This window comes from Coptis chinensis, chromosome 1 (genome assembly GCF_015680905.1).
Source record: "Coptis chinensis isolate HL-2020 chromosome 1, ASM1568090v1, whole genome shotgun sequence".
NCBI classification, from domain to species: domain Eukaryota; kingdom Viridiplantae; phylum Streptophyta; class Magnoliopsida; order Ranunculales; family Ranunculaceae; genus Coptis; species Coptis chinensis.
In genome coordinates, this window is record NC_141456.1 from 29077956 (window position 1) to 29150044 (window position 72089).

At 37.4% G+C, this 72089-nt stretch overlaps 3 protein-coding genes across 3 annotated transcripts; 1 reads left to right on the forward strand and 2 right to left on the reverse strand.

Annotated features, from left to right (window-relative positions):
* Positions 1–26489: 26489 nt before the first annotated feature.
* Positions 26490–29780, reverse strand: LOC147523341 (uncharacterized). Its single transcript, XM_086570644.1, has 5 exons — positions 29210–29780; positions 27998–29073; positions 27453–27542; positions 27233–27367; positions 26490–27047 (listed from the first exon to the last, which is right to left on the reverse strand). The coding sequence occupies exons 1-5, from the start codon at positions 29778–29780 to the stop codon at positions 26490–26492; spliced, it is 2430 nt and encodes an 809-aa protein (XP_086426770.1).
* Positions 29781–29792: 12 nt separating this feature from the next.
* On the reverse strand, positions 29793–30527 carry LOC147523342 (uncharacterized). The gene has a single exon (XM_086570658.1). The coding sequence runs from the start codon at positions 30525–30527 to the stop codon at positions 29793–29795; it is 735 nt and encodes a 244-aa protein (XP_086426784.1).
* Positions 30528–48683: 18156 nt separating this feature from the next.
* Positions 48684–49145, forward strand: LOC147523343 (S-protein homolog 24-like). Its single transcript, XM_086570667.1, has one exon. It carries the CDS (start codon positions 48684–48686, stop codon positions 49143–49145), a length of 462 nt encoding a protein of 153 aa, XP_086426793.1.
* Positions 49146–72089: the final 22944 nt, after the last annotated feature.

Sequence of the window (72089 nt, forward strand, 5' to 3'; positions counted from 1 at the left end):
ATGAAAACTAATACTTTATTATAAAACCAATAGTGATTCTAAATAATAATCTATTTTTGTTTTAACACTAATTAATTAAAAGGTAAAAACTAGATCTAAAACAAGCTATTGAAACTAATTAATGGAGTCTAAAACTAGATCTAAAATTATTGGCTAATGGCTTACTAAAAACTGGAATGCTTAAGAGCTAAGTCTTGTGTCTTGAAATGGAGGAGACAAGATCCACTTTTTCATGCATGGGCTGAGGAGTCATGTTTTGGGCCGAAAAATCGAGCCTTTCCCAATTTCTTCAGTCCACAGAGGCCTTTTCAGCTAGATTTGACTTCAATATACTTTTCGTCCACTTCTACTCCTCTGATTGGATCAAGGTTTGGGCCATTGGACAGCTCTTTCCAAGATGGTCGTTTTGACATAAGGTAGGCCCAATTTCGAGGTATGAGTCCAAAGATATGGTCTTAGGAAGTTCTATTAACTTTTATGCTCTGTTTCTGCCCGCGTTGACTTTGACTTTTCAGCTTTGACCGGGATTTAAAAAAGCTTTTTCTCCTTGAATCTTGGCCTTTAATCACAGAACTTCTTAGCAACCAACCCTTGCTCCTTTATCTTGCAAAAGTGACACATTTCTGCACATAATTAACTCCAATACCTGAAATACATAAAAGCACGTAATCAGCATTAACTTTTATTTATTACTCGCATAATTGGTCTAAAAGTATTATTGTTAAGGGGTTAAAACTACAGTTTTGGGCTCTTATCAACCTACTTCCTGCATTAAACTCGATGATATTGCAGGAGATTTTTGCATTCCACCAAACATTTTTGGTTTGTTACCTATTTACCATGGTCTAGACCATGAAAAATCGTACAATCACCTTCGTCGGATGCAACAAGTAGTCACCACTTTCTGCCATCCGACCGTTACCAACAAACAAATCTTGCTTAGGTTGTTTCCCTTCACCTTAGCTGATAAAGCTTCAGTTTGGCTAGTAGGCGAAGCGCCGCAATCCATTGACACATGGGCCAAACTCGTACAAGCATTCATGATAAAGTTCTATACTCAGAAGAAAACCACATAAATGCTTCAAAAGATTCAATTCATTCACCAGCGTCCCCAGGAATCCTTTTCGAAGCATGGAGCAGATTTACTGATTTGCTTCTCGAATGTCCCCATCATAAACTCGACACCGCTGTCTTAGTCCATTCATTCTTTAATGGTCTCTCTGACCATCAAAAGGAAACATTAGATATCATGAACGGCGGTTGTTTCATGGACAAAGGCGCTACTGAAGCATATACTTTTCTCGAGAAACAGGCTTCACAAAGCACCCATTGGGGTAACACTGATTCTTCTAGATCTTCTAAAGACACTCCTACCAAAGTTACGTCTATGTTCGAGGTCAAACCCGATCCAGAATTAAAAACTCTAATCGAGTCCCTAACCAAAAAGGTTGATGCTCTTTCAATTCAAGTAAATGATCAAAAACCCAAACAAGTCATGGCCGCTAACGCTGCCCCATGTCCTATTTGCTTAAGTCTTGAGCACGTCGATTCTTATTGTCCTTTGGTATACGAGTGCCCTCCCCAACTATCTGAAGAGGCTTGTGCTTTCAACATCCCTAACGCACCTTCGCGACAACATCTGAATTTGGCTTGGGCCCCCCCTGCCCAATAACAAGCTCCTCCAGGTGTCAACAATGCTCTTGTATGACCACCCGCGAACTACAATTCCTTTCATCAAGGAAATCCTCCGCAATTCCAACAAGAGCAAAGTCAGTTTCCCAACACTGCCAATATAGGCTATCAAAACAACCGCAGCCTTGTTCCCGCTAATCAAGGATATGGCTGCCAAAATCACCTCGTAAACAATAACCGTGAACTTGTTTCTGCTGCTCCACTGGTATAATCCACTACCGATAAAACAGCTGAAACTTTTCTGACTTACATTAATCAACAGAATCAAATCCTAGCATCTATCCAACAGTCTCTTCAGCTGTTAGCACAGGATAAAAGTCACAAACAGTTCCAAACCCTAAGCTCACAAACACTGCCTTTAAACTCAATAATGCAACAGGATCTAGTAATCCCAGCCAGGGTGAGGTGAATGCCATCACTACTCTTCGTTCTGGTTGAACCATCGACAATCACATACGTATGCCAGACGTCGAATAAACGGAAGCCGCAGCTGACGTCCTTCCAACTCTACCTCACAACCTATAGCAGACAAAGTTGTTCCTTCCGAATCTACACCCATGTCCCTAGGGAAAGACGTCACTTATCCATATGTGCGATTCCACCCAAAAGCTCCGTTCCTACCCATTTGGCAAAGAACAAACTAGACGAACATTTTGATGAGATTCATGAAACCTTCAAAAATTTGACCATAAACCTACCTTTTCTAGATGCACTTAAGCATTTACCCAAGCATGCCAAGTTTTTGAAGGACATGTGCACCAACAAACGACGTATGAATGTTCCTCAACAAGCATTCCTCAATGAGCAGTTTTCCTCGATTACTACTACCAATGGTGTGGTTAAATACAAAGACCTAGGTCGACCAACCATACCATGCACGTTGGGTGACAAGTATACTGCTACCACACTTTTAGACCTAGGCGCAAGTGTTAATCTACTTCCCTACTACTTATTTAAGCAGTTAGGTCTTCATGAATTAAAACCTACCAATATGACTCTACAACTCGCGGATCACTCCATCAAGTACCCAAAGGGCATAGTAGAAAACGTCATAGTCAAGGTCCAAGATTTTTACTACCCAGTTAATTTTGTCATTCTAGACACCGAAGTAGCCTGTGATTCCATTTCTATCATTTTGGGACGTCCATTTCTTACAACTGCTAACGCTCTCATAAATTGTCGGGACGGTTCAATGACATTGTCTTTCGGGAACCTTTTTGTCGAAGTCAACGTGTTCAAATTAATGAAACAATTTTCCGATCCTATAATGGAGGGTGAGATTAGTTTGGTTGATAGTCTAGCATAGGATTATTTTACAAACTCTTTTCCCGAAGACGAGGTACACCAATTTCTTTCTTTTGATAATTCTGAGTTTGACGATAAATCATACATTAAGGATGCCCACGCATTATTAGAGTCAGTACCACTATTTGACCCTACTACTACGTTGCCATCTGATTCAGAAGAACCAGACTCGCTCTTTTCCATTGAAGAGACGGCCCCTCACGAATCCTTGATCCCCACTCCTCCAACTCCAGATTTAAAACCTCTACCCTCTGATTTGAAGTACGTGTATCTCGATCCCGATGGTAGTCACCTTATAATAATTTCTTCTCACTTGACTACCAACGAAGAAGCATGTTTAATTCGTGTCATTCGTGAACACCGCTCCGCTATCGGATGGTCCTTAGATGATAACAAAGGAATAGACCCTAGTGTATGCACGAATCACATACATCTAGATGACGACACAAAGACATCATGAGAACCGCAACGTCGCCTTAACCCCGCCATGAAAGAGGTGGTGAGAGAGGAAGTTTTACATTTACTTGATGCGGTTATCATATACCCTATCTCTAATAGTGACTGGGTTAGTCCAGTCCACGTTGTTCCCAAAAAGTCCGGCATTCAAGTTGTACAAAATAAAAATGGTGAATGCATCTCCACTCGTATTCCATTAAAATGGAGAATTTGCATTGACTATCTTAAACTTAATGCGAGAACACGTAAAGATCACTTCCTTCTCCCATTCATTGACCAGATGCTAGAACATTTAGCCGGTCATGCTTACTACTATTTTCTTGATGGCTATTTCGGCTACTTCCAAATTGTCATCGATCCCGCCGATCAAGAAAAGACAACTTTCACATGCCCTAGGCACCTTCCAACGCTGCATCCTTCACATTTTCAGTGATATGGTGGAACGTTATATGGAAGTCTTCATGGACGACTTTTCCATTTATGGAAATTCCTTTGACGACTGCCTATCTAACCTTTCTAAAGTGTTAACACGTTGCGAAGAGAAAAATCTGGTACTTAATTGGGAGAAGTGTCATTTCATGGTTACCAAAGGACTTGTTCTAGGTCATATTGTTTCGAAAGACGGGATAGAGGTTAATAAAGCTAAAATTGTTAAAATTGCTTCCCTACCTTTTCCACGAATAGTTCGTGATATCTGTGTCTTTTTAGGCCATGTTGGGTTTTACAAGTGATTCATTCAGGATTTTTCCAAAGTTGCTCGACCCTTAACCAATCTCTTACTTAAGGATGTGGTATTCGACTTCAATTTCAATTGCAAACAAGCTTTTGATACTCTAAAAACCGCTCTGACTACCGCTCCTATCATTCAACCCCCTGATTGGTCTCAACCATTCCAACTGATATGCGATGCTAGCGACTTTGCCATTGGCGCCGTACTAGGCCAACGACGTGATGACAAACCTATTGTCATTTACTACGCTAGTAAAACTTTAATGACGCTCAACGTAATTACACAACCACTGAGAAAGAGTTCCTAGTTGTTGTCTATGATTTGGATAAGTTTTGCCCTTACCTAGTTGGATCATCCACCATCGTATATACTGACCATACCGCACTTTGGTACTTACTCATAAAAAAGGACGCGAAACAGCGATTGTTCCGCTGGATCCTTCTCTTGCAAGAATTCACCCTAGAAATCAAAGTCAAGAAAGGAACCGAAAATGTCGTGGCCGACCATTTATCAAGGCTGGTTTGTGACATTGATAGTGACTTTGAATCCATTTATGATTCCTTCCCAGATGAGTATTTGTACTCCATTTTCTCCTCTCCATGGTACGCGGATATCATTAACTACCTAGTTACTGAGGAAGTTCCTTCCTTTTGGTCACGTCCTAATCGTAAAAAGTTCTTATCCACTGTAAAATATTATTTCTAGGATGACCCCTACCTCTTTAAGTATTGTTCCGACCAACTCATTCGTCGCTGCATTCCCGACTGGGAGCACACCGACATATTGTCTTTTTGCCATGAACAATCTTGCGGCGGTCATTTTAGTGGGAAGAAAACTACGGCCAAGGTGTTACAATGTGGTTTTTACTAGCCTACCCCTTTTCGCGATGCACACAAACATTGCATATCTTGCATTCGTCTTCAGCACCTAGGCCGAATTACCAAACGCAATATGATGCCCCTAAATCCTATCTTGATTGTGGAAATTTTTTATGTTTATTGCATTGATTTTATGGGACCCTTCCCTATTTCTCAAGGTTTTCTCTACGTTCTAGTCGCTATAGACTATGTGTCTAAATGGATTGAGGAACTCTCATGTCGCTCAAATGACCATAAGACTGTCGTGAAATTTGTAAAAGAAAACATTTTCTCTCGTTTTGGTATCCCCAAAGCTATCATCAGTGATGGGGGTACACATTTTTGTAATAAATTTTTTGGGTTTTTAATGAAGAAATATGGAGTTACTCACAAAGTTGCTACTCCATATCACCCACAAACGAGTGGCCAAGTGGAAGTATCCAACAGAGAGATAAAGTCCATTCTGGAGAAAACTGTCAATCCATCAAGAAAAGACTGGTCTCTATGCTTATTGGATGCCTTGTGGGCATACCGAACAACAATTAAGACACCTATAGGGATGTCTCCTTACCGCATTATTTTTCGAAAACCTTGTCATCTGCCAATTGAACTTGAGCATCATGCCCTTTGGGCCATCAAAAGCCTCAATTACAATATCAATGCGGTAGGCGAGAAGCGAAAACTGCAATTAAATGAGCTTGAGGAGATTCGGAGTGATGTTTATGATCTCTCAAAATCCTACAAAGCTAATATGAAAAGAGTGCACGACAAGCACATTTTGCGTAAATATTTCAAAATTAGCCAAAAAGTTTTACTTTACAGCTCCAGATTACACATTTTTCTTGGTAAATTGAAAACACGATGGTCTGGTCCTTTCATTGTGTCAGTTGTGATCCATTATGGGGCAATCTCTTTGCTTAATCCATAAGATAACAGTGAATTTCAAGTAAATGGACAACGCCTCAAACATTACCACGAATTACACTCCCTAAATGTTGAACAAACTCTTCTTTAAGATCCAGTCTACATAGACTAGATGTTTCGTTTGGCGTACTCAATCTTGTTTCTGTAAAGGGTTCGCCATTTTGGTAGTCGGGCTGTCTTCTATTTTATGATCTCAAAAGTTCTTTGAAGTGTGTGGTTACAAGCGCCGGAACCTTAGTCCACAAAAACTCTATTTCAGAACTGAGTATAAATGTCTTCTACAACACGAGCAAACGTGCCTGCCGATAAACGATGGGTACCTAAAATTTCACCTCCTTCCTTCTCTTCCTTTTTCTACTCTCTGCCTCGCGAACTTCAGCTAATCATTTGGTGTAAGTCTCACTCATCAGGAATAGGGAATGGTCATAGTACTTTTGCTCATAAACGACGTGCGCAAAGGATGGGGTGGTGTATGCATTGTCAAACACCCTTCTGTCCAGGTCTTGACTTCCTATCCGATACTAGCCAGTTTAAGGTATACTTTTGTCTGACACCAGCTGCGCAGGATAAACTTCACCGCCGTGTCATTTCTCCAACGGGTTGGGAATCGTCTTGAGAATCTGACGTTAAAAGACTCGATTAGTCTTGAGGATCTGACGTTAAAAGACTCACCTTGTAGATATGTATATATTGTTGCCTTTTCCCTTTGCATTGAGTTGTGCACATAGAGATTCATGTTCAACCTCGGATGTTGCATACTTGGAACATGTACGGGCAATAGATTCCACCAAACCAACCTCGAGAATTGGTTACTTTGAGTTCCCTTTGGGGTAGTTTGAGGACAACCATATGTAATAAGGGCAATATTATTAGACCATAGCGCGCACGGTCCAGGATGGTATCATCCTGCCCCTAACCCCATAAAACATAGAGGTAAAGCCACAGTCTGGCTAGATTGGGTTTGCCGACATGACAGTTGCCTAAAAATTTAGATGGTGACTCTTCTGGACATCTAGTGTTCTTCACGTAAATCTCCCTTGTATATAAATAAAAACTCTGTTTATAAATAAAACACCCCTCCTTTTCAAAAACTCTTGTGACCTTTGAGAATGACTTATATAATTGGATGGCATTTTTCGTGCCGATCATTTCGATATCTCATTCATCCAATTCGGAGTCCGAACGAGTCGTGGGTGAGCGTTTAGATTTTTTAGGCTTATATTGGGCTTTAGGCTTGATTTGGGCTTGGGAAAATTTTTGGGCCCAACCAAATCTCGTTATTCTCAGCCCATTTAAACCTGAGACAACCATCCCATGCGTCACCATTTCATTTTCTTCTTCCCCAAAATCCGGATCTTGTTCCCTCTCAATTTAGTCTCGCACGAGACAGACCCACGTTATATCCAGGTCTCAAGCGCGACCACCACAACTCCTAATCCAATTCCCTTCTGTCAGCAACTCCAAATTCTTCCTCTCATCCCAAATCAATATCCATCCTCTTAATTCGATCAACAATGGCTGGAAACATGCGGATTTCGGTGGAGAAAAATTTTGGTTCACTATTTGAAAATGGGATGTTTGCTCCATTCTTCGATATGGAAATACACTCTAGAGGATGGGAGTACTTGGTGTATGCCAATGGCGGGTTATATTCAAAGCATTTGGTGATGAAATTTTATGACAATGGTAGCTTTAATGGCGACCATTTTTGGGTTACCGTTGACGGTGTGCGCCACGAAGTCACACCCGCTTTGTTCTCCGGGATAACGGGCATACCTCTGGTCGACAACGTACTGACTCAGCAGCAGTCCGTGTGCCCACGGACTTACGACCTAATGCTCGACACACTAATCGAGGGCGAGTACAATATAGATAGGAAATGCGCGTATCAGCGTTCGGTGCGACGGAACCAGCTGGCTGTGACTTAATGGTTGGGACAAAACGTCATTGGCACCTCGAAGCCCTCGGACATCAACAAGACATTCCTCCACCTACTCTGGATCCTATAGGAGTGCAAGGGTAACTTCTGCATAGTTACCTTTCTTTTCGATATCATTACGCATGCCACCCTCAGGTCAGCCCCTCTTGCCGTTCTTAACTTGTAACGCAAGTTATGATTAATTTGGGTTTCCTGTCTGCCACCCCGTTACTCCCTATGCCACTACATGAGAATATGCTTGTTTTCAAGAAATGCATACTGGCCCCCTGGGAGTCCACAACACCAATGGCAACTGAGCACGCTAACGTAGGTCCATCTCACCCACCCTTCTTTGATGAGACTGCTATGAGTAAGATGAGCCATCCTATGGATGCCTTACGTGCTATGAACAGTGGCATGAGAGACATGTACACTCGCCAGGTATCGATGAAACATCCCTTGGGCGAGTTAAGGACGGATATGACCACTCGCCACGAGTCACTGACAGACAGCATGGGCAAATTTCAGCAGGAAATGCGAGCTTCCATGAATGCATTTCAGGACCATATGACTATTCGCCATAACCAATTCCAGTGAATGCTCATGGCAAACCAACATCAGTTTCAAGCTCAGGTGATGGATACTCTAGGTGATATATAGGAGCAGTTAGCCTCCACGAGTTCATCCAACACGTCATCGCAGGACTCATGGTTCTTCTTCTGCAGCCCCTGAGGATTCTCAGTAGATAGTTTATTTTCCCTGGTCTTGTATATTATTTATGTCGGATATTTTATTTACGTGTTTGCATTTTTATTTTCCAACCTAGGATGTTTGTTATTTCCTATATTTTCCAAAATTTCTGCTTGGTCAAATAGTATATTAGTTATCTCCAATATTTTATAGGTAGAAACATTTATAATAATATTAGTAATAATAATTTATATAGATATATATAAACATATAAACATATATACATATATATTTTTAACGTCACAGTTAACGGCAAATTTTACCGTCAACCAACGTTTTGTAAAACAGTCATGAAAACGCACTAGGAAACGGTCAGAAAATGGCTCAATTTTCTTCTATAAATAAGTTCAACACATTCTTCACATTTCACTCCTTTCATCTTCTCCCCTCTACACTTCTTATTCTAAAAATCATTTTTAGATCGCTCCAAATTTCAAGCTTCATGGATGCATTAGAAAAGTTTGAGCAACAGCAGATTGAATATACTACTCAAGTCTTCATACTCGATTGTTTTATTATAGTAATGTTGTTAATGTGGGATATAGTTTTATCTAATATTTAAGTTTGTATTTTATTTCAAGTGTCATTATGGTGTGTTTTCACATCTCTGTACGTTCTTACATCTTATTGTAATATTATATTTATATCTTCCTTGTCTTTCTACTTACGCTATTTATTTACGCTAAAAAAAAAGGGCACTCCTTGTAGTCACATGCCCCATTCTTCTCATCCACAGTACATAAACATTTGCACCATATTTTAGAAGAAACACGTGGTCTAACTACCCTGTGCACATTGATCCGTATTTTCTACATCTTCGGATTGGTGCCTATTTATAACAAGGATAGACACCTCTAAAATTCAACTTCCCCTTTCCACTAAATTTTCTTCACCACTTCATCTTTATTAGCACTCACCCGAATTTTCGTGCCCGAGCAAAATTTTATGGAAAATTTCCAAAACAGTCTTTTTCATCCTTTTTTGACACAGAAATTTTACGTCGAGGATGGTACCCTCTACTACATCATAAGCAAGCATTTTATTCCAGAAAATTGGTCCTACTATTCTATAAACACGGTTATTTCCAAAATAGGCAATTCTTTGTCTGTGCAAACTAATGCGAATGTGGATTTACTATGGAAATCATCTCCGAAGTACTTCAAATTCCCATTACAAACCAAGGAGTACACCTTCAGGATTCACCTTTCGACAATATCAGGCATCTGATGTTTGCAACTATCCTTTACGGTGAATACAACCGGAAAAACCGTATTGTTTATCAGCGATCCTTGCAAAGAAACCAATTATATGTGATCCAATGGCTAGCTCATAATGTGTTTGGCACATCTAAGACTTCCAAAATAACAAAACCCCTCCTCCATCTACTCTGGGTCTTGCAGACTAACTGCAATGATTCTTGCATTATTAAATTTCTCTGGAATGCGATCGCACGTGCCAGGAAAAAGGCAGCTCCTTTGCCAACCATTGTGAAACTTATCATGACGCGTTAGGGTTTTTCTATTATTGCTCCTAATACACCTCTCAGAACAGCTAACATTCTCACCATTCACTCAGTTTGTAGGAACGATTTCTGGAATCCTGACGTTGCAAAGAACCATGTCGGTGCAGAAATCAACGAAGCTTGTTCCGCTGACAACATCTTCACTGAAAATGCATTATGCAATGTATTTAATCCTATGGAAGGCCTTCTTTTAATTCACCAAGGACTGATGACATTATACAAACATCAAAACATTATTATCACCAGTATTCTTGAATTTCACGACTTGCGGACAATACAAGAAGAGGAACAAGCACAATTCTTGCACAGCCACAACCAGTTCTTGGCAAATCACACCCTCATAATGTAGAACCACACCGAGATTTACCAGACACAAAGCGAAATGTTGCAACGAACTGTTGCACGGATTGACGGCATCGAGAATCTTATAAATGGATTTCTCTCACAAAAGGATCCTCGCCGTTACTTGGGCCCATGACACAATTTAAATTTTGCAATTTTATATTCTATCATTTTCTTTTTAGTTTTTAAATATAGTGCAATTTTCCTATGATAAATAAATGTAATTTGTTTTAATTAGTCATTTCCATCGTATTCTCATTTTTGTTTATCTTTGTCTACAGGTGGTATCTTTCTTCACACGTCTTCTACGATGGCATCTCCAAAGATGATTCCAGAACAATCTTTCCATTCGTTGCTGAATTTTCCTGCATATGGACATTTTTTAAGAGACTTTATCACTCGAGTTGGTTGGAACTCCTTGATACTACACCCTGAGCAGACATACTCTCCAGGTTTGGCAACTTATTTTTACAATCATATGGAGGATCTACCTGCTGATGGTTTCGTGCCGAACGGATTTGCAATCCGTATTGGTAACACCCGCTACCCTTTTTACGAGCCAACAGTTGCTATGGCTCTGGATCTTCCTCCTTTTCAGCCAGACATCCCCATTCTATACATGATAGAAAACAACTTTAATGATTATTCTTGGGAAAATTTTGCCACCCGTTATGGCGATGGCCTTGCCCAAGTCATTGAACGTGCAGAAGCTGGCCGATGGCCAGACAATACTATTCCACTAGCCAGTATGACCATGAATGTTTGAACTGCCATGTTATTTATTCTTCTGAACATCATGGGGGATTGGCATTTTTCCACTGCCTCAAAATCAGCTTGTAAGACGTTCCATGCCTTGGCCCAGCAACATACCGCCTTCGACATCACAGACCTAGTAATTGAGAACCTTAAGAGGGCTCGTTCTTTTCGGCAGCACTATATCACTTTGCTAGTTATAGCATGCAGGATAATGAGGACATACTTCCCATAGTTTGCGGCAACGTTTCATGATGGGGTAAAGTTAGACTCTATGTGTCTAACAAACAAGATAATTCGTTCTTTGCGATTTCGGGTATGGAGGCGCTCTGCAAGGTATCTAAAGAAAGTTCGTTGCTTCCCTGATGATGATAAAATGATAGCTCATCTGGACACTTCAAGGAAGAGAAAGTGGAGCGAAGTCTGGGAGGTTATTGTTTCGACCAAATATGATCAAAACATTAAGCAGCGGCGAAAGAGACGAAGAACATAGAAAAGTAGTGAAAAGGCGATGGTGATTGAGTGAATGATGAGACTGTACCTTTTGGTTGCCTACGAACCCAAATTATCGATGGGATCAAGTCTCAAGAACGTAGTTCTTTATGAAAAATAGTTTTGTATTTTTATGTGTAGAGTATAGACTTCTTGTAGCTTAAGTAATTGTAATTGAATATAACTCTCAACTGATAATTATCTCTTTGATAAGAAACGAATCTGGATATAAATTAATGTGTATTAGTGGCAAGCCATGTGGCTAAGGTTTAGCCTTAGACACATGAGTTAATGGGTCTGTATATTGATTCATGGTATTGCAAATTGGGTTTTAGCCCTGTCGATTAAACGAATAAAGTGGAGACCTCTACTAATGGACGTTTGCCACGTAGGTGGGGGTCGAAACACCGCCCCCTCTTTGACAGTGAACGGAGTTCTTATGGCAAAGAAGAGAATAATGCAATAAGAAAAAAGTGAGCAGAATGTATAATCAAAGTGTCGTATGAATGTAAACGATATGAAAATGGAATGTCGAAAAAAATGCGTGAAATATTGTGTATTAAATAATTTTAAATTAATTTATAAGAGGATGCAATGCAAGTAATTAATAGATGGTGAAGCGAGAATTAAAATAGGTGACAAAATATTGATAAAGAAAACCAATTTTTAATCAGGATATATCAACCTTAGCATTAATAGAAATATGCAAAAAGATAAAATCTATTCAAAATAGTGATGGGGCTTTACTAGCAGACCCATTAGTTGGTGAGCGGACTAGTTGGTGAGCGGAGTAAAAGAGGGTCGAGTCTCTAGTTTTCAAAGATTGTCAAAATTGGGAAACTAGGTCGGTCCAGTATGGGGAAACCGGGGTCACATTAGATTCACATGAGTGACAAAAATAGTTGGGGTCACATGATGACAAAAAGAGATAATATATTAAGAGATGGAAACGTGTGATGGGAACTAATAACAAAATAAACTCAATTGAAAAACAGTAAGAGAGAAGTCCAGGCCTAGCACAAATCTTAGAGAGAAGAAACGAGAAAAAAGAAGTCACGATCTAAGTACTGATAAACGAAAACAAAAGTCCGTAATGTGCCTTCGTTGGTTTCGACGAAGTGGGTATATGAAGAAAATGTTAGTACTGTGTTTGCTGTTAAACCGATTCATGGCATTATCGTGTTCTCTTTTCCTTGTCAGATGAAGCAGAGCGTGGTTTTACAATGAAGTCTCTTGGAATTTCTCTTTATTACGATGTTGGTAATTTCAAATTGATATGCAACTACAGATTGACCTACATAATCTAGGTCAAGATTGATCGGGCCAAATTGATCCGCTAGGATATTAAGTTCAAATTGTTGGGTTTTGATCAAAATTGAATTTGGGCTGCCGAAGAAGATGGAGAATGTCTAAGAAGACGGAGAAAAGTCTGGAGAATATGAAAAAAGCGGTGTCAAAGAGTTGTGACAGCATAAAACAGGTATGTTAGTATTTTTTTATCAGTTATCTTAAAATTTTGGTTAAGTTTGAAAGACTGATGAAAAGTTTATCCTTGTCGTCGTAGGTAGAAACTGCGGTATGACGGGCGAAAAAAATTCATGAAGAATTGACGGAAAAAGGATTTGCGCAGAAGTCAATGAATGCCATAGACGAATTAAAGAAGCTGACAGAAATTTCGTTGAGAAAGATCGGCTCAATACTTCAAAGCTTTAGAAAAAATAATGAAGCTGTCGGAAAACTGTCGCTCGAAAAGTTTCGCTTAGAAAGATCGGCACAATGCATTAGAAAAAATAATGAAGCTGTCAAAAAATTTCACTTGGAAAATTTCTCGTAGAAAGATCGGTAGAATGCCTTGGAAAAATTAACGAAACTGTCAAAAAATTTCGCTCAGCAAGTTTCTCGTAGAAAGATTGACCCAATACTTTAGAAAAAATAATGAAGTTGATGAAAATTGTCGCTAGGAAAATTTATCGTAGAAAGATCGACACAATGCCTTAGAAAAAAAAAATAATGAAGTTGACGAAAATTTTCGCTAGAAAAATTTCTCGTAGAAAGATCGGCACAATGCCTTAGAAAAAATAATGAAGTTGACGAAATTTTTTGCTCGGAAAATTTCTCGGAGAAAGATCGGTACAATGCCTTAGAAAAAATAATGAAGTTGACGAAAAAAAATTTTTGGAAAATTTCTCAGAGAAAGATCGGTACAATGCCTTAGAAAAAATAATGAAGTTGACGAAAATTTTTGCTCGGAAAATTTCTCGGAGAAAGATCGGTACAATACCTTAGAAAAAATAATGAAGTTAACGAAAATTTTTGCTCGGAAAATTTTTCAGAGAAAGATCGGCACAATGCCTTAGAAAAAATAATGAAGTCAGAAGATAATTAACCGAAAGCGCTAAGCGAAGCGAATGCAGATTTCGAAGAAGAAAACGAAGATGTAATCGAGTGACCATAAGACAATTGACAGAGACAATTGATTAGGTAATTGTGTGAATGTAATACCATAAAGCTAAAAATTCTTTTGATGAAAAATAAAAATAAAAATAAAGTACAAATTTCTTATTGAATATTGTTGTTGTGTCAGAGAACATACCTACTGACAGTGTTATTGATGTCCGTAGTTGAAATAAAATAGAATGAGATGCCCCCATGTAGAGAAAAACGTCCCCAATGCTAACTTAACTTGGCAAAATTAGACAAAGCGAGCGTAAAAACGTTCAAACTTAGACTGATGAAGCTAAACGTGGTAACTTCGTCAGATTTTGTGGTAGCGACAGTAACGTACTAAACGAGCGTAAAAGCGTTCAAACTTAGACCCATCTAAAACTAAACGTGGTAACTTCGCCGATTTTGTCGTGAAATATATAGTAACGCATTCGCTTTGAGCATAAAAGCCTTCAAACTTAGACCGATTTAAAACTAAACGTGATAACTTCGCCGATTTTGTCGTAATGACGAACGAACGCACTAAGCGGCGTAAGCGCTTCAAACTTAGATCGACGGCTAAACGCCGTAACCGTCGCGATTTTGTCGAAATGACGAACGCATCGTAAGCGTAAAAGCATTCAAACTTAGACCGACGGCTAAACGCGGGTAACTTCGCCGATTTTGTCGTGAAATGATAGTAACGCATTGCTTAACGTAAAAGCGTTAAAACTTAGACTGACGAAGCTAAATGCGGTAACTTCATCAGATTTTGTCGTATCGATAGTAACGTATTAAGCGAGTGTAAAAGCATTCAAACTTAGACTAACGAAGCTAAACGCGGTAACTTCGTCAGATTTTGTCGTATCGATAGTAACGAACTAAGCGAGCGTAAAAACGTTCAAACTTAGACTGACTAAGCTAAACGCAGTAACTTCGTCAGATTTTGTTGTATCGATAGTAACGAACTAAGCGAGCGTAAAAGCGTTAAAACTTAGACTGACAAAGCTAAACGCAGTAACTTCATCAGATTTTGTCTTAGCGATAGTAACGAACTAAGCGAGCGTAAAAGCGCTCAAACTTAGACTGACAAAGTTAAATGCGGTAACTTTGTCAGATTTTGTCGTAGCGATAGTAACGAACTAAGCGAGTGTAAAAGCGTTCAAACTTAGACTGACAAAGCTAAACACGGTAACTTCGTCAGATTTTGTCGTAGGGATAGTAACGAACTAAGCGAGCATAAAAGCGTTCAAACTTGGACTGACGAAGCTAAACGCGAAAACTTCGTCAGATTTTGTCGTATCAATAGTAACGAACTAAGCGAGCATAAAAACATTCAAACTTAAATTGACGAAGCTAAATGCAGTAACTTTGTCAGATTTTGTCGTATCGATAGTAACGAACTAAGCGAACGTAAAAGCGTTCAAACTTAGACTGACGAAGCTAAACGCGGTAACTTCGTCAGATTTTGTCGTATCGATAATAATGAACTAAGCGAGCGTAAAAATGTTCAAACTTAGACTGACGAAGCTAAACGCGGTAACTTCGTCAGATTTTGTCGTAGTGATTGTAACGAACTAAGTGAGCGTAAAAGCGTTCAAACTTAGACTGACAAAGCTAAATACAGTAACTTCGTCAGATTTTGTTGTAGCGATAGTAACGAACTAAGCGAGTGTAAAAGCGTTCAAACTTAGACTGACAAAGCTAAACGCAGTAACTTCGTCAGATTTTGTCGTAGCGATAGTAACGAACTAAGCGAGCATAAAAGCGTTCAAACTTAGACTGACAAAGCTAAACGCGGTAACTTCGTTAGATTTTGTCGTAGCGATAGTAACGAACTAAGCGAGCGTAAAAGCGTTCAAACTTAGATTGACGAAGCTAAACGTGGTAACTTTATTAGATTTTGTTGTAGCGATAATAATTTTGCGATAGAAACAAAATGATACCATTAGAACTGAAGTGAAAGAAAGACTTTATTGAGCACCAAATCTTGAAAAGTGCAAAGATAATAATGGAAAAAAAACTATTGAACTGGAAACAGACAAACAAATGTTTGTCCGGTTTTTCGTTCAACTTGTCTATTTTGTCCGCTTCCTTAGTAAGATAATTTGTTACAACGAGCAAGAAACGAACAATACCGGGGATGTCGGAAATAAACCAACAATGTCAAGGCCCCATTTTGCAAATGACCAAGGTTTATGATTAGATGACGCTTTATCGCGGGAAGTTTGACCCATATCATATATCATGTTTTTGACAAGGCATACACTTTTCGGACAAACACTTAACATCATTTGGCATGTATGGCCACCAATACCATTGGGTCATTGCTATGTGAGCGAGACTTCGCCCCGGGAGTGGTGTTCACATAGTCCTAAATGAATTTCTTCGAGGCCTAGTAAATCGTTCGTTCGACCCAAACAACGAAGGATAAGATTGAGACTTGTGCCACTGCGATAGAATTTTTGGTTATCATGAATTTCGGAGCATTGGCAGCTGCATGATCGTCGTCGGTAGATACCGAGACATTATCAGTGCCAAGCTCATTAGAATCATCTGACAGCATAAGTGGTTAATCCAGTGTTGTCGTGACAGCGACGACTTGATTTTCCACAGATAAGTGTGAGATAGAATCAGGATGCTTTACATCATAACGCGGATACTGTACAATACTGATAGATGTAAAATTTCATGCAATTCATTGAACTAAGTCCAAATAAATGTCCATTCTATCATCGCGAGCCGCATTTTATCATTCAAAGTGGCTAGCGACTAACTTAGAATAATTAATCATAACTTAGTCGCCCCCAGCTAAAGAGTTGTGCGTATACCGCAAATAACAATTTCATACTCGGCCATATAATGTGAAACGTCAAAACCCAAACGTAAAGACCTCTCAATTATGTCTTTATTCAGCTTCAAGATGACAAAACCAAGACTGGAGCCAGACTTATTATGCAAACTATCGGTGTAAATCTAACAATCAGCTGATATATCTGATAAGTATTTCAAGTCATCGCCCCCGGGAGGTAATGACAATTATGAATCGACGTGTTCCTCATCGAGTAATGCGTTCGACATAGGAATATCTTCGATAAGAAAATCAGCCATTAGATAAACCAAAGTTTGTCTATTTTTAACTGTATGAGTGTCAGAGACAATATTGTAAGCGCTAAGGTAACTTTTCCATTCTACGACTCGATCCGTAGACATTGTGAAAAAACTTGCACAACGGATATTCGATAAGTATAAACTTTGACTATTCCTTCTTTGAAATAAGCTTAAGACGTCTGACAGTATGAAACAAGGCTAATGCAATTTTCTCAAAGCAAGAATGCCTCCATTCAGTTGATATAAGAGCCATACTAACAAATAATATGAGACGACCATCATTACTATCAAATGACAATGGACAAATATGAATTAGATACACTTTGTTGAGATTCGTGAAAAGTAACTATTGTGAAGTCCGTATTTTATTGTCTTAAACTCGTGGAAAATCATTGTGAACAATGAGAATCTAATCGTCACCACTTAAATGATCCGACACGCAACTATGTTGTTGGCGTGTGTTACGTTATGGTGTGACAGATACAACAACTCGTGGATGACGTACGTTGCAAACAACATGAATCTCATCTTCACCACATAAACGATCCCACATGCTACGATGTCATTGGCATGTGTTATGTTGTGGTGCGATAGATTTCACATCATCTTTGAGAGGAATGGTTCGTTTCAGACAACGCTTGTAGTAATTGTTATGTTTGTCATACACTCGTGCACTTTTGAAGAAGTGTTTCTTGAGACATATAACGGACATTATCCGCAACAGATGACGAAGAATCGTCAGAGGCAATAACTTCGTGCTGAATAATTTGGCGCATTGGTGGAACGGTAACCGGGTCGCATGCAATCGGGTGTTGAAAAAGAGTAGGAGGGAGTAGTTCGATATTGCCAGGGTGACCTTGAACATCACATTCACGATGATCGTCAGTAAGTATATTGAGAACTTAGGCTCATCGAGTATTCGTCATAACTTTTGTAGAACGTGATCGTCGGTTTTGAATAAGAACCGCAGATGGCGCCAATTATGTTTTGACCAAATATGATCAAAACATTAAGCAGCGACGAAAGAGACGAAGAACATAGAAAAGTAGTGAAAAGGCGATGGTGATTTAGTGAATGATGAGACTGTACCTTTTGGTTGCCTACGTACCCAAATTATCGATGGGATCAAGTCTCAAGAACGTAGTTCTTTATGAAAAATAGTTTTGTATTTATATGTGTAGAGTATAGACTTCTTGTAGCTCAAGTATTCTTGTAGCTTAAGTAATTGTGATTGAATATAACTCTCAACTGATAATTATCTCTTTGATAAGAAACAAATCTGGATATAAATTAATGTATATTAGTGGCAAACCATGTGGCTATGGTTCAGCCTTAGACACATGAGTTAATGGGTCTGTACATTGATCCATGGTATTGCAAATTGGGTTTTAGCCCTGTCGATTAAACGAATAAAGTGGAGACCCCTACTAATGGACATTTGCCACGTAGGTGGGGGTCGAAACAGCTATGATAGATTAGCGTGACACAAAGGAATAACATTTCTACAGAGACGAAGCAAGGATGGACCATCCCCCAGTTCGTAATTGGGGCAATGTGAGTTGATGTATATATTTGTTTTACGTTTTGATATGAAAAATAAATAACCTAATAGTGTGCTTTCACTTTTATGATGTATAATATATAGTGTGTTTCAATAAATTTCTGTGAAAGATGTCAGCTATATTTTTGCTCAAAGCCTCTAAGGTATATTCTTTCTTCCTCTTAACACTTTGAGGACACACCGTCCGACTGTTTGTGGGTGGCGAGAACCTTTCGCAAAAATTAAGCATTCATAGTTGTATATAGTTTTATTTTATGTCTAAATAAACGTATTTAGTAACAAATTCTCGTTTCATTTTCTGTGATGAAAAATATTTAGAAATCTCACCCTAACATTTGAATTAGGACTTGTTCTTAGAAACTTGAGTTAATACGTATGCAATAGTTTTTACATCTTTTCACGAGCATTCATGCATTGACTATCATTAAATGTACACAGCAGTAAGTTTCTGGGAGCCAGGGTTAGACAACTTAGTTTCTATATCCTATAAGAATCTAACCAAAAACTCTCAAAATGTGTGATATGTGAGTAATGATATAGAGGAGTAGTTTTTCCGAATAGAGAAGTTCACACGTCTACTTACTTGATCACTACCCAAATCTTAGGCGAGAATTTAGGCCTTCTTTGGATCGATATAGCTAAAAATTCACACCTGTAAAAAAAAGTTTATCGCTAGTCGCCCCATTGAACCTTTCATTAACCCTTTTTATTTCACCAAAAATTCATTACCCATCTATTAACCACAAATAAATAAGCCTACCTAGATGATGAGTATGAGAAATAGGATAAAGTGAGGAAAAATAAAGAGAAAAACTTGTCACAAATCAAAATCAGTTACCTGCTTCAGAAGAAAAGAAAAAGAAAAATAGAAATATGTTTCCAAAAATCAAAAGAATTATCAAAGTTAGAATTTCCTCCAAAATCAAATCAAAAAGGAATACAAAAGCTTAAAAAAGCCAAGTATGGAAACCCATGTTAGAAGCAGGAAAAAAATAAGGATTTCTCTAGTATAAATATCTCGAAGACCTTATTCTCTCATACTTATCATTTTTGAATTTTCCATCCCAATTTCTTCTACACCACCACCTAAGCCCCATAAAACCTAATAAAGACCTCTAGCTCAATTAGGAGTAGGATAGTGTGATAATAAGTAGTAGATGTGAATTATCGACCTCGGCTCCTCTGACTGTCATTGAGTATGTGAAGAAACATGTGCCCACTGCACACTAGAGTTAGCAAACCTTGAGTGAAAAAATAAGAGAGAAATTGTGTTTTGACACATACCAGTGAGAACCTACTTAAGGACGCTATCCAAAGGATCCAGAAATGGCCCTGCTCGTACATTTCATTGTAAAAGATAACTACATGCATGCTCATATGTAGATGTTTTGATTATTGTATGTATATTAACTTAAATTTCAAAAGAATTAGTTCTTGTTTCATCCGCTAATAAGATGTACAGATACCTGAGATTAATTAAGGAAACGGGCCTTTGTTACTGAAGTCGTTGTAGTATAAATGAAGTTTGTGAGTATCTTCTCTGGAAAACTCTCACGAGACTATAACTCGTCCACTAGGGAATTCCTAGTGGTTCAAGGCCTTGTTGCATATGGTCAATACAACCGCACTCTGCGAAATGAGACTTAGCTTAGGATAACACATTTTTGGTCACTTATCATTTTAATGTCTCTTCTTTGCTTGAGGACAAGCAAAGTGCTATTTGGGGATGGTGTGATAAGCACCCAAAATTGTAATATTAAATCTCGAGAGACATTGGATTTTGGTCAATTATGTTATTAATAATCATGTAATAATTATATTTTCGTACTTTTGCAGGTTTCCGCAGTTAACGTGAATATAATGATAAAACATGCATCGAAGTACGGGAATACTAGAATATTTGAAGTCTTCCCACTCATCCCCAGTGAAGCCCAACAAAGCCTGACTAGAGCCAAAGTTTCTAAATGAACAAAATCAGTGTAGAACGGGTCCACATGTAGAGAAGCAGCAAACTTCCGAAGCTCACATCTTTCAAACCTGAACACCGACTTCGGCTAGTGAACTGCCAGAGCAACCAGGGCGACGAACTCTACGCAAAGACAGAAAGTTGTAAAAATGCCAAAATTGGCATCACCACTGGACACACCACGTGGACCCACTCTGTGGGCCCAAAAGGCATAACAGGTCAGCATAGGCAGGTGGCAAGTGATGGTCACAATTTTGTGCCACCTTGCAAACGGAGAAGACACGTACCAATTTAATGTTTTGAATTGAATCGAGCAAAGGACAAACATAAGGTACAAAAAGACAAAGAACCAAAGTAATTCATATGAAGCTAAAACTTTGTATTTCAAAGTTTTGAATGTCTCAATTTGAGAAACGGACAAAACCAAATTAAATGGCTTCACGAGGGGAGACCATCCTATATATATGTGAGGGGGGGTCTTCAATATTTCTCCTTCAGCATTTTATGCTTTAGCCTAGCTTCATTCCAGTAGGTACTTTATATTCTCATTTTCTCTTCCAGCAGCTTCAATACTGTAAGTTATTTCTTCTTAATAAAAGTTATTTCTTTTCAAGTTTAATTCCTATCCTGCATTTACTTATTTATTGTATATAGCAAGTTTAATTATTCCTCCAATGATCATGAGTTAATCTCCCCCCCCCCTCAGGGGGAGGGTTATGTTGCTCGTGTGAGAATCCGGATTGACACCTTAATGTTCTAGAATCACTGCTTAGGAATTAGGTGTAGATTATACATCCGGTCCCAAAATTATTGAGATTGTACAAATTTGGAGTCTTTGATGCTCGCAACAATCTCATGAAAAGACCCAAAATGTCTCGCACTCTCTCGTGTCGGACGACTCTCCAATTTGTCCAACTGATGTAGAATTGAACCAGGAGCTGAAATGATATTCCAGAGATGAAATATTAGTTCAACTCCTTATTCTAGTGCGATGCGACTCAGAGATGCGGGCATTTTGCTAGGGATCGATACTCGACGTCGTCTAGGGTTTGTCTATGAACTCGAGACGAATTAGAGCTGTAATGATGTTGTAATATAAATTGTTGAAAAATGATTCTTGCATGAGTATGATTAACCCTCTCCCTGTTTCTCTATTTTTGTTTATTTACATCGAAATCACCGTTATTATTTTACATTATTTGCATTACCGTTAAATTACTTAAACCAACTAAATTACCTAAAATCCTACTCACCAACAGTTGTAAATCCAATTGTAAATCTTGCCGAGCCCTAAGATTTAGACGATCCCTTACTCGACCTATCCTACTGAACCCACGTGAGTAAGATAACTTGATTAAACGGACGACTATACGGACTTTGGACTTTGGTCTTCGGACTTCGGACTGTGGATCTCGGACTTAAGTATAAAACCAAAACGTGAAATGAACGGTTTATCAGGGGGTAAACCTCTAGATGAAAGAACTGAGAGAGTAAAGCTAATTGACCTAGGTTATGGGGGGTAAACCTCTAGATGAAAGAACTGGGGGGATAAAGGTAATTGGCCTAAGTTCTTGGGGGTGTAAAGCTAGAAAACTATTAAAAAGGCAAAGGGCAATGAAGTCTTTTTACATGCATTGACCAAAAAGATAACAGTTGACTTGGATGTGGTGTGATCTTAAGGGGGGGAAAGCTAATTGGCCTAAGTTCTAAGGAGGTAAAACTAGATAACTGATTTAAATATAACAATCAATAATCACACAACAAATACAGGGTGTTTTCCTAATTTCAAATTTTAATCAAATTGATATAATATAACGATAGAATAACAAAACCAAATAATATGGCTATAAACACCAAATATTCTAAAAGCACATATACTTCATTTGATTGCTGCCAACTTTCAATTTTTTTTTTTTGGATAGTTATCTCTTTCCAGTTTTGATTTACTCATCAAATAAAAAAAAAAAAGAGTAGTATTTTGCTAGTTATCATTTCTTCCGCTAAGGATTATATCAAAATCATAATTAGTGTTATTTATTCACATCAAATCCTCAGTCAATACTGTTGATTCTTATTAGGAACGGGTGTCATCTTATGCTTAGCTACGGTAAGCATTTAAATGCTTTTATATTATTTCCATGGGATAAGAAATTACTCTTTCCGTCATCACATCAAATCCTTGGCTATTTATTCGAAGTACGTAGAGCTAACAAACTCTACCATCGTCCAAAAGAAGCTAGTCAAGGTAAGAACTCTTGATCAAATACTGATAAACTGCTTAAATTTATTTGATTTTAGAGATTAGCCGATCTTGTTCCCATCTGAGAAAAAATGATGTTATTCATAATATAACTATATCACTTTCTGATTCTCTTGATACTCAATTATTCACTACAAATTGAAATTGACAAGAGAAATAAATTTTTTTATTTGAGAAATTGTGTAAGTTTGTTTGAGTCACCTTCTACGTGTTACCACGAGCATAGTACAAAATATCAGAATATGAGTGTTTATTGATGCTCAATTTCTTGATATATACCGTAGATATATTTTTCTCTTTGGAGATATTTTACATTGTTTAATATGTAAATATCGTTGATATATCTAAAATATCGATAAATATCGTAGATATTGTAGATATTTCTTAATATATCACGATATATCATTTATATTTATTTGAAATATAATGATAAATATTACATAAAATTGTTATCTAAACAAAATATCTCCAAATATCATAACATATCTTAAAATATTAAAAATATCATAAATATCATTGAAATATCACCGATATTTACAATTATATATATCTCTAAACTTATTGCGATATTTATATATCTTTTGCTAAGATCTCAATATTTATTGTGATATTTCACAATATATCATGATATTTTGTACTATAGCCACGAGTACTGCTTCAAATTTATAGATGACTTTGCTTAATTATCCTTGTTACTTTGAAACTTGAAGATATGTGACAACACAACATGTATGCTGATACCACATGTTCTTTCATTTTCTATATATATTGGCACTTGTCTCAATAAGTTGGAATCAAAATCTTTTGACATGAATATTAATTCCATTCTATCCTGCTGAATTGCAGTTGTTTTTCCAAGAATGCCTTCGATATTTGAACTGTAAGCATCTTCAAACACAAGTATCACAGTATACAGAATTGAAAGAAATAATGTTTAGCTTTCAGAAGTGTATCACTCGTGCCTTTGTATTTATTTTGGTTGCAATGTTGTTTTACGGATGCTCACCGGCCTATGGACGTGTTCCAAATGTGAGGTGGCCATGGAGAAAGATACAAGTATTTGTGCATAACGATATTTCTCCGACTATACCACTGAACATTCAATGTAGATCTACAGACGACGATCTTGGTTTGCATGTACTAGGTTATTCTCAAAATGTTAATTGGAGTTTTCGTGTCAATTTTATGGGAAGTACGTTATTCTCGTGCTCGATGGCATGGGTGGACTCAGGTTATAATGGTCGCGTGGTGAGTGGGATTTTTAACGTATTTATAGCTTCAAGGGACGCCAAGAGATGTACAAAATGTGTATGGTCCGCTCGTAAGGATGGTGTGTACTTTTTAATTCCAAAAACAAAAGTTTTCCAGTTAGTTTATCCCTGGCCCAAAAAAAGCCCAAGATGCAATCTCAAAGGGAGATGTTGATGCTCCAAGAATAAATAATATAAATAAAGATTGCTGTGTTTTTTTTTATATGTTTGTTCTAAGGCTATTTTCGATTGCTCAAAAAATAATTTCTCAAGAAATACTCATTTTCTCATGGAAAAATTTCTCATGAAAATTTACCCAAGAAAATGTAATGTTATTGTGTTTGGTCACACATGATTGATTTTTTTTTTTTTTTTTTTTTTTTTTTTTTTTTAATTTCCTTCTTGATGTTTGACACAAACTAGGTTTGTCGTTACTTTGTTTAGTTGTATTTGTAAAAGAATAATTTATTAACAAAGAGAAATAATTCAAATTTTCCCTGAGAAAATTCTAAGGGGAAAGGGTAGGATTTTTTTTTTCTAAATGGCATACAATCGATGCGTAATCTCATACCACAAAATGGTCCTAGATTTACAATTTGTTAAAAGAGTATAGTTTAACAGATACAAAATAGTTTAGTAAATGGTAAATTAGGTAAATAATTATTTACTTCTATTTGGTACATAAACGTTACAGCTTCGAAACTTGGTATACTAGTTTGCAATTAAAACATTTAGAAGCATAAAAAGAAATGCATATATGTTAAAACCAGTTGCATCATAGAATGTTGTATGCTAGTTGAGCTTCTAATTTCTAAACTACCAAAAAGGTTTCAATTTCCACCAATCAAGGACATGATGTGCACGCAATCTAAACACAACGATTTCAAACATACAAACACTCGCCACGCTCAGTGACTCGCACATTTGTCAAAGTATCAACAACTCATTCGACATCAAATCGGCATCAATGACTCGTCCCTCGTCACTCGATTTTGTCTCGTAACGTCGTCACCTGCCACTCTCATTATTGCTATCATTAGCATCGAGCATTTACCTACCGTAATATATTTATGTCAGCACTATCATTATTGCACTCTCACCATAATTACAGCCTTAATCCTACTCTCCCCCTATGCCAACTCAAAAATCTAGTACTTGGAGTCACCACGCACGTGCAACTAGTGAGGACGTGTCACTCATCCTAGTAACACACCTGTTCATACCACTACACGTGTCCTATGCCAACTACTTGTTCATCACAACACCTATAAAAGTCAACCTCATAACTACGTTAGCTTGATCCTAGTCTCACTTACACAGCTAGTGCTGGATACGTAGGCATCTTCTTACTCATGAAGAGCAGCCATTTCTATCAAAAAACCATCCATTTCTTCATCTAATTAAATTAGAGCTAAGTCATAAACACTTTGTGTAATGTCATGTTAATCCCTAGGATAAAAACAGACATTTACAGATATCCATCATTTTATTTGGTCGGGGCTATTAAGTTGGTCACGTAGATATGAACTCGTCCGAAGTATGCCGCCATTATTTCCTAAAGCGAAGCAACTGCAGTGCATTACCAGTTTCACCAAAGATAGATCAATGACACCTCTGTTAAAACTCAAGCTACCCATTTCTTTTGTATTTATTTGTAAGAGGGGTTGATAGTTTTTGAGCTCTTAAATAGTCCAAACTCCTTTTCTCCTCAGATAACTCATAAAGTGGATATACAAAATATACTACAATAATTCTGAAATTGCATGCAGAGCATAGTTCGTGATTTTGATGGAATTCTCGAATTCCACCAAATATTTTGGTTTTTGAGAAATTCGGAATTCCGATTAAGAGGTTGAAAAATATAAAATTTCAGAATACGCTCGGAATATAGCGGAATAACGGCTGGAATTTTGGGTTTTGGATTTGTCGGAATTCTGGCAATTCCGAAATCTTGAACTATGATGCAGAGGACCACAGGTAGTCATGCTATTTTTTTTTGCTTGGTAAGTTTATCTATTGTATATTAAGAAAAAGGAAAGTTACAAAAGTGTATGAACTCCATGAGAGTTACTCACCAGCCACATGTTGGTCGATAACACCTTATATCAAGTTCATGTTACAAATCTGAAATACAGCCCATTAGGATTCTCCCATTTATACAACCATGGGGGAATACCTACATACACACTTCATCTTTATTTAAGCTAGATCCTCTTTTTGCAGCAATGTCTGCTGCAAAATTAGCTTCTCTCCATGTATGAGAGAGCATACATCTTTGCAATTTGTTTTTACACCACCCCCATCTTTTACTGAGTTGCCATGGTATCTTGCCTGTACTAAAAGCTTCTATTGCAACCGCTGAGTTCGATTCTAACCATAAGTTCATCCAACCTTTCTCAATTGCTACTTCCGCATTCTCCATAATTGCGTAACACTCAGCAACATAGTTCATCTCCACCCCTAAGCCCTTACAACTCACGAGCAGAAACTCACCATTATGATCTCGATACATTGCACCCCACCCTACTGGTGCAGGATTTCCCATGGAAGACCCGTCAACATTAACTTTGACTTGATCTATTTCAGGCAATAACCACTTGCACTCCTTGATTTGTGGAGCTTTCCTTAGTTTTAGTTCAGCACCCCAAGCCAATCTCACAAAGTGATCATGTGCAATACCATACATAGTACCCTTTGACGTGTGTATAACACAGTTAACTTGTTGCTTCATATACTTTGTACAAAATGTAAAGTTGTTACTTTCATCTTCAAAGTGTACCTTATTTCTGTGAAACTAAAGAGCCACCATGCCATCCACTACTGCTGCTTCCCACATATGCCTCACTAGCACGCTACTGCCCTGAGCCATCCTTCGAGCTTGTGTCAGACTGGAGAAGCCATTTCTGAATCGGAACTTACTTGATATCCATTCCCACAATTGTCTCGCAAATGGGCAATACCACAACAAGTGATTCCGATTTTCAACATCCTTCTTACAAATTCCACATCATGGTACCAGCTGCACCCCTCTTCTCTGAAGTTTTTCCTGAGTTGCTACATAGTTTCTTATAAGTTTCCATGCATTCACAGCTGTACTTGGATGTATGTGAGCACTCCATAACACCTTATGCCAGCTGACCTTACTCTCCTTGCTTCTAATATCTTCGTATGCTGATGCAGTTGTAAATTCACCCTTCAAGTTTGGACACCAAATCCTGTGATCCTCATCCTGTCAAGGGTTTATCCATGATACTAGTATCAATGCCATTTTGGGTAAGAAACTCCTTGAAGTTCTCTGGTGGTGCCCAGCTTCCATCTTGGATCAAATCACTTATTGTAGCATTACAATTCACTAGAGCCTCATCTGATAGTTGTAGGTGCTCCTAAATGGACTTCCTTCCCAGCCAATTTGATCTCCACAAATCAATGTGTTGACCATTTCCAACCATCCATTGTGATCGAGGGATCACCTCTCCTAATGCCATTTTAATGCCTCCCCAGATAGATGAGGGTATGTAATACTTAATCATATCTCCATTTTCTCTTATAGTACTTGATTCTAATGAACTTCACAAACTCTTCATCTCTGTTTAGAATCTGCCAGCCCAGTTTCATCACCATACACAAGTTCACCTCTTTAAGTCTTCTCAGACCTAACCCCCCCCCCCTCATTGATGGGCTTACAACATTTGTCCCAGCTACAGTAATTGACTTATTCACCATGGGGTCCCCAGACCAAAGAAAATTCCTCATCATTGTTTCTGCTTCCTTAATCAAACTTGCTGGCCATTTATAAATGGACATGTTATATATTGGGATGCTGCTCAAAACCGATTTGATTAGCACCACTCTTCCTTGAAAAGTGAGTAGCTTGCCAGCCCAACTACTTATTCTCTTCTTAATCTTATCTAGGACACACCTCAAAGTGACATGAGTAACTCTTCCTTGTATGATTGGCACCCCTAAATACTTTTCGGGAAAAGCTCCAGAAGTAATTTCTAACACTTTCTCAATAGCCTCTATTCTTGTGTGATGAATACCACCAGTGAATAGTTTGCTTTTCTCCTTACTGACACATTGTCCCGAGGTTTTCTCATATTTTTGTAACAGCCATGCGATGTACTCGATGCCTCTTCTATCCCCTCTTGCAAAAAAAAAAATATCATCGGCAAATAAGAGATGACTAGGCCCGGGAGTCTTTTTTATCATCACCATTGGCTTAGTGTAACGTTCTCTCATAAAATTTATTCCCTTGCTCAATACATCTTCTGCCAACGCAAATAATAATGGTGATAATGGATCTCCCTGCCTGAGACCCCTTCCAACACCAAAATATCCACACGACCCCCCATTAACCAAAACTGAAATTTTTGCAGTTCTGATGATGCAAAAAATCCAATCTATCCATCTTTGTGCAAACCCAAATTTTACCAACACCGCTTGTAAGAACTCCCAGCTCAGAGTATCGTAAGCCTGTGAGATGTCATCTTTGATGTCCACATTGCCACCATATCTTTTCTTCCTCATTTCATTTGCCATCTCTGAAGCAAGCCCAATATTGGACTGAATGCATCTTCCATGTATAAAGCTAGCTTGTTCAGGTGACACTAGCTCAGTAACAACCTTGTAAAGTCGCAACTGGAGCTCCTTTGAAATCACTTTCATCAGCAAGTTTCCCATGCAAATGGGTCTAAACTTGGACAACTTCTTAGTTTTTTTCTCCTTCGGAATCAGTGTTAAGAAGTACGAGTTTAGTCCACCTGGTATTTGGCATTCAACAAAGAAGGATCTAACAGCCGCAAATACATCCCATTTGATAATAGTCCAACAATGCTGAAAAACACCCCATTAAAACCATCAGGACCTGGAGAGCTATTCTTGTTGAGAGAAAAATACCGTTCTCTATCTCCTGAAATATCGGTATATTTGTCAGTTCTCCATTGTCACCATCAGTAACTAGTTTTGGGACTAATTCCAATAACTGTTCATCCATTTGAATTTCCTTCTCTTGGAATTTAGTCTCAAAGTATTTGATTATAAATTCCGAGATCTCATCTTGTTCCTTCAGTACTTGGTCATCATCATTAAGAATCTCCTTAATCATAGATGTCCCTAACCTCATTTTGTACAGAGCATGAAAGTAAGCAGAATTCCATGCTCCCTCATCATACCATTTATTTCTCAATTTCTGTTTGACAAGAGATTCTTTGTTGTTCAGAGCTTCTTCTAATGCGTGTTTGGCTTGAATAGCTAAGAACTCAATATTCTCATCCTCAGGATCTGCCTCTGCTTGTAGTTGCAGCTGAAACAATTCCTGCTGCGCTTTCTTAATGTTAGTATCCATATGACCGAACAAATCACAATTCCATTTTTTCAACTCTTGTTTCAATCTCTTCAGTTTAGCAACCACTACAAACAATGGCTTACCCCGCAACTCTTGATTCCAATTATTTTTCACCACTTCCATAAATCCCTTGTGTTATGTCCAGCAGTTGTTGAAATGGAAGGGTGTATTCTTAGGCTTAGGAACTTGAACGCAATGCCCAATGAGGGGAGCATGGTCTGATCCTATCTTAGAACCCACTTTATAACTCCATCCTGTGAACTTCAAACACCAAGCATTATTAAAGAAGCATCTGTCCAGCTTGCAATAAGTTCTTTTTAGCCCTTTCTGATTATTGCACCATGTTATCTCAAGCCCCACAAAAGGACTCTCCATCAGTTCACAATTATTGATCATCCCATGGACCTCATTAACTGCTACTCTTAAAGGCGGCCTACCACCCTTTTTCTCCTCATTTGCCATAACCACATTAAAATCCCCCTCCACTAGCCATGGTGTTGTGCTTTTAATTCTTTCTAGATCCCTCCAGAGCTCTCTCCTCTGAACAAGAGGACATTTTGCATGTACAAAAGTAATTATAGCTCCATTCCACTCAATAGTAATATGCTGATTGGAATTGAAAAGGTGTCTAATCACCACATCCCTTCTGTTCATCACCCATAGATTTCCCAAAATATCCTGAGAACCATTATGTATAACATAATCATTATACATATTCAATCCAAGTCTTTTAATATTACTAACTGTGGGTTTGATCTTAGGCTCAGCCAAACAAAGAATCTCTGGATTATGACCTAAAACCAAATCCTTTATTCTCTCTACTGCTATGTCTTTCTTAACCCCCCTCAAATTCCAAAATAATGTCCTCATTTAGAAATAGATGGGGTTGCTTTTTGTGCTTGTAGGGTTACAACTGCAGAGTTAGTTCCCCTTCTCTTCTCTTTGTTCTTGTTCTTCTGCTTAGTTCTCGTAGTCACACCTCTTTGTATTAGAAAAAATGCCGCCGTTATCGCCTAACTCTGCCCGGTTTTCATTAACATATCCAAAGATCACCCTCTTTTTGAGACTCAATCCCTGCATCCTCTTCATTATCCAGTACATAAAAGTTATTTCTTATTGGTAATTCAGGATTCGTTGGTGAACTTTGTGAATTGGGACTAATCTATGCCACCACCTAATCAATCGCAACTTGCCTTTCAGAGTATTGAGAGAAATCAACAAGTAACTGTGCAGACTCACCTTGTTTCTCTCGGCTCCATCACAATCGCTTTTATGACTTCGTGGACGGTATTCTTCAACACATCATGAGCTTCCGCTCCCCCTACAACTTCCACAGTAGTGGGATACTAGCCTCCGACACAACGTTGACTAGGTCATGCCCTTCAGCCTCCACCACAGTCTTAGCACCACCTGCATGTTGATTAGTTGTAACCTGTACTGGATTACTTGCCTCCAACACCTCGTGTTGTGTTATTTTGAATAAAACAAGAGGTGAACTTGGGCTTGGGCTTGGGCTCTCTTTGATCCCTTATCTTCTTTTTGGTAGACCATTTTCTTTAAACTGTTTCCGGATAAGTTTGGAAACAGAATTGGATATGGATTGGGAAACAGATGTGATAGACTTGTAGAATCCAATTCTTATCGGGAAACTGGATCAGTGCCCTATCCAGATCTACTAAGTGCTCCACATTTTCCTCTATAAATACTCCTAGAGCAGCAGCTAATAATGTGTGAATAAACTATTTTCTATACTAAGTTGAGGGCTTTCATAAGATCAGAATCGTGGTTCTTCTTTTCTTCTTTGGTTTATCTGCAGTAAACAAAGGAGAGTCTATCCGCTGTTGTATCACGGAGGTTGACGCCGCTTTGTCTACATAAAGAGGAATGACGCCAAACAACCTTAAAGAAAGCGTTTGATCCGTGTCTCCTTCTTTATTCACGTTTGTTCTTGTTGCAAAGAATTGTTACCAACAATTTTAAGGTTGTTTGACGATGAATAATGAAGAAAGGTTAAGGTTTGTTTATTGGTTTTCGTTTATGGATTAAGCGATTAAAAGGTACGTCATTGCGTTATGATTACAGTATTATCTAGTATATTTTTGTCAAGATTGCTCTACTAACAGCTTAGTATGTGGAGCCGGTGACAACAAAAGTATATTGGTTTAACGCTAATCATGTTTTTTTTTTAGTGGAAACAATAATCGCCTTGACTCTAGAATTAACACGCCTTGATTCTTGGTTTAAAAGATTTTATTGTTGTTCACTATATGGGGTATAAAGTAGGCCACGGGCTAGAAAATTTGTGTTTGACAATTGATGAGTTATATTGGGTTATGCTCTGGTTTTGATTAATTTCATTAAAAGATGAATTGTTTAAGTGAAAGAACGTAAAAGGTTTACATCTGCTTTGCTTTGAATTGTTTATCATCTTTGTGAACTTGCTGGATGTAATTGGGCATGACTTTAACACATGTGCGCTCTTGCTTATGCCACTAAAAAGATCGAGAAAGGGAAACACGCTTTAGGATGTGTTTTTGTTCATGAGATATTGACTGTACGTAAGATGTTATCTATTTAGAATCACATGCGCAAGGCATGTTCTATTCTATTTTATTAATGGTATTGATTACCATATATCGTGAAACTCACTTATTCGGAGATTGTCGAAAAAGAAGAAATAGTTCGAAATTCGGAATGGTGGGACAGTTCTGACGAAAACGGCTATAATTTATTGTTCGATGATCGGATTCACAATCCGCTTTTTGTGTTAGAAAGCTAACTCAGAGATGTTTCCAACGATGTATGGCTTGAAGCCTAATTCGTCCAGAACTGATTCAATTTTACAGTTCTTTATGGGCCAATTTCTCGTCAAATAGCGAAACGTGAAAATCTGATTTTTCAATCGGGATAGGTATTGTATTCCTTACCAAATCTATGAAATTCTTTGTTTTATATTGTGAGATGGATTAAAACATAGAATTACATGCTAGGGTTTTTAATTTAAGGAAATTTAAAACCTAAGTCTATATGTTCTGGTTATTTATCTAGTAAATATGTTGTGGCACTGGGTGTTGGTTAACATGCTTTGAAAGTTTTTTCATTGACTAGATATAATTGTTTGAGATTAATTTCTCTTTTGTACATATACGACCACCAAGGTTGGTGTCTTTGTTGGTAAGGGATATGCATGTAAGGAGATATTAAAGTTTGTTGATCCCACATCTAGTAGTAATGGAGCTACGTACACTTCTATTGATATAGAACCTCACACCTTAAATGAGGTCCAACTGAGGTTTGGGCCAAGTGATGGCTAAGGTTGGGGACAATATCAGTCTTGGGTGAGACATCTGTGAGGGTACCATGGATGGTCCCCTAGACTTGGCCCTGGTCATGCCTGACTGGTGAGACAAATCCAATGGTTCGGTAGACCCCCGGTCCAAGGTGGAGATTGTTAGGTGTATGGACCGAATTGGATGTTGTTGATCTTAATAATCTTTTACTTCTACTTACATGATTTCTTGTTCTGTTAATGTTGGCATGGTAGATTATGTCATATTAATAGAAAATATGTTAAGAACATGAGCATACTTGGTTTAATTCCTAATTTGGATAGTGATGATTTTGTACACGGTGGATCTTGCACTAAGGCCAAAATCACAAAGGAGCGTCACAAGTCAGTTGAAAGAAATACAAATCTGCTAGACTTGCTATACACTGATATCTGTGAGCTTGAAGGTGTTCTAACTAGAGCTGTTCCTTGTTCATATGGAATGAATGGAGTAGATAAACGTAAGAACATAACACTTAAAGGGATTAATTGTTGCTATGTTGCTTAGTTCTGGAGCACCCTCAAATTTGTGGAGGAAGCTGTTTTGATTATTAGCTATATATGTGTTGGATAAAATTGCTAATTCTAATACAAAGATTACACTTTATGAGCTATTGAAGAATAGAAAACCTAATTTGAGTTACTTCAGAATATGGGGATGTTTGGCTTTTGTAAGGAAGCATGATCCCAAGATCTCAAAGCTTGAGAGCAAAGCTTATGAGTGTGTCATTTTAGGCAATGCTATGGAGAGCAATGCCTATATTTTTCTAGATATGAAGGGTAATGTTTTTGTTGATCATCTTATATTGAGTTTCTTGAAGATAGATTTCCATATTTATCTAGAAATAGTGGGGGTGCTATGGGAGTAGTATCCTCCAAGGCCCCTAATAATGATGTTTCTGACACTGACATATCTAGATTGCATGATAGAATCATGGACACAGAAGATGAACCTAGAAGATATAAAAGAGCTTAGGGTCACTAAGGTTTTGGGACCCGACTTTGTCACTGTACTTTGGAAGGAGATTCCTCCTCCATTGAAGAAGCTCTCATATCTTTTGTTTTCGAGTTTTGGAGAGAAGTCATTCGAGTGATATTGATTCTCTCATGGAAAACAAAACTTGGAAACTTGTTGATTTGCCTATTGGTTGTAAAACTATAGGAATCAAATGGGTTTTAAGGAGGAAGTTTAAAACCGATGGTTCAGCGGACAAGTTTAAAGCAAGGTTGGTTATCAAAGGTTTTCGACAGAGAGAGAACTTTGATTTCTTTGACACATAGTCACCTGTTACACGGGTAACATCCTTTAGAGTATTACTTTCTGTTGTTGCTGTTCATAATCTTGTTATTCATCAAATGGATGTTAAGACAGCCTTTCTAAACGGGGATTTAGAAGAGGAGATTTACATGGATCAGCCAAAAGGTTACGTGGAACCGTTTTAAGTCACTTTATGGGTTGAAACAGGCACCTAAACAAAGTGGCATGAGAAATTTGATAACTTTATCATTACCAGTGGGTTCAAGATAAATGAAAGTGACAAGTGCATTTATTATAAGTACTCTGATGGGATATGTGTTATTATATGCTTATATGTTGATGATCTACTAATCTTTGGTTCCAATTTACATGTTGTAAAAGAAACCAAGAACCTATTGTCTTCTAACTTTGATATGAAGGACTTAGGTGAGGCTGATGTAATGTTGGGAATCAAAATTACAAGAATGTCTGATGGCATATGGCTGGATCAGTCAAACTACACTGAGAAAATGTTGAAGAAGTATAACTACTTTGATTGTGTGACTGTGAGTACTCTTTTTAATTCCCGTGTTAAATTATTTGCGAATAATGGTGAACCTGTGAATCAGAAGGAATATGCAAGTATCATTGGTAGTTTAAGATATGCTACAGATTGTTTAAGACCTGACATTGCCTATGTAGTAGGTGTTATTTGCAGGTATACTAGCAAGCAATAGATTCGAATTGGAACATCATTTCAGAAAACTCCGAGGTCACCAGTAGCTATGTGTTTAGCATTGGTGGAGGTGTTGTATCTTGGAAGTCCAAGAAACAGACCATGATAGCACAGTTTGCTATGGAGTATGAGATTATTGCTTTGGCTAGTACGAGTGAAGAAGCTGGTTGAGTACAAGGCCTTCTTACTCATATACTAGTCTAAGATAGACGGTATTAATTACAATGATACTTTGTTGATAGCATTACAGCTATTACTGGGAGAGTCCATATTATTTTGATTTTGTGAGATCTGAAGATAATCTTGCAGATTCACAAACCAAAGCTCTGGCCAGAGATACAATGTGGACTGCTCTACTAGCATGGGACTTTTAATTGAAAGGTGAACATCTATAATGGTAACCCAACCTAGGGACTTTGGAGATCCCAAGAACTAGGTTCAAAGGGAAGAACAAGTCATAGAATGTTGGTTGTGAGACATACATTGTTACTTATCTGTCCCGTAGTTGATAGTAAAATGTATGAAATCCTCGCAAATGATAAATGAGGTTGAGGTTTTCCGGGAAAACTCTTAATGAAGTTCTATGGTCCTTATGGGCGGAGTGCATAGCTACGTAAGCACTCTTGATAGACTCACCTAGTGAATATGAAAGTAGAGGCGGCTTTCTATGAGAATGAGGGATTCTCTAGATCATTCACGAATCCAGGAGAGCACAGGGCCTTTAATGTGCAGAACATGAAAGGAGAACACTGGATATGTTGTGCGTGATTATAACTTATTGTATACTCAAGACCTAAGTTTAAGACTTAGTCACTTATGGTTCTTATACTTTGAGTAATTTTCACTACGTAAAGGTTTAAGTCTTGGACACCTTTATCTATGCATAACATGTTGATACTGATATTGATTGCCCTTAAGTATATTTTCTATTTTGTTTTTATCAAAAATAAGTGGGGGATTGTTGTGTTATTTTGAATAAAACAAGAGGTGAACTTGGGCTTGGGCTTGGGCTCTCTTTGATCCCTTATCTTCTTTTTGGTAGACCATTTTCTTTAAACTGTTTCCGGATAAGTTTGGAAACAGAATTGGATATGGATTGGGAAACAGATGTGATAGACTTGTAGAATCCAATTCTTATCGGGAAACTGGATCAGTGCCCTATCCAGATCTACTAAGTGCTCCACATTTTCCTCTATAAATACTCCTAGAGCAGCAGCTAATAATGTGTGAATAAACTATTTTCTATACTAAGTTGAGGGCTTTCATAAGATCAGAATCGTGGTTCTTCTTTTCTTCTTTGGTTTATCTGCAGTAAACAAAGGAGAGTCTATCTGGCTGTTGTATCCTGGAGGTTGACGCGCTTTGTCTGCATAAAGAGGAACAGACGCGAAACAACCTTAAAGAAAGCGTTTGATCCGTGCCTCAGCCAGCCTTCTTATTCACAGTTTGTTCTTGTTGCAGCAATTGTTACCAACACCTCGTTAACTAACTCTGTATCTTCAGCCTCCAACATCACTATTTCAACACCACCCGAGTGTTGTGCAACTGTGGCAGCTGTTTTATCCTTATTATTTCTCTTCAAGCACCTTCTTTGACTCTTGGATAACCCATCCATCATAGCCGCTTGTTCCACCATAATCCATTTTCCTTTGATGGCATTCCCATCACTGGTTTTCTTAGACTAAGCCAAATCAGTTTTCAAAAGTCTACAGCTTCCGACAAGGTGTCCTACCCCTTTACAGTGATTGCAAAAGTCAGGAATCTTGCCAGGCTACACCTCTTGCCAGAAAGCCACACCAAATTTCTTCGACTCTACCCATATCTTATCTGGTATCTTCTTTGACAGATCCACGTCAACTCAAACACTCGCATAGAACCCCAGAGTTCGTTTTGATGTTGTTTCATCAACATGTAGAGGTCTTCCCATTGCTCTACCCATGGCAAGCAAGTTCTTAACTTCCCAGTATTCCAAACTAAGTCCCGAAACCTAACCCATACAAAGAAGATGAGATTGGGTTTGTTTCTCCGTGAGAAATTGGGTGACCATTTACTTAATCTGAGCACCTGTTTATTAAAAATCCACGTTCCTTGGTCCCAGATCAGTTGATAATCTTCTTCCAGATCAAAACGTGCCATAATATACCATCTTCCTAAGGGTGTTATCAACCAATCACCTTTTGGCTTCCATAGAGCAGATGTTATTCTTCGAACTTCTTCTAAGTTCATTTTTTGAGATCTAAACGACCCACCAAAGCAAACTTACAAAATTCCAAACCTTTTTCCAGCTCATCATCTATTAATGCAATTGTATTAGGAAACTCACCTTGCTGTCCTGGAATTGGTAGCGTAGCTAAGTCCACATTATGACCATATTTTGGTCTGGCAGCAGTAGCATAAGATTTCTTACCCTGCACCTCATTAGTGGTAACACCTTGGCTTAGTGTCTCTGTCGAAGCGTTGTTATCCTTCTCCCCCGTTGCCAATGAAGAACCTCTATTATTACTTCCATAATTTAGTTGATTTCGACCCCCATCGATACCAAAAGGTAGATTAGCCATTGTGGAGGAGAGATATATTGCAAAGAAAAAGAGAAAAACCCTCGGTCACCTGTCAGTCAACCGAGGTCAAACATTTTTGGAGGCAAGTTTTCCCTCCAATGATTCAATCCTATCTCTAATTTTAACTAAAAGAAGTAAAAATTAGAGTGAAAAGACTTGGCTATCCCTAACAAACCAGATCGCTCTCACAATCGCACATGACGTCATGAGACCAAATGTCATGCTACTCTGCCACATTTGGGATCTTGAATCTTTCAGATCTTTTTTTTATCTTGGATCTTGAATCGTTCAAATTTTTTTTTATCTTGGATCTTGAATATTATTATTACCACTAGTATCATGCACGTGCTTCGCACGTTTTTTTAGTTTCATATTTATCCCTCTATTTCAACTATTATTACCATACATTATAGAGGTTACTACTGGTATTTCAGAAACACATTGGGGCAAAATAGTCAGGTTGAAGAGATTTAGAGTTACATAAAAAAAAAAATTTTGTTGCAGGACTGTAGAAATGAGAGTCCCGATTTTTAAAATAGTTTAGATTTGTATGCACATAACTCAATTATTTCTTACGTTGTTTTCATCTATCTGAATTTAAAATATATATGGGTGTTTTGGTCAAAATCTTGTAAATGTGAGTGGTATAATTAAATTTTGGGTTATTTAGTTTTTGGGCCCAATTATAATTGAATAATTTGCGTTTGGTCACCAATTGATCGTTTATTAGACATTGTGCCAAAATTGACGGTTCACTGCGTTGACTTTGTGTTTTCCGTGACTCGACCATTGGGCCCAAAAATAGCTTTTTTGTAATGCCTAAAATACCCTTGCACCTATTTATCTCAAGATTTTTCAAATATCATCAAAATAACGGTCAGATATGAGATTTGATCTAATGGTCCAAATTAAATAGCCATTAGAAGTCGTCTTCTTCACTCTTCTTCACTATATATTGTGAGGTTTAGGGTGACGCCCAATAGTAACATGGGTTCAATAGCTAACAGTCCAAATTAAATAGCCACATACTCTAATCCTCATATCCACACCTGCGAAACGGTGACGACCCAATAGTAACATGGGTTCAATAGCTTTGAATTTCAAAATTTCTGGTTCGACCAGTTTGATGGGTGAGCCATTGATCTTGATCAGACCGCGTCCACGTTTGTAGTGGGTTACGGCTACTGCCATTTTCTTGCGGCTGAAACATTGGACGGATTCAACCTTCATTGGAGCAGGAGTTGTCATACTCTCTTCACTTTGTTTTGGTCTAGACTCAAAACCCTAAATGTGAGAGAGAGTGGCGAAGGAGGACTAATGGGCCAGTAAAAGTTCTTTTTATATAGGGTGGTAGGGTTTAGACGTCAATTACTTCTTTGCCATTGTGGACTAATAGGCTCAGACTTTTAATTGGATTCGGTCTATTTTTGTATTTTGTGTAAGGGTAAATTAGCCATTTCAGAAAGTATGGACGGATCACCGTCAATTTTGGTCCAATGTCTAATAAACGATCAATTGGTGAACAAACGCAAATTATCCAATTATAATTGGCCCCAAAAGCTAAATAACCCTTAAATTTTAAGCAGTCAAGCATCACTAATATAATTTTGAGTTTTAGCTTAAAATGTTCCAAGATCAATTTAAATATAACAATCAATAATCACACAACAAATACATGGTGTTTTCCTAATTTCAAATTTTAATTAATCAAATTGATATAATATAATGATAGAATAACAAAACCAAATAATATGGCTATAAACACCAAAGATTCTAAAAGCACATATACTTCATTTGGTTGCTGCAAACTAATAGTTTCAATTTTTTTTGGGATAGTTATCTCTTTCCAGTTTTGATTTAGTCATCAAATCAAAAAAAAAAAAATAGTATTTTGTTAGTTATCATTTCTTCCACTAAGAGCATCTTTATGAGAGAAACCAAGAAAACACCAAATTTTTTAACCAAACCAAACACCAAACCAAAAAAACACCAACCAACTTCAGGAGAAACATCAAATATTCGACATCAAATGACACGGTTTTGGATAAACCACGCCGTATAGCCCACGTAGTTTTCTCAAAACCACGCCACTGAAGCCCATCTTAGAAGCTCATGCCCACGCAATATTCTAGAAACTGCATGCTATAATCTTTTAACCCTCTAATCCTGCATGGTTCTTTTCATTTTTCATGTTCCCTCTAATCCTAAACTCATCTCCTTAGCAAAAAAAAAAAAAAAACTATCGAAACTTTTGACGATTTTTCAATGGATGATTCATCTTCTTCTGATTCACATTCTTCTTCTTCATCGAGCTCGAGCTCTTCAAATGATAACACTGCAATTAAGCGTTGTAAAAAATTAGTAGCTATTGCTCTACCTTTGATCCGACATCATTTGGGTTTATTACGATAGCAAGAAGCGGAGTCTTCTTATAAACCACATGGTGGTTCGAAGAAAGGAAGAAAATGCAAGAATTGTCAATACAAGGCAACACTAGCTCGTGTAAATGCTAACTACTTCAGCGCAAATTCTATATTCACTGACCACGACTTTTGACAACGATTTTGTATGGGTGAGTCATTGTTTACTCCTATTTTCAATCATCTTAACCATAATGTACTATATTTTCAACAAAAAGTTAATAATGCTGGTAAGTTTGGGATTCACCTAAAAATCAAAAGTAATTGCTGCTATACGAATGCTTGCTTATGGATCTCCAGCTGATCTAGTAGATGACATATTACATGTTGTTGAGCCAACTGTTCATGAATGCATGCGCTATTTTTGTGATGGAATTATTAGAATTTTTAGAGGTGAATACTTGCGCAAACCAAATGCTGCAGATATTCAGCGTTTGCTTGAAGAGTCTAAGGAACGCGGATGGCTTGGAATGCTAGGAAGCATTGATTGCATGCACTAGAAATGGAAGAATTGCCCATCCGCGTGGCAAGGGTCTCACACTGGCCATGTGCATAAACCAACAGTGATTTTGGAGGCAGTTGCTTCTCGTGACACGTGGATTTGGCATGTTTTTTTTGGAATGGTAGGTTCTCACAATGATCTTAATGTGTTTGACTACTCACCAATATTTGATGATATAGTCAATGATGAAGTTATTCCTTGTAACTACACTGTGAATGGGCATCATTATGATATGGGCTATTACTTGGCTGACGGTATATATCCTAATTATGTGATAAGAGCCCAAAACTGTAGTTTTAACCCCTTAATAATCATACTTTTAGACCAATTATATGAGTAATAATTAAGAGGTAATACTGATTACGTGTTTTTATGCGTTTCAGGCTTCAAAGTCAATTATGTGCAGAAATGTGCCACTTTGATGATATAAATGAGCAATGGTTGGTTGCTAAGGAGTTCTGTGATTAAAGGCCAAGATTCAAGAAGACAAAGACTTTGTAAAGTGATAAACGTAAAATAATTAGCTTACCTACGAAATGAACGATGAAACTCAAAACGTAAGTAAACTAAAACTATTTATGGTTCTTATATGCTTATCAAAGATTTCTACTCTCAATCCTATGAGATATAGTGGAGTAGAGTGATTCGTTCCACTCCTAGTCCTTCTGCATGCTGTGTTATCACGTGTAATTACTCTACTTAAGGTCTAATGAGAGATTTACGAAAAGGCAACTAGACTACGATGCAACTATCCACAAGATGCAACTAGCCGGTTATCAAAATAACTAAGGGAATGCTACGTTTATTCGATGATAAGGAGTTAGAGGGGGATTGATTCCACCTTAACTCGACTTAATCCTATTAACGACGAATCGTCGTAATCCGAATTGAACTGCTTCACAGAACAATTGGTTCTTCCTAATCCCTAATTACACATGGCATTCCTACCAATTCATAACTAGCATGTGACCGATTAAACCCATTCTCATGGTGAACTAATCATTTCTAGAGTGGAAATGAAATTACGACGATTCTACGATAGTCGGAATCAAGCTTTCATCAAGGCTTCTCAACCCCCTCTAATGGAGGTTTAGCCGAGAATCATTACGCAATCATTTCCGATTAAAGTTAAACTAAACATGATATAAAGAATTGAAATTTACAAATCTAAATTAAACAATAATTAAAATTTAATTAACAACTAAGAATTGAATAACAAGTAGTAAATGAATCAGATCTAACACAAATGTAAATGACAAGAATCAAAATTTAACAACTAGCTATTTTATTAATCAAACTAATTAAGAGTAATGATTCTAATAGTTTAATCTAAAACAAGAATTGGATTTGAAATTAAACTTAATTAAAACAATTAAATCTAGATCTAGAAGCTATTCTAATGGCTACTTTCTATTCTAAGCTATCTACCATTAACTATCTACCATTAACAAAGAGCTAAGCTTTTGTTTTTATACTTTCAGATCCAAAAATCGTGCATGGGCTTGCAGCCATGTTTCAGATCCAAAAACCCAATTCTTTCAGTCCAAAAAGGCCTCTTCAGCTGCAGTTGGCTTCAACAGACTTTTCATCCACTTCTGCTCCTCTGATTGGATCACGGCTTAAACCATTGGAAAGCTCTTTCTGAGCCGGTCGTTTTGACATAAGGTAGGCCCCATTCCGAGGTCTGAGTCCAAAGACATGGCCTTCGGAAGTTCTGCTGACTTTTTTTTTTTTTTTTTTCCAAATAAGCTTTAGACGTATCCATTGGCCTCCTCCTTTACATAAGCTTATAAATCTATATCTAGAGGATTCCCAAATGAACCGTACAAATGTTCTATTTTATCTGCTATAAAGACTCTAGATAAATCTTAAGTTTAACATTCTGATTCTAGATTCTAGAAAGTTGGTCCATGTCTTGCTTCATTGGAAAGGCCTCCAGAAATCTCAGCAAGAGCCTGGGTCCATAATGTTTCAAGGGATGTGGCTATGTATTATTGAATTAAATCGCCCCCAAAGACACTAAAGCCCAACAAGAGTTTGTTAAAGTGGATCTGGATCTCGATAAAATGGATCCCAACACCATCTTCTCAACCCGCCTGCCACTATCTCCTTTGTTGGTTACAGCCACCCACAAAGCTTGACCTTCCGAATCAAGCAGCTAAATCAAATCCGCAAATTTTACAACGAATCGGTCCGATCTCAGCCCTCTCTTCAAAACCCAATCTCAACCATAAAATCAAAGTACATCGGGCCAGAAATAAATCCAATCCCAAACAATCAATTTGTCCGCATATTGTTTAAACAAAACGACCACTACCAGATGTTTCCATCCAAGCATTTTAACAAGTTCTACCTCCAGATCCACACTCTACTCAATTCCAACCTCTAAGTCCAACCACAATAATGGAACAATGCTTTGTCACAACTTCGAATTCCTTATGGCTACTACCATCATAAGGAATCAAACCTAGTTGACCCATGTCTTTGACAAAAAAGCACCTTGACAACCATAAAGCTTTCCCATCCAAAAACCAGTCGAGCAACCCTCGGAAGGAAGATGAGAAGAAGAAGAGAAGAAGACTTCCGGGACGGTGCCTTAAAGAGCGTCGACTTTTCAGGTTTTCTTAAAATATTTGACTTACTTTTGGCGGGTTTAGAAAGGCTTTGTCTTTTCTTTGAATCTTGGCCTTTTGAATCATTTAACTCCCTTAGTAACCGACCTTTGCTCCTTTATCTCGCTAAAGTGGCACATTTACGCACATAATGGACTTTAAAAGCCTAAAATGCATAAAAACACGTAATTCGGTGTTAACTCTTAATTATTACTCACATAATTGGTCTAAAAGTATGTCTGTTACAGGGTTAAAACTACAGTTTTGGGCTCTTATCATAAAGCCCGGTCAAAAGGTGAAAAGTCAAAGTCCATGCGGGCAGAAATAGTGCACAAAGCCAGCAGAACTTCTGAAGACCGTATATTTGGACTCAGACCTTGGATTTGGGTCCTACCTTATGTCAAAAAGACCGGCTCGAAAAGAGATTTCCAATGGTGCAAGCCTTGGCCCAATCAGGGGAGCAAAAATAGATGAAAAGTCTGTTGAAGCCGAATCCAACTAAAAAGTGGTCTGTGGACTGAAGGAATTGGGTTTTGGGCCTGATTCTCTGGCCCAAAACTATGGCTCCAAGCCCATGCACGATTTTGGATCTGATTTCCTCCATATCAACAAAGAAGACTTAACTTTGAAGATATCTGGGAGCTTAGGATAGAAATTAGCCATTATAATAGCTTCTAGATCTAGTTTTAATGGTCTTTAATTAAGTTTAGTTTCATTTCATTCCTTGTTTTAGATTAAACCTTTAAAATATTGTTATTCATTTGATTGGATTAATAAAATAGTTTATTATTATTCAATTCATTTTATTTTTGTCATTACATTTATAGATCTAGTTTAAATTCTTGTTGATATCATTTCTTAATTACTAATTAGATTTCAATTATTGTTTGTTAAATTAGTAAAGTTGGAATCTTAATATTATGTTTAGTTTAGATTCATATGGAAATGATTGCGGAATGATTCTCGGCTAAACCTCCATTAAAGGGGGTTGAGAAGCCTTGATGAAAGCTTGATTCCGATTATCGTAGAGTCGTCGTAATTTCTATTCCACTCTAGAAACGATTAATTCACCATGAGAATGGGTTTAATTGTTCACATGCTAGTTATGAATTGGTAGAAGTGCCATGTGTAATTAGGGATTAGGAAGAACCAATTGTTCTGCATAGCAGTTCAATTCGGATTACGATAATTCGTCGTTAGTAAGTTAAGTTGAGTTAAGGTGGAATCAATCCCCCCTAATTCCTTATCATAAAATCAACGTAGCATTTAGTAGTTAATTAGTCGTATCTTGTGGGTAGTTGCATCGTAGTTTATAATTCGTAAATCTCTCATTAGACGGTTAGTTAAGATTATTTATACTTAGAGAACATTACTATGTGAAAGAACTAGGAGTGGAACGAACTTTCCTACTCCACTATATCTGTTCAATAGATAGAGAGTAGAACAATCTTTGATAAACTAGGCACGTAATCTTGTTTAGTTTTACTTACGTTTTGAGTTTTATCGTTCATTTCGTAGGTAAACTATTATTTTTTACATTTATCATTATGTCATCTTGATTCAAACGATTTCTTAGCCGACTGTTGCACAAAACAAATATTTGCAGTCGCGTTGGGCTATTTTAGTGAATCCGTGCAGGTTATGGTATTTGGAGACCATGGCTACTGTTATAATGGCTTGCATCATTTAACAATATGATTATGGAAGATGAACGCGAAATGGATATCTCGCAGTATATTCCTGATTATGAAATGCCAAGTAGAGAAGGTGCATCTGAAGATGAACGCCACTTTGTTCTATCTCGTTGGGCATCTGGCATTGAGAGGGTTCGTTCAAAAGTTGTTCAGGATAGATTGAAGAATGACTTGGTCGAGCATTTGTGGAGTAGGCGTGGGCGGCGTGGACAGCGTTGATTTCTATTTCTATTTGGACTTCATTTAGACTTTGTATTTATTTATCGTTTTAATTTCTATGTATTTGTGTTCCAAGTTTATTTCTATGTATTTGCGGTTTTATGAAATGATTTTTGTATATGAGAATTTTGAAAATATAAAGTAGACTTTGTCGAATTTTTTTTAGAATGATAAAAAGTATCAACTTTAAATTAAGGTAACTCAAATTAAAAGAAAATATTCAATTAAAGTACATTCTAATTAAAATCAAAATACAAACTCAAATTAAAGTATGTCATAAATTAAAAGACATAAGTAGGAAGTAAATCATTTAGACTATACACTACGTACTTTGACTACTACCAGTGATATTGCCAAGTCGATTCTTCATTTTTTGTAAAATTTTTGCCTTTTTGAGTTGCCAAATTTCGCGCTCATCTTCGGGTAATCCTCATAATTTCATTCCTAGTATTTTAGCATCATTTTCATCTTCTCGAACTCGGACCTTTCTCTTTTTGCCTTCTTCTCTTTTCTTATTTCTTTCCAATAGGCCTATCCTCAAGCCCATCAACTTGGTGTGGATCATAATTCATTTGTTGAGTTGTCGTAGTTGATATTAGAACTGATGAACCTCCTTCCCCACTGTTTGACTTCGACTTTTTGGTGGGTCACAATTCATTTCTCAATTGTAGCCTCTAATATTTGGGTGAGTTTTTCAACATATTATAGCATTGCTTATGCATCCCATATGTATTTATTGCTTTCTCAACCTACCAATTAAGAAAAAACTAAATTAGAATTGAAAAATGTATTTGTGAATCAAAATAACAAATAAAAAGTAAATACTTACAATCATATATATTGTCATTATAGCCACTTGGAGGAGATGCTTGAATCTTAGAAAGACTAGCATGGAACTTGTTGATATTAGCTTGAATGAGAGTCCAACGGTGTTTCATGCCAATGAAGTTGCGTTCGGTCACTCTTCCTAGATTTGCATGAAGTGCATTTAGAATCCTACTCCAAAATTCGTTTGACTTTTGCTCATTTCCTACTACACCATCTTGACTAACTTGTAGACAACTATTGGTGAGAGCAACATCTTCTTCTTGTATCCATGAAGCCCCTATAGATTTTTCTTTTGGCTTTTCACTAGTCATTGTGGTTTAGAGTAGAAAGTAGAGAAAAAAAGTGAGTGTAAACCTATTGTGTGAGAGTGCTTCAATTTATAGTGAAAGAAAAATATAGTCGTTTTTGCCCATTTTATCATTGAGAGTATGTGGTGTTGGAAAAACCGTGCGGTTTTCACAAAACCGCGCCATAGAAGCCCAAGCCCATGTGGTGTTAGAAAAACCGCGTGGTTTTTCCAAAACCGCGAGAGAGATTTGATACAGCAAAAGCTAGAACCAAATTTTGGCCGATTTGGTGTTTGGTTTGGTATTTTTTTTGGTGATTTCATCAACATGTGTCTCTACTAATTTGGTGTTTTTTCATCTTCAGGAGATTTATTGAAAAAATACCAAATTATTGGAAATTTGATTGAGGATTTGGAAATTTGGTGTTTGATGCTAGGATAGTATCTCACCTAAAGATGCTCTAAGGATTATATCAAAATCATAATTAATGCTATTTATTCACATCAAATCCTCAATCAATACTGTTGATTCTTATTAGGAATGGTGGTCATCTTATGCTTAGGTACGGTAAGCATTTAAATTCTTTTATATTATTTCCATAGGAGAAGAAATTAATCTTTCCGTCTCTTTATAGTCATCTCACATTAAATCCTTGGCTATTTATTCTAGGGTTAAGTAGTATTACCCCCCACTAGATGAGCCAATTAGGATCTCCCAAAACACACGGTCAACTTGGTTTGACTGTTAACTTTTAAGTCAAATAGCTGAAAATGACACAATTGCCCCCACCTAATTAAAATTGAACATTTGTTTTTTGAAAATAATGGGAGCATTTGTGTAATTTTCATTTGCTTGACTTGAAATTTAACGGTCAATCCAAGTTGACCGTGTGTTTAGGGGGAGACCCTAATTGGCCATCTAGTGGGGGGAAAATCCTAATTGGCTCATCTAATTTGGGGGTTCATTTGCTTGACTTGAAATTTAACGGTCAATCCAAGTTGACCGTGTGTTTAGGGGGGAGACCCTAATTGGCCATCTAGTGGGGGGAAAATCCTAATTGGCTCATCTAATTGGGGGGGTTGGTGGTAATACTAGTTAACCCTTTATTCTAAGTAAAGCTAACAGACTCTACCATCGTCCGAAAGAAGTCAAGGTATGGATACTGGTCTCAACAAAACTAACCCCCATGGGTATAAGCTGACTCTCCTTGTGATTAGTCTGTTCTTCTCATTGCAGTGTTCAACTGTTTAAGGCTTCAATTGGGGATCAAGTTTTGCGAATGTATATCTAAAAAATGATATACCAGAGAATGTTACATTGCATGCTCACTGGAAATCTGCTGTCGATGATCTTGGCCCGAGAATTCTTTCTTACGGGCAATCATTTGATGTTTGGTTCTGGAGGAATCCAAACACATGTCTTCAGTTGAGATGCTTGTTTGGGTCTTGGAGTTACTGCCCAGTTCGTCAGAACTAGTGTTTCCCAGTTGTTGTTCCCATTGCAAGCTTTACTCCGGTGATTGGTGCATATGATTTGAGCTATAACAAACTATTTACAGTCCATAAGATTGGGTACTTTACTCTCAAAGTACATCTTGTTCCTCATGTTCCATAAGCTTACCATTGCTGCCACCACCCCTGAGTTCCAAATTTGTTTCATCATCAGGCTCTAAGACTTAGAGAGAAGAATTGCTTCCTTAAAACCTGGAAGAGGTTGTTGAATAAGAAAGTCCACAGCTAGCCATGTCCATAATTGTGCAGAAAAACTATACTCACATAACAAGTGTGTTAGATTCTCTTCAGTTGATTTACACAACCTGCATGCAGATACTAATCGGATACTGGGTTTTTGGATTCTGTCATTTGTTGCAGCGCACCTATGGAGGAGCTTCCACCCTGTAGCAGCAGTTCTTGGGTGGATGAAGTTGTTCCAAATATTTTTGTACCAACTTACGTTTGGTCTAGCTCTTTTGATGCTTTTGAAAGCAAATTTTGTGGAAAAGTGGAAAAAATCAACTTATTTTAATTCATTGTTTTTCATGGTGGAGTTTTTTTAGAGTTCGAATAAGTGGAATTCATATAGGTTGATACAGTATAATGATAGAATAACAAGACCAAATAATATGCCTATAAACACCAGCATCCTCTCTTATTACAAAGATTCTAAAAGCACATATACTTCATTTGGTTGCTGCCAACTAATAGTTTCAATTTTTTTTTGGATGGTTATTATCAGCTGACTTATCTCTTTCCAGTTTTGATTTAGTAAAAAAGAAAAAAAAAAATAGTATTTGTTAGTCAATTATCATTTCCTAAGGATTATATCAAAATCATAATTAGTGCTATTTATTCACATCAAATCCTCAGTCAATACTGTTGATTCTTATTAGGAACGGGTGTCATCTTATGAGGTACGGTAAGCATTTAAAAGCTTTTCTATTATTTCCATATGAGAAGAAATTAATCATATCTTTCCGAGTTACCAAAAAAAAAAGAAATTAATCTTTCCGTCTCTTTATAGTCAGCACATCAAATCAAATCCTTGGCTATTTATTCCAAGTACGTAGAGCTAACAAACTCTACCATCGTCCAAAAGAAGTCAAGGTATGGATACTGGTCTCAACAAAACTTACGGGTATAAGCTGACTCTCCTTGCGATTAGTCTGTTCCTGTCATTGCAGTGTTCAACTGTCTCAGGCACCAATTGGGGATCGGGTTTTGCGAGTGTATATCTAAAGAATGATATAGCTGAGAACATTACATTGTATGCTCATTGCAAATCTGCTGACAATGATCTTGGGAAGAGAATTCTTTCTTACGGGCAATCATTTGACTGGTCGTTTGGCATTAATTTTTTTCGAACAACGCTCTTCTGGTGTAACTTGTGGTACCTAGCGGACTCCGAAGGCGGTGTGGTATCTGGGAGTGGTGATATATTTAGAGTTAAACAACTAGAAGGTTGTGAGAACAATTTTGATTGTTATAGGGCTGCAAGAAAAGATGGGGTGCATGCGTACAAATTCGATCCGCAACAAGAAGATTATATATTGTTTGCATGGATGAGTTGAAGAAACGTGCAAACAGATCTTTGGATTTAAGGAGAAATAGTGAGTCCATACAAAACTGGATGAAATAAAGAGGAGCACTTAATCTAAAATCTTCTCAACTCCTTTACGGTAAATGGAGCGTCGAATTTTTAGTCTTGTTTTTTTTCTTCCCCTTCGCACATATTTGATATGTGAGCAGGAGAATAGATTTTGCATAATTTTTGGCTACCACTATTTTCTTGCGTTTTTTTCTATCACTATTTTCTAGCCAATTAAGCGTGCAAAATTGCCTTGATCCGTTTAAAAGACGTCACAATGGAGTTCTATCAGAACACCCAAATCTTCACATGTTTAAATCAAAGCATTTCCTCATTATCGACACCGGCGTCATACTGAAGTTTGCTCTAACCCTTAACGGGCAATACAGATTGTAATAGGGCAAGAGGATGCACACTAGTAGAGCTTGTTGCTAATGATGTATAAGGTAAGGTTTATATGAGATTCTAATAGCAGATCCAAGGGTTAGCCTAAGCCTATTATCTTTTTTTTTTCAAAAAAAAACAAAAAAAAAAAGAAATTCAACAATACCAACAATATTTTAATCTCCTACTTCTTTAAGGGCCTGTTTGTTAAATTTTAACTAATGGAAAGTAAAGGAAATAAGTGGTTCACTATGGAAAGGAAATAAGTGGAATGGAATGGAATGGAAACAGTTTTAAAATTGTGTGTGTTTGGTAAACTGTGGAAAGGAAAGCAAATTGTGCCTATTTTTTTTTTTTTTTTCCTTTCCCTAAAATTTTTAGGTCTGGACCATGGACTCCAAACCATTTCCATTTCCCTAGTTTTGTTTCCGCACGGAAAGCAGCATTTTCTTTCCATGGGCAAACAAACAACAAAAAAACTATGGAAAAGGTGGAGCACACCTCTTTTCCTTTCATTTCCTTAGCATTTCCTCTAGAACAAACATACCGTAAGTTTACTTTAGATCAATTTTGGGAAAGAGGGATTAGGCCACTTATTCTATTTAACAGATTTAACTATTTAGGTAATAATAAATATATTTCACAAGGACTCCTTTTAGAAGAACTTTTATTTTTTTGAAAGAGTTAAGGGTGGCAGACCTTACTTAAAAAAAAGATTTGTAATGACGGCTCATGAAACAGGTTTAACAACATTTTTTTCATTAAATAAACAACCCTCATTATAGAGCCCCGTCATAAAAGTTAACAAAAACCATCATAATTTTGATGACGGTTCTGGAGAAGCTGACATAAAAGCTCGAATTTATATAACATAAGTTCATTTCTAAATGTCAGATCCATTTGCGTGACACGGTTTACTTAACCGTTATAGTTATATTAGAAAAAATGTCAAGAAATAAACCCATTTTTATGACGATTTCTATATAAGCATCTGATAAGTGCTCAAAAAGTGCAATTTAACTCTAGATTATGCCTCTTGTTTAGCCATCTTAGTGGACTAATAGTGTTTGTAAGTTATGTTTTATGATTCTACAGGTGAAAGAGAGAGTTTTGTGGAATATTAGAGAAAAAGGGGTAAAACGGAGCAATTCGGAGCATTAATGATTACATGGGAAGCCCGTGGACAATCATGGAGAAGATCAAGGAATTGAAGCTATTAAAGATGCGACTTGGACCTATTTTAAAGCCTATTTGGAAGCCCAATGCCAAAGGATTCGTTGCTTGGACCAAAGCATGCAAAAGAGGATAGAAGGATAGAGCAGAAGAGACAAAATAGACTTTCGCTGGGGGCGATGGATCGCGATCGCCCGCACGCATTGCTTGCACATCATCCGATGCATGGATCGTGGCGATCCAAACACATTTTTCGCGTCCGAGATGCATGGATGGTGTGTCCAGACGCATGAAACGACACTGTAGCCAATTCCTTCTTAGTTTTGGAGACGAAGTTGGACTCTGAAAGAAGTCTATTTGTATTAGAAAACAAATGGCGGTTTGGAATACTTTTAGAACTCATTGTAACCCCTATAAATAGAGGGCCTAAGTGCCTCATGTAATTTGCCAATTCACTTATATTCTTGTCTCCAAAACTTGAGGCAGAGAGAGATTAATAATAAAAGATTCGGTTTTAACTAGCTGAGTCTTAATAAATTAGTCTTTCTAGTCTTATGTTCTTCGACTCTTCTTCTTCTCATTCTTCGTGTTCTTCCTTCTTTATGGAAGGCTAATCTTCTCCTTCATGGGAGAAGATGAAACCGGTGCTTAAGGTTTAATGATTCTTATGGTTCATGGTATTCTCCAATCAGGTTAGTTCTTTGTGTTTTTAGTTATTAGTTTCATTGCCCAGACCAAGGGATGGAAGTATAGATTAAGGTTTTTATTTATTGCAATCGAGTATAATGCTAGTTTAGGGTCTTATTTATTGCAATTGAATGTTTACTAGTGATATGCTTTTATTTATTGCAATTGAATATAATGCTAGAATAGGGTTTTATTTATTGTAATTGAATATTATACAATTATTCTCTACGTTTCTTCTAGTTGTGTAGTGTTTTAGAGTAAGGGAAGTATTCCTTGTGTTTGCCTTAGATGGTGACTCATTGAATAGCTGTCCAAGCTCACATAAAAGAAAAGAAGATACTAGTAACATGAACATAGAAACAACCTTAAGTAGAGTTATTCGTTAACGATGTTTCATCCAAGAGGGCATTGATAAGAGCCTAAAACTCTAGTTTTAAACCCTTAACCATCATACTTTTAGACCAGTTATGTGAGTAATAATTAAGAGTTAGTACTGATTACGGGTTTTTATGCATTTCAGGCTTCAAAGTCCATTATGTGCAGAAATGTGCCACTTTAGTGAGATAAAGGAGCAAAGGTCGGTTGCTAAGGAGTTCTATGATTAAAGGCTAAGATTCAAGAAGACAAAGCCTTTCTAAAGCCTGGTCAAAAGCTGAAAAGTCGACGCGGGCAGAAATAGCACACAAAGTCAGCTGAATTTCCAAAGGCAGTATCTTTGGACTCAGACTTCGGAATTGGGCCTACCTTATGTCAAAACGACCGGCTCGGAAAGAGCTTTCCAATGGTTGAAGCCTTGACCCAATCAGAGGAGCAGAAGTGGACAAAAAGTCTGTTGAAGTCAACTGCAGCTGAAGAGGCCTTTTTGGACTGAAAGAATTGGGTTTTGGGCCTGATTCTCTGGCCCAAAACATGGCTCCAAGCCCATGCACGATTTTTGGATCTGAAAGTATAAAAACAAGAGCTTGACTCTTTGTTAATGGTAGCTAGTTAGACCTAAAACAATAGATAATTATAGATCTAGTTTTTATTTAATTAAATTAAGTTTAGTTTATATTCAATTCTTGTTTTAGATTAAACTCTTAGAATCATTGTTCTTAATTAGTTTGATAAATAAAATAGCTATTTGTCAATTTCGATTCTTGTCATTTACAATTGTTAGATCCAATTTCATTTATTACTTGTTATTCAATTCTTAGTTATTAATTAGAATTTAAGTATTTTTTAATTTAGATTAGTAAAATTCAATTTTTTATATTATGTTTAGTTTTAATTTAATCGGAAATGATTGCGTAATGATTCTCGGCTAACCTCCATTAGAGGGGGTTGAGAAGCCTTGATGAAGGCTTGATTCCGATTATCGTAGAGTCGTCGTAATTTCCTTTCCACTCTAGAAACGATTAGTTCACCATGAGAATGGGTGTAATTGTTCACATGCTAGTTATGAATTGGTAGAAATGCCATGTGTAATTAGGGATTAGGAGTAACTAGATTGTTCTCATGGCAGATTCATTCGGATAACGACGATTAATGCGTTAGTAGGATTAAGTCGAGTTAAGGTGGAATCAATCCCCTCTAACTCATTATCATAGAATCAACGTAAGCATTCCCATAGTGTTTAAATAATCGACTAGTTGCATCTTGTGGGTAGTTGCATCGTAGTCTAGTTGCCATTTAAGTAAATCTCTCATTAGACTTTAGAGTTAAGTTTACTTATATCGTAGAGAACACATCTCTGGAAGGACTAGGAGTGGAACGAATTTCCTACTCCACTATATCTTATAGGATTGAGAGTATAAACTTTGATAAATATAAGCAATCTAGCATCATAAATAGTTTTAGTTTACTTACGTTTTGAGTTCATCATTCATTTCGTAGGTAAACTATCAATTTTATGTTTTATCAAATGGCGCCGCTGCCATCTTAGTTTCACTTTCGCATTGTTTTCATAATGTAAGTACTTTTCTTAAAGTCCCATTTCACCCACCCACCCTTGTTTGATTCATATTGTGGTTTTCCGATTCAGCGTTGAAAAGTTCCGCAAAAAAAACACCGAAAACGCACTCCACGCTTAAACGGAGCGCACGGCGCTTCAAAAGATCAGAATCACTGAAGCGAAGTTAAATCATCGTTACGAAGTTACACGCGCCTTAGCCGCCACCTACTAAGGTAGATTTTTCCGATTTCTACGGTTTGATTCAAACTTTGATTTTTCAAGTTTTTCAGTGTTCTAACTTGTTATATACACTGAACACGCATAAACAAGACGCTATTCATAAGCGAAGCAAGGACGCAATCAAGTATTCCTTTCTTCCACACCTCGCATCTCCTGTTAGAGGTTTATACTAGTATATCAAAATTGTTTGGAGTGTTGACGTGTTTAGCTAAGTTTGGTCTTAGCCTTGTATGAGATTAAGGCCTGGCCGAACAAAAACACCGAACGTAATTACACAACAACGTTAACAAACAAGTTTATCTAGTATACCACCCACTACACCTCTAGCTACTATTTCACACACACAACCTGATATAATGCCTGAAGATGAAGAGACTCCTCTCTCTGACTTCTACAAAGCTTTGAGCGATAGCCCCAAATCTTGCATCGTTCTAGCAAACCCGTGGGGATTTCGAATCCCCAAATATTTTAATTTGTTATCCGCTTTTCATGGATTAGACCATGAAAAACCTTCTCAAAGACATCGTAAGATTGAACAAGTCCTAACAACATTCCACCATCCCACGGTTGGTGCGGAACAAATTAAACTAAGGGTATTCCCTTTCACCTTAGCCGATAAAGGCGGCTTGGTTAAGCGCCCAAGCCGCTAATTACGTGGACTCGTGGGCTAAACTTGTTCACCTGTTTATGGAACATTTTACCCACCCCTAAAGACGGATTAGATGCTTTCCAAGATTCATTTCTTTCGACAAAATCCCCATGAATCATTTTGAGAGGCTTGGAATCGTTTCACCGATCTCCTTATAGAGTGTCCACATCATAACTTAGCGAAAAGACACGTTAGTTCGTTGCCTTTTTCAAAAGGACTTCTACACCACCATAAAGAAGTCCTAGACATAATGAATGGGGGTAGTTTCTTAAGCAAAGGAGCCTCGGAGGCTTATAAATTTTTAGAGGATCAAACTAAGCGAAATAACAACTGGGGGGTAGTGACGATATCCACCGCTCCGCTAGTTCATCAAATACGATTAAGGCGCCGGTATGTTTGAAATTAAACACGATCCCGAGCTTAAAACTCTAATCGAATCACTCACTAAAAAGGTAGAGGCCATTTCTGTTCAACAAAAGCCTATCCCCGTCATGAATGTAAATTCAAATCCATGTAGTTTCTGTTGGAGCCCTGAGCATCCCGACTTCCACTGTCCTATAGCCTATGAACAGGCTTGTTCCATTAATAGTGAACCTAACCCTTTGAAAACAAAATCCCAACTTCGGTTGGAGAAATAACCAACACGCCACACCTCCGGGTACAATAATCAATATGTTAGGCCAACGCCGCGGTTTTAACCAAGCTCCACCACGACAAGGACGAGTGGTCGGTAATTTTAATAATTATAACAACCAAGTGCAACCTCGACAAGGACAAGCACAAGGTCAAGGTAGTTATAATAATTATAATGCTAATAGAGGTATATCGTTCAGGTAAATAATAATTATCAAAATCCACCCATAAATAATTCACGTGAAATAGTTCCAACCACACCACCCGTGACTACTACACCCACACAACCGGATCGTCTTGACACCTTCATACAAGTGAGCCAAAAAATTTTCCAAACCATGGCTCAATCTAACCAACAAAATTTCTACAATCCGTTAATAATTTAACCCAACAGTTGGCTCAAGATAAAGCCCAACCCAAAGATGTGTTTCCGTGTCACGCAATACCTAATCCTAAAACAACAAAAACACAACCTTTGAGGTAACCGATAATACTAGTAATGAATATGAAAATGTAGGTGAGCTAAATGCCATCACCACTCTCCGCTCGGCATAATGGTTGATAACAAAGTAACTATGCCTATAGTTACCCCACCAAGAGTAGCCCTACACCGCTATTTTACTAGATACGAAATAGAAACTTAAGAGCCTACCACCGTAGAGGTACCGGTTATAACACAACCTAAGAAACGAAAAGCACGGTTAAACATCCGGTGATACCATTGCTAAATATAGACGAAACCACCGTTTCCACAAAAATTAGCCATGTTAACTAGGGATACAAATTATGAGGAGATTAGGGACGTTTTCAAGAATCTAACTATAAACCTTCCCTTCCTCGAAGCTATTAAAAAGCTACCACACCATGCTAAGTTTCTTAAGGAGTTGTGTACTACTAGGCGTAAGGCCAATATACCAAAAGAGCCTTTTAACGAACAATTCCCAACTTTATCCAACATAATGGAATTGTTAAGTACAAGGACCACGGTCGCCCCTACTATACAATGCACATTAGGAGATTCTTATACGACGATCGCGTTATTAGACCTGGGGGCTAGTGTTAACTTACTCCCGTTTTATTTGTATAAACAAATAGGTCTAGACGAGATGCAACCCACTAAAATGACGTTGCAATTAGCTTATCGGTCTATTAAGTATCCTAAGGGTGTGGTAGAAAATATGCTGGTAAAAGTTCAGGATTTCTACTATCCGGCTGATTTTGTAATCCTCGATACAGAAGTCGCTAACGACTCTATCCCGATCATCTTAGGGCGTCCTTTCCTGGCAACTGCCAATGCGCTCATTAATTGCCGTGATGGTTCAATGTCCATGTCTTTTGGCCATCTTGCTGTTGAAGTAAATGTTTTTAAAACAAAGACACATTTACCCGATTCGTCTATGGATGGAGAGGTTAGCATGATTGAGAGCTTTGCTCGAGATTATTTCAACAACACGTTCCCTGATAATATTATGCCCAAATTTCTTTCCTTTGGAAGTTCAGACTCCAACATTTTCATCCCTACACTAGTCGATACATATATTACGGATGAGGATGACATAGATGACTTTCTCAAAGATATAGAGGACTATCATAGTAACGTGGATATGACCAATCTAGATGAGGAATTCGATGAGTTTTTTAGAGCAGGTGATGATTCACCCTATCAAGAACTACTTTGCACAACATCCACCTCGACTCCCCTCCTTCCACCCTTTCAAAGGAATCTCGAGTTTGCACTCGATCCTTTTGTTTCTCCTGTGCTTCATAATTTTTTAAATCCACCTAGTAAACAATACTTCAGAAGGACAAACCATTTGACACCTTCATTTTCAGACTTGAGACAGTCCCTACCTACACCATGAATGAGTTTTGTGTTAAACCCACATCCTCATTGTTTACATGCTTTCTTTCTGCAACTTATCCATATCCATCATATTCTCCACAACCATTCACTTTTCCACACTTATTCACTATAACACCCTCTCGTTCAAAAATGAAAAAGAAGGTGCATGCTAGGTTACGTTATAGGCTTATCCGACTTTGCTTTCATTTCACTAGGTTGCGTCATAGGAAATCTTGGTGCTTGATTGTGTTTGGATATGTTTTCTGTGATATTTATTTATGGAATGATCCACAACTATTTCGGTTGTTGATATATGATAAACTGCATGTTCATACATATGTTTAGATAAAGTCTCGAGTATCTGACTATAAATGACTCAATTTTTTTTTTGCGATTGGTGCATTCCTTTCATTTCCAGATATTGGTGAATGCACCATTAAGGTAACCGGGCCCTCCCTATGGAGTGTGTGGTTGTAAGTACCGGATCTTAAGTCCACATTTAACATAATTCACGTTTTCCACTCTTGCATGTTTTCTCAGATTTTTTATTCATGTTTCTCTATGGGGTGAATTATGTCTTTATTGCTTATTGTTTTTCCTTATAAAAAGAGAAAATATATATATATATATATATATATATATATATATATATATATATATATATATATATATTAAATAATAAACATAGTAATCTAGGAAGTCTCGGATTCTGACTTTAAAAGACCCACTGTTAAAAAACAAATTTTCTAAACTTTGTTGTAAAAAATTTGTTTGGGGGTGGGGTGTTCGTGTTTCCATCCTAGAATGTTTTATGTCCCATTAGATTTGCTTAGGCCGTTTAATTGTATTTCGATCCGGGTTGACATAATCTATGAATTTAGAGTTCAGTCGTTCGCATAACGTACGTCATGCACGCACTTCGAGGTATTTTCCACTATCTTATATGTCATCCACGGTCGGAATAGAGTGTTTTATAGATCATTGGATTGGAAATTCTCTCCTGATCATTTCCATATCTCATTCGCAAAAATCGGACCCAGAATCGTAAGGCGGCAATTTTAGTTTGAAGTTTTGAGAAAAATCGAAAAATTCAAAAATTTCGAATTGGCCTTGGGCCCAACCCGCACGCACCGGCAGTGCACCCGCGCCCTTACCTTTCCCCTAACAGTCGTGTTCATCTTTCCAAATCGCTATTAACGACCACCAAAGCTCCAAACCTAAAAAAATAAAATAAAATAAAAAGAAACCAAATTAACCCACGCCAACCATCAAAAATCCAATTCAAATCTCCTCTAAAACCAAGCCACCACCGCGCCACCACCACTGTTTGCTTCAGTCGGTCGATTCAAATTCCAACACCACATCCCATTTAAACCCCCACTACATTCCAAACACTAAAATGGCTCAACAACGTCGAATTTTGTCGGAGCAAGCTTTTACTGGAGACCACTTCGCGCCGTTTTACGGTGACGAAATGATTAGTAGAGACTAGAATAGCTTGTAGTACTCGACCGAAGCCTTTTACCACGAAGACTTAGTCCGACGGTTTTACAACACGAAGGAGGTGGAGGGGACTAGAATTTTTGTTATGGTGGCGAAGAGGAGGAAGGAAGTAACCATCTTGGGTTATTGGTGAGATTCTAGGCATTCCGCCTAGAATCCATCCGATGTCACATTGCAGAGTCCCAATATAATGGGGTAAAGCCATTGATGAACGTGATGCATTACCGAAGGGAACTACAATCGCGCGAGATCGCATTGTGTTCGCCAGCATCCTCGAACCAACCAAATGGTTGCGTACCGCGATTGGATTCTTCGGAACGCCCCGGGAAGGAGAAGGTCGGCGACATCGGCCCGAATCGCCTCCACATTTTATGGATACTCCGGAGCGTAAGTACGAAGTTCGTATCTTGGAGTTTTGCTTAGCATGATTAGGGAGTAGGGAAGTCCGTTGCACCTCTCCCCTGGTGGTTGATAACCAATATCATGCCGAAGTTGAGAGCAACTCGTTAATGCGATAGGTCTTACATAACCCTACACCGAAATCCTCGCATCTATAAGGAGTGTGTCCAACGAGTTTGGAGGTTGCCTGAGGATAGGGTAGAGGACGAGGAGGATGGTGGAAATGAGAATGCCGAGGAGGATGGGGGAAATGAGAATGCCTCGGAGGATGAGGAGGACTTGACTTGTTTTGATGGTGATGCCTTGGAGAGGTGTTGGTCAGATGCAGAACGCATGGCCGTAATTCATCGTGGCATGCGTTCACTCAACACTATCTGCAAAGACCTTCGGACTCGACAAGCTACTATCCATCATAACTTCGAGATCCGATCCCAGCGGGAGGACGAGCGGTGGGAACAGATGAGGACTGAGCTAGAAGCTCGCCGCCGTTTCAGCCGACATGCTTGCACGATTCCCACCTCACGGGGATTCTCCTTCCGAGGACACACCATCGAGGCACGAAGGCCGTCCGCCGAAAGATGAATGGTGCCGACCCATCGGAGCTCGGGGAGCCATCTCCGAAGCGCAGTGCCTCCGCTACCAAGATCAAGTAGTTAGGGATAGTATAGTTTGATGTTTTTTATTTGTAGTTTTATTATTGTTAGTTATTTTATGTAAGGTTTAATTCCGTAATTTGGATTTTGTAGTAAAAGGGCATTTAATGCCAATTTTAATATAATGTCGTTATTTTTATTGTGCGTGATTGTTTAATATTGATCCCACCTTCCCAAATTGTTTGGGGGTGGTGTTATCTATTCTAGCATGATTTTTATATCACCCTCGTTTTAGAATTTATTGCGGAGTCAAGGTGAAAATATAGCCGATTAGGCATATCTATGAATAAGTATCATGGTAGGATGAAATTTGTAGGTAGATTCTATCCTAAATTCAACCTAAAAGATACTAGGTTTGTTGTAGAATCAAGAAAATGAGTTGTTTCCGCTTTTTGGTTTGAAATTTTATTATTTCGAAACCGCCGTAAAAACTTTTGGCAACTTCCTGATCCGTTTAGCAACTTAAAACATATATAAACTTCATTCATTCTACACTCACAACCCACACTACACCTAACTTCCATCACTCATCTTTCACTCCCACGCTTCCCACGCTTTTACGTCTCATTTTTCGATCTTGAAGACCTCGAGGCCAAGGCTTCCTGCAGGAGGACAGCGCTCTCTACACTTTTGTCAGCATTTTGTACAGAGCGCGCGCAAGGTGGCGTGACTCAAGGCCAAACACTAAATTCCAAAATCTTCGAGAGCTCGCTCGCCAAGTAGAAACACACGTGCCACGACTTCCGTAGACCAGAAAAATTCCAGTTTTCTGCGGGTTGTTCCTGGATCATTCGCAACTATTCCAGAGCGTAATTTTTAGATGACATCTCCTACATTGATTCCGAACAGTCTTTTCAAGATTTGTTCCAAAGCACTACTTATGGTGGTTGGTTTCATGAGGCGATCACATATGTTAGCCGGAACCGCTTATGGTAAGACTGATGCACTTTATTCTCTAACACTAGCATCTTATTTTTACGATAACTGCATTTTCTTTGAGAGACCAGATGGAGAACAAGTGTTCTCCATCAACATTGATAATGAACCAATGGAAATTACCGTGTTCTTGCTAGCATTTGTTCTTGGACTTGCTATGCCCATTGAAATACAAGACCCATGGTGTTATTGGATAGATAATATATATGTCTACACTTATGAGTTTTGCATGAGTCCTATGGGGCGTGCATTTTCCGTATCGAGGACCAAGGGAATATAACGCCGCCTTTGGTAGCCCGTCCATGAACATAGGAACTGTTATGTTTTGGATCATGCTAAACATTTTAGGGGAATGGCGTTTTCTTATGAATGATGCCACTTGCGCGTCTTCCTTGCTTTAGCCACGGGACGTATGTGTCATGACCTTCCTCGAACCTTGATGTCTAGTTTAGCTCGATCCCATAGCATGAGGCATAAGTACCTTCTTATGCCTATTCTAATTTCCCCGTATTATGCTATGTTTCTTTCCTATTTTTTTACACGCTTTCACGGATTGGATTACGGTCGACAATCGCATGCGACCCACCAATAGTATTATTCGATCTTTCCATGCAATAACTTGGCAAGGGTGGAGGATACAACCTCATCGAGGTTGCACCCTACACCCCACCATACCATACCAAGTGGCTTTTAATAGGTTAGCAATAATAAATGATAAATGGCGGAAGCCCGGCAAATTATCATGGCATGGCAGATGAAGGAACCTCACTTCTTTATAGAAGAAGAGGATGAGGAAGATGATGAGTAAAGCGGAGATAAGGTAAGTTTTAATTCTAGTTAGTGTCTGTTTATGTCCCAAGCAATTTCATTCTTGTTAACCCCATAATGGGTAAAACTTCATTATAGAGTTCGCGTTTTTATTTCCTATATTAGTACGTTCTAACCTTGTTTTGCAGATGTTCTTGAATTTCACACGCTTCAATGGTATTTTTCATACCCTCTTTATTTAAATGCTTTAAGGACAAAGCATGCTTCTTGTTTGGGGGGGGGGGCATAGAAACACGTGTAATTAAGGCATCTGTAAGGATATAGATAGGTATAATATGCACTTGTTTTTTAGTTAAAATTTTAAAAAAATTCAAAAATATAAATAAATAAGTTCATGTTATACACTTAGGAATAATGGTATTGTTTTCCTTCTCTATGCTCCTAATAATCTAGAAGTCTCACGTAGCTTTTGCATTCAGAATAATTTTTAGAAACTTAGGTTAATATGTAGCTAATAATTTGTGCATCTATCTATAAATATATTACATGAGTATCTATGATTGTTAGCGATGAAAGTTTCTCAAATCTAGGCTAGAGTACTTATTCTACAAATAATGTGAGAATATAGCCTAAAAGCCTTATATGAGCCGAAAACATTTGAGAAATGACACAAAGGAGAAGTAAAATCCGGATAGAGAAATCACACGCCCACTTACTTGATCACTATGCCATATCCTAAGCGAGAATTTAGGCCTTCTTTGGATCGATATAGCCGTAAACTCAAACCTATGAATTATTTTCCGCTAGTCAGCCCCTCGAGCCTTTCTTTAGCCTTTCATAAACCACAAATCCTTTACCCTACAAAACAAAAACAAAACAAAATTAAAAAAAAAAATCAACCTACCCAATTTAGATAAGTCCGAGAATAGAATGAAGAAAAAAGAAGAAGAGAAAAACCTGTGTAAAACAAAAGTTAGTTAATTGCTTCAAAAATAAAGAAAAATAAGTTTACATCCAAAGAAAAGAAAAAAAAAAAATAAATAAAAACTCCAAAAATAGAATAAAAAGGGAGTCAAAAGCCAAAGAAAAGAAAAAGAAAAATATGGCTAAGGATGGAAACAAAGTGTAGAAGCAAAAGTAAATAACAAGGTTTTCTCTAGTTACATAATAGGAAGACTCTATTATCTCGGACTTGTCCTTTTGAATATCCATTTCCTTCCTTCTTAAACCATCTCCTAATCCCCAACACCCTAATAAAGACCTCTAGCTCAATTAGGAATAGGCTAGTGTGATAGTAAGTGGCAGATGTGTTTGATCGACTCGATTCCTTGTTGTCATTGAGATTGTAAGGTAAAGTGTGCCCACTGCACACTGGAGTAACGAAACTTGAGTAGAAAAATCAGAGTGTTGTATCTTGACTATTATTGTGAGAACCTACTTAAAGACGCTATTCGAAGTTTGAAACGAACCCTGCTAGACATTTCATAGTATTACTCATTGTATATATGTTTATTGTAGATGATTGATTATTATGGATATATTAGCTTAGGGTTCGACTTGATTACTCTATATGCATTGCTAGTGAGAGGTATAGTTAATTTAGAGCATGAATAAGGAAACAATAGTTTTATTTCTTAGTCGCCAGTAGTATATAGATGAAGTTTGTGAGTACCTTCATCGAAAAACTCTCACGAGGCTATAACTCGTTTACTAGGGAATTCCTAGTGGTTTAAGGCCTTGTTGCATATGGTCAATGCAATCGCGACTCAAATAAAATGAGAGTAGATAGAACTCCATTTTTGGTCACTTATTCTAATTTCTCATCTTTGCTTGAGGACAAGCAAAATGCTGTTTGGGGGTGGTTTGATAAGAGCCCAAAACTGTAGTTTTAACCACTTAACCATCATACTTTTAGACCAATTATGTGAGTAATAATTAAGAGTTAGTACTAATTACGTGTTTTTATGCATTTCAGGCTTCAAAGTCCATTATGTGCAGAAATGTGCCATTTTAGCGAGATAAAGGAGCAAAGGTCGGTTGCTAAGGAGTTCTGTGATTAAAAGCTAAGATTTAAGAAGACAAAGCCTTTCTAAAGCCTGGTCAAAAGCTGAAAAGTCGACGCGGGCAGAAATAGCACACAAAGTCAGCAGAATTTCCAAAGGTCGTATCTTTGGACTCAGACTTCGGAATTGGGCCTACCTTATGTCAAAACGACCGGCTCGGAAAGAGATTTCCAGTGGTTTAAGCCTTGACCCAATAAGAGAAGAAGAAGTGGACAAAAAGTCTATTGAAGTCAACTGCAGCTGAAGAGGTCTTTTTGGACTGAAAGAATTGGGTTTTGGGCCTGATTCTCTGGCCCAAAACATGGCTCCAAGCCCATGCACGATTTTTGGATATGAAAGTATAAAAACAAGAGCTTGACTCTTTGTTAATGGTAGCTAGTTAGATCTAAAACAATAGATAATTATAGATCTAGTTTTTATTTAATTAAATTAAGTTTAGTTTATATTCAATTCTTGTTTTAGATTAAACTCTTAGAATCATTGTTCTTAATTAGTTTGATAAATAAAATAGCTATTTGTCAATTTCGATTCTTGTCATTTACAATTGTTAGATCCAATTTCATTTATTACTTGTTATTCAATTCTTAGTTATTAATTAGAATTTAAGTATTGTTTAATTTAGATTAGTAAAATTCAATTTTTTATATTATGTTTAGTTTTAATTTAATCGGAAATGATTGCGTAATGATTCTCGGCTAACCTCCATTAGAGGGGGCTAAAAAGCCTTGATGAAGGCTTGATTCCGATTATCGTAGAGTCGTCGTAATTTCCTTTCCACTCTAGAAACGATTAGTTCACCATGAGAATGGGTGTAATTATTCACATACTAGTTATGAATTGGTAGAAATGCCATGTGTAATTAGGGATTAGGAGTAACTAGATTGTTCTCGCTGGCGAGTTCATTCGGATAACGACGATTAAATGGTTAGTAGGATTAAGTCGAAGTTAAGGTGGAATCAATCCCCTCTAACTCATTATCATAGAATCAACGTAGCATTCCCATAGTGTTTAAATAATCGACTAGTTGCATCTTGTGGGTAGTTGCATCATAATCTAGTTGCTATTTCGTAAATATCTCATTAGACTTTAGAGTTAAGTTTACTTATACGTAGAGAACATAGCATGCGGAAGGACTAGGAGTGGAACGAATTTCCTACTCCACTATATCTTATAGGATTGAGAGTAGAAACTTTGATAAATATAAGCAATCTAGCATCATAAATAGTTTTAGTTTACTTACGTTTTGAGTTCATCGTTCATTTCGTAGGTAAACTATCAATTTTATGTTTTATCAGGCATCGACACTCGCTCGATTGCCTAATTGTAGTCTACTTGTGAGAACAACATGAAGTAAAATGTCATTGAATCAAAAGTATTGGTGGATTCTAATATCTTGAATTCCCTCTCTTATAAATTCTCAATAGTTTAGTTAGTTTAGTTTAGCATTAGAATCTACAATATCTATAATCATAGTTTTTAATCCCTCAATTCCAGGCCTATCCTTTATATAAACATACACTTAAAAGTGGAACGATACCGTACTCATCCTTTACTCATTGAGGGATAATTAGGTTTTGATACGCTTCTGTTTTGTTCAACGACTATCATCCATCTACATCGTCTTATCTATATCATCCACATCCCATATACCATCTCATCTACACAAAAAGAGGCAAGGTAAATGGCGCCGTTGTCGGGGAATATAATTAATTGTAGCCCTGGAAAAGGTCAAATGGCGCCGCTGCCATTTTAAGTTGTTTATGTTTAACGTTTTCTTTCAAGATTAGAATTTTGGTTATTGAGGTAATTTTAGCCGCATCATCCATCCTTTTGAAAAAGAGAGAAGCTTGAAGGACATCTCGAAGACAAGATCTACCATCCAGGTTAGTCGAATCTTCATTCTTTTTATTTCATTCTTAGTATAGTTGCATCATAGTTTAGTTTTATTGTTTTCTAGTATAATTGCATTTAGGACCTTTTCAACAATTGAAGTTGTAAGCCAACACAGTGAAATATCAAACTCTAGTGTTTCTTGTCTGAATCTTGACAAACGGACTATCGCCTCATGGGCGTGGGTACTTAAGCAATCCAAGCGATTCACCATAACCCTAAAAGAGACAGCTTTAGACAACGGGCGAGATACTAGCTGCAAAGCCCAACCCAGTTGAAGGAAAGTAGTTTTGCATTTTAGTATAACTTAGAATAGTTACATATTAGTTTAATTGCATTCAAGCATAGTAGGATAGTTTTTCATCATCTTTGCATAGCATTTTCTAGTGTATGCCCCATCGTCCCAATCGTCGTCCGGTAAGAATACAACAGTGGACAAGGTTTAACAACTGACTCACAAGAATACTAGACAATATTGATTTAATGGCCGCACGCAATAATGGAGGTGTTATGGACACCAATAATCCTGAAGCTATCCCACCCATGCAAGCACAACAGAGGAAGAAGCTGAGCGATTTCTATTCACCAATCATTAGAGACCCACCCAGCAGTATTATTTTTCCAGAGATAGAAGCTAACCAGTTTGAACTTAGAGCATCAGTAATCTCTATGCTTCCAAAGTTCAATGGTTCAGACAATGTTCAGCCTTATGTCCACATGAACAAATTTTTATCAGTCCTCAGAACTTTCAAGAACCAGAATATCAAAGATGAGAGTATCAAGTTAATTCTTTTTCCACTCTCACTCGATGGTAAAGCATCCGAATGGTTAACTGCACAGCGGATCAATTCAATAGATAACTGGGAGAAGTTGAGAACAAAGTTTATGAACAAGTTCTACCCATCCCAAAAGATAGATGCCATGCAGCAAGCCATCAGCAATTTCAAAGGGAAGGTGACTGAAGAATATCATCAAAGCTAGGAGAAATTCAATAATCTGCTAGTCTCATGTCCACATCATGGTTATGATAAGAGCATACTGGCTCATTTTTTCTATCGAGGACTCTCGATGATGAACAAGCAGATGATACATTTAATGCACAAAGGCAAGTTTACATCAATGGATGGAGAGGAAGCTTACAACTTTCTTGAGAATTTAGCTGAAGAAACACAACAATGGACTACTAGCAATGAGGATGTCGCTAGAATGGATGGGGAGCCAGGGCAATTTGGTTACCAAGCACATGAACAATCAGATCAAGAACTGAAGTCTACATTGGCAAGCTTGGCCACCAGCATTGAAACTCTAAGTAAGAAATTCAACCAGTTCTCCATGAATCCCTCCAAGATCAATAATTCTCAAGCTAAATCTCTCCGAATCATGCAAGCTAGTCGATATTGCGAAGTCTGTTTTGACACTTCTCATGCAACTCTAGAATGTCCTTGTTACTATCAACATGTATCAGTTGGAGAGTACAATATAAACTCATTTCAGAGGCCCAACCAAGGTGGTAATAACTTTCAAGGTAATTATTGGAGACAGAATGTTGGACCCCCAGGTTCTCAAGATCAAAGTTATATTCCACAGGCAAGTCAAGCTTCACAGTTGGTTCCTCAACAACAATTATACTCTCAGCAGAATTCCAATACAAATGGAGAGTTAGTGCCTGATCCTAGGAGAAATTATGCCACACCTGCCAACTTGGAGAATGCTATTACTTTTCTATCACAGAAAAATCAAAAGTTTGAAAGTGTTCTAGAGCTTATTGCATAGTCTCAGCTCAATCTCCAGCAATCTCAGACAAGTCAATGTTCTAGAATGGAGTCTCTAGAGGCTAAGGTCAACCAACTCACTACTGCTTGGTCTGTAAAGACACAAGCCATTAAACCTAGCTTATTGGAACCAATATCAAAGAGTGAAGATGTATGCCACATTGGGACAACTTCTAGTACTGATCACCTCCATGATCATGTCAGCTCAGTTACTACTCTCAAATCAGGATTGAAGATAGACAACAAGGTTGACTTACCTTCTCATGATGACATTGCTACAGAGCAATCAGTCAAGATTTCAAATGAAGTTCGAAAGGAAGTGAGATAAATCCTTTCAACTCCCATTTGTCAAGATAACCAAGACAAGATATGCAAGAATGCCAAAGAGAAAGAAAAGCAGGCATATGCTAATGTGTTTGTACCAAAGGCACATTTTCCAATGTTTTTTGCTCAAAGCAAAAAGGACAAGCAATTTTTAGAGATGAAGGAGGCATTTGAGAAAAATAACATCAATATCCCCTTTCTCACAACCATCAAGCATTTGCCATTATATGCCAAATTCTTGAAAATGCATGCAACATAAAGAGAAGTACTCATGTTCCAAAGCGAGCATTTCTAGATGGACAAACAACATCTGTTATCCATCAACAAGCTCCAGTCAAGCTCAAAGATCTAGGAAGTCCTACAATATCATGCTCTTTTAAGACCTTAGTGCTAGTGTTAATCTCTTGCCATATCATGTGTACCAAGCGTTGGACCTGGAGAACCTAAAGCCTACAAAAGTCAAATTGAAGTTAGCTGACCGTTCTACCAAGACTCCCAGAGGCATAGTTGATGATGTTCTTGTTCAAGTAGCCGATTTCTACTATCTAGTGGATTTCATTGTGATAGACACCCATGAGGCCTTTGATAAAATTCCAATTATTCTAGGCCAACCTTTTCTCGCTACCGCAAAAGCTTTGATAAATTGTCACAACGGTGAAATGAAGATTAACTTTGGTAAGATGTCCATGGACATAAATATCTTTCACCTGTTGTATAAGGATTGTGATGACACAGAAGGTGGAGAGGTGTACTTCCTTGATAATATGATACAAGAATCCTGCCCATTCGAAGATACAATTGAGAGTGCTCAATCTACAAAAATTGTGATGAACCTGATAACCCCACCACAGAGGCATTGCTAGCCATGTTCTTGGAATCTCTGCAGAAAATTCAGGATTTAAGTGAGCAGAATGGAAAATTGACAGAGAGATAGTATCATATCTTGAGAAGATGAACTCTACATTTCAGGATGAACAACAGACTTCTGCCCTTAAAAAAATCAGTTGCTAGAGAATCAGCTTAAAGAAGTTTTGGAAAAACAACAGAATCTAGAAACTGAAATGAGTCTTCTGAAGCAAAAAGTGGACCATATTGATAAGAAACATTGCACTATTGAAGCCTCTTCTACACCATCATTGTCTAAATGAGAGAAGTATGTGAACCAGTCTATCGCCCACCTTGAGCGCAGTCAGCCAGACATCCATTATCATCATTGTGGTGGTAAAGGGCACATCAGATACTATTGTCCTGTTAGAAAGAAATATTTTCGTCAATCTTCTACACAAAGGAACCACAAGGCCTATCACACAATCATCAGACCTGAAATAGTTCAAGGTAGAGAAACAATTTCACTAGCAATCTTTCCAGCTTATCAAGGAGTATTTTTGACAACCCACAAGGTGTGACCTCCTCGTCCTCCAAACATTCGTAAGATTTGGGTAAGAAAATCTGATCTCTTCACTCCAAATTGATAATGCATGATATATAGTCTTAGGGATTTGACTTAAAAAGACCTAACAAAAAAAAATTGGTAAAAGGAAATGTTCTTATTTTTGGGATTAATTTTGATATTCAGCATCAATGGTAACATCTTCCCTTTTTCTCATTCATTTCATTTACTTAATTTCTATACATTGAGGACAATGCATATGTTAAGTTGGGGGATGGTGTACTTGAGAAATGAATTTCAAAAATTAGTTTTCAAAAACAAAAATATTTTTGTTTCTATATCAGTAGCATTAGAAAAATGAATTTTAATTATGAGTCTGGGATATATATTCTATACTGCTTAGTGTTGAGTTTGATAGATAGTTGATATTGTTGATTTCATTACCACTTAGACTATTTATTATGCTCGGACATAGTTCTTGTTGATAGAATTCTTTTTAAAGGCACCACCATAGTACTTGGTCAGTTTTGTGTACTTTTGCTAGAAGAGAGATTTAAACCCCTAGTGAACTGGAAGAAGATTTTTTTAGACTTAGCCCATGAGACTTGAGCTTTATACCCATTCTTTAGAGAGCCTTACGAAACATCCGAGTCTTAGTGACTCAACATCTTTCAATCTTTTATGTCATTGTAATATAGTCTCATTATTCGTTGATTTGGTTAATCACGAAGTGACATCAACCGGGGAGATAGCCATTAGGTCTTGTAGTCTATTCGAAATAGAGTATCATACTGATAAGTCAAGCAGTGAACCCATTCAGCCTTTATCCCACCTAGTAGGACCATCATGTTAACCCCTTTTGAGCTTTATAATAAGTCATTTTCTTTCATAAAACCCTTCACCCTTTACCCAACTCCAGACAAGGAGTATAGCCAAAATCTTTATCAGCCATACCCATATGTTTCTGAGAATACGAGGGGCACAAAGAGGAAGAAATAGCACAAAAGGAAGATTACAAAAAATACCAAAGAGATACAATGAAGACCATCATTCTGTTTTAAGTGAAAGAAGCACGTGGAAAACAAGCATATCCAATACTAATCAAGGATATACCACTGAGTTAAAAAAAATAAAAATAAAAAAATAAAAATTGAACAGAATGGATGGAAAAGCTAAGACAAAGGAAGAATTTTCATTGCAATACAGAATTTGAAGAAATCTTCCAAAGAATGAAGCAAAACCCTTAGCGTTCACAGAAACAACATTTGAATCATTTTTACCTTTCCTTCATAAACCAATACCCAAGCCAAGTTACAACCCATGACTTATCACTATAGTATGGTACGAAGTCTAGAATAGGTGAGAGGATGCTAAAGTGAAGGACCCAACACTTCATATGTGATTGACATTATTTCTATGAGACTACTATCATCTAGAAGTCTGTTTTTCAAGATAGTATGTGGGATGTTCGTATTCATTATTCTTTTCCCCACATACATGAGGTAAAATAGTATACCATCTTTTGAGAGATTCTTTTATGAGAGTATGACCGGTGGGGATTGAAAGTCAAGATTATCTGTCTAAAGGTAAACTAGGAATTTCGTTTCTTGGATAAGAGAGTATAGGAGATTGACTAAGTACACACATAAGCCTTGATTGAGAATTTTGTCAATTTTTACTATCTCCCATCATAATCTATGAGTATTTGCAACAATGTAGTTAGCAATGGAGACCGTCTATTGGAGTAAGCACTAAGTGGGTAAGGAATTTCTCTCTCTGAAAAATACTATCATTCTTGAATATGCTATTGATTGATTTTGTGGGTATATCACCTGAAAACCTTCACGAGACTATAACTCATCCTTTTTGGGGAACTTAAAGGTTTAAAGTCTTGTTGTATATGGTAAATGCAATCGCGATGCCTGCAAAAATGAGTTATGATTTTATTTTTGTTATTAGGATGTGATTTTGATCACTTATTTATTTTTTTATCTTACTTGCTAAGAGACTAGCAAAAGGTTAGTTGGGAGTTGTGATAAGTGCTCAAAAAGTGCAATTTAACTCTTGACTATGCCTCTTGTTTAGCCATCTTAGTGGACTAATAGTGTTTGTAAGTTATGTTTTATGATTTTACAGGTGAAAGAGAGAGTTTTGTGGAATATTAGAGAAAAAGGGGTAAAATGGAGCAACTTGAGGCAGAGAGAGATTAATAATAAAATATTCGGTTTTAACTAGCTGAGTCTTAATAAATTAGTCTTTCTAGTCTTATGTTCTTCGACTCTTCTTCTTCTCGTTCTTCGTGTTCTTCCTTTCTTTATGGAAGGCTAATCTTCTCCTTCAAGGGAGAAGATGAAGCCGGTGCTTAAGGTTTAATGATCCTTATGGTTCATGGTATTCTCTAATCAAGTTAGTTCTTTGTGTTTTTAGTTATTAGTTCCATTGCCCAAACCAGGGGATGGAAGTATAGATTAAGGTTTTTATTTATTGCAATCGAGTATAATGCTAGTTTAGGGTTTTATTTATTGCAATTAAATGTTGGCTAGTAACATGCTTTTATTTATTGCAATTAAATATAATGCTAGAATAGGGTTTTATTTAATGTAATTGAATATTATACTATTATTTTATACTTTTCTTCTAGTTGTGTAGTGTTTTAGAGTAAGGGAAGTATTCCTTGTGTTTGCCTTAGATGGTGATTCATTGAATAGCTGTCCAAGCTCACATAAAAGGAAAGAAGATACTAGTAACATGTACATAGGAACAACTTTAAGTAGAGTTATTCGTTAATGATGTTTCGTCCAAGAGGGCATTGACACTCGGTCGATTGACTAAATGTAGTCTACTTGTGAGAACAACCATGAAGCAAAAAGTCATTGAATCAAAAGTATTGGTGGATTCTAATCTCTTGAATTCCCTCTCTTATAAATTCTCAATAGTTTAGTTAGTTTAGTTTAGTTTAGCATTAGAATCTACAATATCTATAATCATATTTTTTTAATCCCTCAAACCCCCTTTCCAGGCCTGTCCTTCATATAAACATACACTTAAAAGTGGAACAATACCGTACTCATCCTTTACTCATTTAGGGATAATTAGGTTTTGATACGCTTCCATTTTGTTCAACGACCATCATCCATCTATATCGTCTATCTATATCATCCACATCCCATATACCATCACACACACAAAAAAAAGAGTTGGTCAGCATCACCGTAACAAAAAAAAAGCATCAAGAAATTAACACTAAAAATGGTCAAAAATTGGTATGTGTAAAATAACAGTTCTTTGGAAGCCATCATAACCTTTTTCTTTTTTTCTTTTTTTTTTCAGAACCCCTAGTCAGTCTAAAATTCCTGAAAATTTAAAATTTTTGTAAACCAATAAGGCATTCATACACCTAACAACTCAACTCCATTACGGAAACTATAATCATACTTTTATTACCAACATCAATCATTCCAAGAACTTGTTCATATTATATGATTTATTCACGAAGAAAAAAATTAAATAACTTAAACACTAGCCTTGATTCAAAATCAAGTCTCATAATCCAACAATAATGCAATTTAGATAACCCCTCCAACAAATTACAAGAAAATAGACTTTTGCCCACGGATGCCTAGTATTTGTTGCTACCTTTGCATATTTTTGTATGAATTTTGACCATAGCAAATAGGTTTCTCTTAG

Coding starts and splice junctions, on each gene's coding strand:
- LOC147523343 (XM_086570667.1), top strand. CDS start 48,684: ATGGATACTGGTCTCAACAAAACTTACGGGTATAAGCTGACTCTCCTT.
- LOC147523342 (XM_086570658.1), bottom strand. CDS start 30,527: ATGAGGACATTATTTTGGAATTTGAGGGGGGTTAAGAAAGACATAGCA.
- LOC147523341 (XM_086570644.1), bottom strand. CDS start 29,780: ATGGAAGTGGTGAAAAATAATTGGAATCAAGAGTTGCGGGGTAAGCCA. Junction 27,368..27,452: donor TTAGAAGCAAGGAGAGTAAG/GTCAGCTGGCAT, acceptor GAAACTATGTAG/CAACTCAGGAAAAACTTCAG. Junction 27,048..27,232: donor ATTGTGGGAATGGATATCAA/GTAAGTTCCGAT, acceptor TTTTGTACAAAG/TATATGAAGCAACAAGTTAA.